Source organism: Glycine soja, chromosome 7 (assembly GCF_004193775.1).
Source record: "Glycine soja cultivar W05 chromosome 7, ASM419377v2, whole genome shotgun sequence".
Lineage (NCBI taxonomy): Eukaryota > Viridiplantae > Streptophyta > Magnoliopsida > Fabales > Fabaceae > Glycine > Glycine soja.
In genome coordinates this window covers 16,940,959-17,013,047 of record NC_041008.1, presented here as the reverse complement: position 1 = coordinate 17,013,047, position 72,089 = coordinate 16,940,959, and the positions used below count along the sequence as shown (strand labels likewise).

At 32.7% G+C, this 72,089-nt stretch overlaps 5 protein-coding genes across 5 annotated transcripts; 2 read left to right on the top strand and 3 right to left on the bottom strand.

The window, feature by feature from the left end:
- Nucleotides 1–5,141: 5,141 nt before the first annotated feature.
- Nucleotides 5,142–5,573, bottom strand: LOC114420435 (vegetative cell wall protein gp1-like). Its single transcript, XM_028386331.1, has one exon. The coding sequence runs from the start codon at nucleotides 5,571–5,573 to the stop codon at nucleotides 5,142–5,144; it is 432 nt and encodes a 143-aa protein (XP_028242132.1).
- A 20,541-nt stretch (nucleotides 5,574–26,114) lies between these two features.
- Nucleotides 26,115–29,344, top strand: LOC114419006. Its single transcript, XM_028384580.1, has 7 exons — nucleotides 26,115–26,374; nucleotides 26,692–26,944; nucleotides 27,584–27,784; nucleotides 27,873–28,527; nucleotides 28,615–28,703; nucleotides 28,777–28,836; nucleotides 28,949–29,344. Exons 1-7 carry the CDS (start codon nucleotides 26,198–26,200, stop codon nucleotides 28,963–28,965), a joined length of 1,452 nt encoding a protein of 483 aa, XP_028240381.1. The 5' UTR covers nucleotides 26,115–26,197; the 3' UTR covers nucleotides 28,966–29,344.
- Nucleotides 29,345–29,755: 411 nt separating this feature from the next.
- Nucleotides 29,756–32,512, bottom strand: LOC114419007 (fructose-1,6-bisphosphatase, chloroplastic). The gene is made up of 4 exons (XM_028384581.1): nucleotides 31,895–32,512; nucleotides 31,249–31,473; nucleotides 30,218–30,724; nucleotides 29,756–30,118 (listed from the first exon to the last, which is right to left on the bottom strand). Exons 1-4 carry the CDS (start codon nucleotides 32,315–32,317, stop codon nucleotides 30,047–30,049), a joined length of 1,227 nt encoding a protein of 408 aa, XP_028240382.1. The 5' UTR covers nucleotides 32,318–32,512; the 3' UTR covers nucleotides 29,756–30,046.
- A 1,775-nt stretch (nucleotides 32,513–34,287) lies between these two features.
- Nucleotides 34,288–39,534, bottom strand: LOC114419005 (laccase-7-like). Its single transcript, XM_028384578.1, has 6 exons — nucleotides 39,220–39,534; nucleotides 38,360–38,511; nucleotides 36,695–36,936; nucleotides 36,468–36,593; nucleotides 34,774–35,748; nucleotides 34,288–34,652 (listed from the first exon to the last, which is right to left on the bottom strand). Exons 1-6 carry the CDS (start codon nucleotides 39,304–39,306, stop codon nucleotides 34,522–34,524), a joined length of 1,713 nt encoding a protein of 570 aa, XP_028240379.1. The 5' UTR covers nucleotides 39,307–39,534; the 3' UTR covers nucleotides 34,288–34,521.
- A 3,721-nt stretch (nucleotides 39,535–43,255) lies between these two features.
- On the top strand, nucleotides 43,256–65,508 carry LOC114420434. The gene is made up of 2 exons (XM_028386330.1): nucleotides 43,256–43,274; nucleotides 65,000–65,508. Exons 1-2 carry the CDS (start codon nucleotides 43,256–43,258, stop codon nucleotides 65,506–65,508), a joined length of 528 nt encoding a protein of 175 aa, XP_028242131.1.
- The last annotated feature ends 6,581 nt before the right edge of the window (nucleotides 65,509–72,089 follow it).

Genomic DNA, 72,089 nt, shown 5'->3' with positions numbered 1-72,089 from the left:
TCTGATATCAATGGATTCCTCGAGCCACAGTCCATTCAGAGGTCTGGGCAATCGCAGTTTGAGTCTGAAAGTTACATAAAGAGTTGGATGCATAGTTCAAAACGCGATGTCTATCTTGGAGCCTACCTAAATGGGTAAGTCACACAAAATAACTGAATTTAATTAATGTTTACTAATATACTAACCCATATTCGTCTCCACTGCAGCGGACACTGGCAGATGGTGGTCATCCTGCCCAAGGAACACCTAGTTGTCTGGTTTTGTTCATTGCATAATAGGCCAGACAACTACCTTAAGGGGATTATTAATAGGTTAGTGTTCTTTTCAATACATTTGCATTGAAATACCTCAATGTACAACACCAATTTTTAATTGTTACTCATCTAGAACAGTGCTTTAAAAGGTCTTGATGATGCTCCACAACCTAAATCAAAGGCTCTTGATAGGTGGATTGTCGTCAAGGTACGTCATTTACATAAAACTTCCACTTATATATATTTCTTATGTGTCTGTACACTAGTTTAATTAATATCCAAATTTCATTATGTATTTAGTGTAATAGAAAAAAAGGAAGTACTGAGTGCGGTTACTATGTCATGCACTGGATGTCCACCATCATTTTAGGAACTTATAGGAATAACTGGGAAGCGGTACGTTTATTTCAAACAAATTCAATTTTTTTTATAATTTGTATTACATTATTAAATTATTATGATTTATTTCATCATGCAGTATTTTAACGATCCTTGACCATTGGAGCCAGAGAGATTAAAGGCATTGCGGATCCAGTGGGCACAGTATTATCTCCGAGTTAGAGATCAGACTTAGGATTTCGGGACATTAACTTTAGCTTAGTTTACTTTGGTTTAACATTTTTGACATTTCCTATGTAATTTGAACATTGAATTCATTTGTTGATTGTTCTTTATGATAAATGAATTATTCGATGTTTATTATGATTAAAACTGGTTGAAACCAGAATAAAATGTTTATTTGCTGTGAATTGGGTCTGAAATTGAATTTTACAGGTACAATTTTGGGTTTATTGTAAAAACAGAAAGTTTATATAAAAAAAACTTGAAAACAACATCGGTTATTAACAAAAACCGATGTTAATATAGTAAACAACATCGGTTATTTACAAAAACCGATGTCCACATGCACCTTAACATCGGTTGTAATACAAAATTGATGTTAACGTTTGTATATTAACATCGGTTATTTCTATATAACCAATGTCAGCGTTTGTATGTTAACATCGGTTATCTGTTAATAACCAATGTCAATGCTTATATATTAACATTTGTTATTTATAAATAACCGATGTTAACGTTTGTATATTAATATCGGTTATCTACACATAACCGATGTTATACACAAAGAACTACACCCAATAAGTGTATGCATCATCAACGTTGACATCGGTTTTCTAGAAAAACCGATGTTAATGTAATATATTAACATCGGTTTTCATAGGAAACCAATGTTAATAAATTACATTAACATCGGTTTTTCTAGAAAACCGATGTTAATATACAATATTAACATCGGTTTTACTGCAAAATCGATGTCAACGTTCATCATGCGTACACTTTTTTTGCTGTAATTCATTGTGTTTAACATCGGGTATTTAGAAAACTGATGTTATCATATTTATGTTAACATCAGTTTTACAAAACCGATGTTAACATTTATACATTCAACATCGGCACTTTCAAAATCGGTTTTAGAACCGATGTAGAATGTTCTAAATAACCGATGTTGAAAGTGTAATTTCTAATAGTGATAGTGCTAAATGCTCTGGGACAAGCTCCCGACAACACTAACAGAAAGGATAAAGACAAACAAAAAATATCCTAACATAATGATAACAATATTATTCTTTATAACAACCTACAATCTTATTATCCTAGCACTTTTGATTCTGCTAGTCATTCTGCACATAATCCTTCAAGTAGGCTAGTGGTACACTCTTCCTTTTGGACCTTGTAGCTCTTGCTTCTTGTAGACCCTAGTATCTGTTGTATCAGAAATCAAGATAAGTCAAATTGTATTGGTAATAAAGAAAGCTTGGAAGGGGGAGAGAATGGGGCTCAGTCGTTGAAGATAAACTGAGCATTTGTAATTAAAATTTTGGAACCCATGTTTCCAAAGTAGAGTCGCATCTGAAACATATCCATGATAATTAAAAGTACCGACAACTAATGTTCAACAATCCTTCCAATAGGTTGCTGCTTAAATTAAGAGATTTGAGATGTCGAAGCTCTTTTAGAGAAGAAAAAACTTTTTTAACGAAACCATTTCTACTTAGTCCAAGGAACTGCAGATTAGTTGACCGTGCAAATTCTTCTTCTTCTGTTTAATAATTATAAGTAGTTGTTAGATGATGGCATAGCATATTCTTATAAGAGTCATATTGAACATAACATTTTGATAAATTAACGTAAGATGAAACCCAACCTAAAGACTGTAAGGTATTGTCGTTCAAATTGTTGGTAGTCAAGTCAAGGTTCTGTAATGTCCTTAGTTTAGATATACCTACTCATATATACACTGATCATAGTTATTTTAAGTTTTTAACTAATCAAGGAATTAAAATAATGTATATAAAGTGCAAAGGTGGCATTAATTACTATGAAGTGATCGCGAATTCAAGTAACAGTATGCTAAATTTAAGGACTTGAAGGAGGAAATGCCACTCAAAGCAGATGGAATACCATTATCGCCGATGTGGCAGCTGCTCATGTCAAGGACCTCAAGATTTATGAACTTGGAGAATAAACCTAGAATGAACAATGTGTTAGTTCTTCCCCCTGAAGAAATCAATATTTCTCCAACAAAAACAAATGCAAGTTATGCTGAGAAAGAATACAAGATATTAATAAAACGGAAACAACCAGCTTTTACAAACTAATACAATTTTTACAATTATTCAAATCCACTTGTGATGCATGGATGATAATGTTACTCAGATTGGAATTACTACTAATGTCATGTTATTTTTAATGCAACTTCAAATAAATTATTAAGATATAAATTAATTAAAATAATCTTGACCATTCACGTGTAGTTGTATTATGTGACTAAAATTATCAATATTTTCCAAGTTGCATTATTTGTTTTTCATTTTTTTTTTAAAAAAGATGCACATATCATATTGACCTTGGTATGAAATTGCATTGAGCAAGTTGTATTGTAAGCATAGAACCTTAATAGATGAAGCCTCGGACACACATGGTAAAATATTGTAGGTAAAATCATTACGACTCAAATCCAGGACCTCCAGATTTAGTCCCACCCCTGCAAGACAACAGATCGAGTAACATAAAATATATGTATACTAATCATATGCATCAAACTCAATTAATACAGATATATATGTTCATTTTTATTCCATAAAATAAAAGATAGGGATATAGAAACAACCTTCTATTTCGACGCAACTAGATATATAATTGTTTGTCAAGTTAAGATTCTTCATGTCTTTAAACACATGAAAATGAGAGTAATTTAGACGTCCAAAATCAAAATCATCAGTATAAGAAAGATCAAGTTTTGCCACTCGCCCTGTGGGGGAGTTACACTCAACCCTTTGCAACGGTCGGTGTTGTCTACCCAAGCTAAACTGTTGCGTAAGTTGGCATTATGATAGCAAGGAGAGCTTCTCTCTTATGCTTCCAACACCCTTCACAATACAACATTTCCAATAAAACAAAAATCACTAAAAACACGCATACACTACTCTTCATTGTCATCTTGGCATTTTTTTGCTAGAATGATTACGGGTTTACTTATATAAGACTGCACATTTGCAGCTATATACTATTTGTGACTCAATGGTTAATTATCAAAGTTGATTTCCCTTTTTTTATGTGTGAGAAAAGTTCACCGCGTGTAGACTAGCTAGTTTCTGCTGAATCTTCCAAAATGTTTGCTTTTACTTTCTTTATTACCTATAATATATTCACCTCAAAGACTTTCTGTGCCTCAAGAAAGTTAACCACGCGTATTGCTTTTCCTTTCTTTACTGAATATATAATATATTCACCTCAAACACTTTCGATATATCTATGATTATGAGGAAATTTAACCACGTTGAAAATATGGCAGACCATTGATGAACACCGCATGTAGACCAGTAATATCAGGTTAATTTTTCAAAGAACTCCTAAAAATGTTTTAGGTTATTAGCTAGGATCTTAATGTTTTTTTATCAGCAAATGTACTCCTGAAAGAGAGCTATACTTGTAATCGATATCCATATATTTAACTTCAGTGGATGATTTTATTTATTTAAATTAGAAAATTTTATTGAACTAGAAATAAATTTGCAATTATAATAGAATCTCCAAGTAGCTGAGCCTGAGTTTATGTTGAACTATGTAGTTTCCTCATGCTTGTTTGCATAAGAGGCATGAACTATGAATTGCACTGAATGCAACTTTCAAGGGTGATATTTATAGAGCTTTGGTGAAAGGTCAAGAACAAGCTTATTCATGGGGTGAGCACACACAAAGGAGAGGGGCAGGAGCAAGGCGTTCACACCACCGGAAATGTATTTCCAGAAAGGGGTTATGATAGAATAAGCTTGTACAGACTGGCTTCGAGGGCCAACACCTCCAAAAAAGAAGAAGACTAGAGGGAATAATTCTGTATTTTCATTGATGATCTTGTTTTATTTACAAGACTATTTATAATACTTTCCTAATAATTGAATTTGTCCTTTTGCTATGCAGGAATTTTACAAATATCAGATTTGTTATCTTTGTCCCCTGATGGCAGTAACTTATTCTAGCAAGATTATGCTACCAGCACAACCAATTTCCCTATATGAAGTCCTTAAGATACATTGGCTTTCCATTTCTAGTATTACTTCTTATATGCTATCATCTTCCTTCGGCCCTTTCTAACATTCCTAGCCCCATCAAAAACACCTTGTCCTCAAGGTGTTGGGCTTCAAACTATGACTTCAAATTCGAACCGGGATCCCAAATAGAAATTTGTGAATGAATGAGTGAATGAAGATTAGTGTTGCGGAAGTAGAGTCATTTTGCAGTGTCGATAGTAGCGTAAAAGAGGAAAGAGTGGTCGAGCTCCTTGTAGTGGTTGGGGTACTCCTTGCGGACTTGGGAAATGGTGATCTAGCGACGGTCAGAGGACGCGTGGGGGTTGTTGTTAGCAAGGAGGGGAACGAGCACAATGGGAAGCGGAGTCGGCAAGGGCGTGGGATGCGACTGTATGAGTGCGGGGGGTGGAGGTGAAGTCGGCATGGACGGCGGCATGGGCGACGGAGTCGGCATGGGTGACGAAGTTGGCGTGGGCAGCGGAGTCGGCAAGGGTGATTGGTTGTGTTGCATTGGTACGGGGCATGGAGGCACAGTTAGCTTAGAAGGCAAAGTCGACGGTGGTGACTGCACAGAGAAAGAAGATGGGTAGTGGTGGTTGGTTCTCAGAGGCAGTTTTAGAAGAAGGGCTTCCAATGTGGATTCAAGGCGGAGTTGAGCTGCAACAAGTTTGGCAATGGCGGCCTCGAGGCGGTCCACGCCCGCTGGAGAAGGTTCGACATCCGCCATTCGAGGTGGGTGCTAAAATGGAAGGGACAAAGGTGGTTGCTGAAATGAAGGAAAAGTTCCCTTGATACCAAACAGGCATAACAAACATTTGTGGGTGCTCTTAAAATCAATCCCAAGAGATTGAGCTGGATGTAAAAAAAGATGAGGGGTGTGGGGAAACGAAGGGGATGGATGCTACAGAAATGGTTGCTGGTGGGTGGCTGTGTGGAAAGGATGGCGTGGGAAGGGGTGATTCGGTAGGTGGTGTGGGTTGCAGTGGCTAGAGTGGGCTCTCAACAAAAGCACCAAAATGATAGAATAAGCTTACACAGACTGGCTTTGAGGGCCAACACCTCCAAAGAAGAAGAAGACTAGAGGGAATAATTCGGTATTTTCATTTATGATCTTGCTTTATTTACAAGGCTATTTATAATACTTTCCTAATAACTAAATTTGTCCTTTTGCTATGCAGGAATATTACAAATAAAAGATTTGTTATCTTTGTCCCTTGATGGCAAACAACTTATTCTAGCAAGATTATGCTATCATCATAGCCAATTTCCCTATATGAAGTCCCTAAGGTACGTTGGCTTTGTAATCTTTCTCTTGGGCTTATCTACTTTCTGCACCTGTGCTGGCTATTGTGGTTCCGGCTTCCATTTCTGATATTACTTCTGATATGCTATCATCTTCCTTTGGCCCTTCCTAACAGATTATATTTGAGATAAAATTATAAAAAATTCAAGAAGACACAAACATTATGCCATGTTCAACTCTTCAAAATTTCCTCTTTTAGTCAATGTCAACAATTATAACGTACATTTGGGGTCAGAAGTTTAAGACCCAACTCACAGAATTAATAATGTGAAACTTCTGACACCAAACTTCCAGAATTGAAACAAAGGAGTATGATTAATATAATACTATTTAGGAGCTTCCACGTACTGAATTTTAAGTGCATGGTTAAAACAATTGTGAATTGTTGTTAGTGGTGAAAATTTAGTTCACGTACGATGTTGATACCTTCTTAGTTCTTTGTTGTCTCTTCGTGTTCACTATTCAACACCCTTACTGTTGGTTGGGCGTGTGCCGAGATAGACTTTTCCCCTAAACTAGCACTACTAAAGAAAACATTTATTACAACGTGTCAACTACGACGGTCCACAAAAACCGTTTTAAAAAATATCCGGAATAATATTATAATAAATTTATTAATAACAAAAACGGTTATTTAAAAAACCGTCGTAATTCCTTATATATTTACACTTTTTTTTTGCTTTTTCTCTCTCATTACAGTTGTTAATTAGTTTTTTCTTGTTATTGTGACTTTGTCTCTCTCGCATCGGGCAGCCCACTGGTCACGCTTCTTCCCTCTCTCTCTGCCTCTTCTCCGCCTTTTTGTCTTCCCTCTCTTTGCCTCTTCTCTGAGTCTTTCTCTTCCCTCTCTCTACCTCTTTCTCTTCTCTTCATTTCCGACGTTGCCTCAATTCTCAGTAAACGGAGTTCGTTGGTACCACACATACAAACGAAACATCCTTCTCTTTCTTTTGGCTTCGATTTCTCTCTCCTCTTCCTCCTCAACTCGATCCCAATTCCACTAGGGTTAGGGTTTCATCACCCTTTTCCCCTTCTCAATTCTTGCTTTCCTCTTTTATCCGCTATCATTTTCGTTTATTAATTGATCATTCTTTCTCGTTTTGTTCTTTTTTGGTGAATCCAGGATTCAATTCCGAGTTTGTTAGATCCACAACAAGGTTTCGTTTCCCAGATTTTTTTGTAAAAAAAAAATTCTTCCTCTGTCTCAACTTTTTTACGGTAAGTCATCAAACTCTCAATTTTTTGGTATATTCCAATGTCGCCTTCTCTTCACTCTCCTGAGAAGCTAAGTTTAATGTCATTATCATAGTAGTGGAAAGTTGATAGTTGAAACCCCTTCATGGTTGCTGAAGTTCATTCAATAATCACCCAAGTAAGTTTAATAATAATTAATGTTATTGAAGCTATAGGTTTCGTGTTCATTTACAGCATTTGCAGGAAGCAAAAAAGTGTTGGTAGCTGAAATTCACGCTTACAACAGCAAGACTTGTCCTTAAAATAAAGAATCAAACGTTTCCTGGATTGGGTTCTCGGCAAATCAGGATCTGCTGCTTCAGTGCTTCACTATTTTTTTTGTCTTGAGGAGCACTTGGTGCAACTTTTCTTGTTCTACACAAGATTGAAAACAAGAGGTTGTGCATTGTTTCCTTTGTGTGTGTGTGTGTTCTGTGTGAATGTAATTGCTGGAATCATGCAGCATGAACTCTTAATGAATTTAATTTTGCTTATTGAAATCTTGTAGGTCCTCTGCTTCTCATCAATGTCTTTTGAGGTATTGATCAGACTTCTACTCCAAAGTAGAAGACATTTGGTTTTATGAATTTAGTATTCTTACAAAATGCTATGATCACCATGTGATGTGGCATTTTATTTGAAGTTAATTCCATCTGAATTATGAAGCTATTTTTTCTACAAATGTAATATATTAATAGTGGTTTCACTGACTTCATTGTTGAGGTTCTCCTTCATGGTTTTGAATGACTGTTTTCTTACGTTCTTAGTTCTGAAAAAAAATGGTGATATTGTCTCTCTTTCTCTCTGTGCGTTTCAGATGGACCTAATAGCAAAACTACATTACCCATATATTGTGGAGTACAAAGATGCTTGGGTGGAGAAGGAAAAGACTGTAAAATTCAGTCTTTCTTTTTCTTATTGAATTTTCATGTTCTGTAGGATGACTACATATGCATTATAACTGGCTATTGTGAAGGAGGAGACATGTAAGTTTGGTAATATCTGTTAGTGACACCATTGTTTCTAGCATAAATTAAGTTGTTGAATATTAATGGGTGTCTCCAAGTACGTATACTAGTTGTTCCTTTCCTTTTATTTCATTTTTTGTTATTTTTCTATAGCTTTCTATATTTGTTGGCGCTTGACATTGTTAAATATTAATGGACACGAAAAGATTATTTATATTATACTATAAATGCCTAGTATTCCTTTTGACATTCACGGAGTTCATTTTTTTCTAGTTAATATTATTTATATTATTATACTATAAATTTATTATAGAGTTTAAGCACAATTAAAACTAAGAGGTTTCATTACCACATCTTCAGGCTTTGCTGCTGGCTCTTGGTGATAGGAAGGGTATTAACCGGTTTGGTAACTTCTCTGCTCCACTTGATGAAGCATTAATACATGTTTCACTGGTAATTTGCATATTGTTTGTAGTAATAATCAATTATTTTTACTGTTAACATGTATGTTGTGGGAAAGTGTGATTTGTGATTTGTTCTTGCTTATAAACACATTTGAACTTTTTGTAGTAATAATCAATTATTCATACAGGTGCTGGTCATTTTTTAGTTCAATAATAAATAATAAGCAAAATACATTAATATTTTAGATTGTTTGAGAATTTAACTTTATATATCTTGTATAAAAAAATCTTAGAACCTTATTTTGACTATTCATACCTCTCTTAAAAGCATTTGAGTTTGGTTAGGTACATAGTAACATCAAATGAAGTGGTACCAGCAAAGGAAAGAAAGAAAGAAGGTAGTCTTTGCCTTGTAAAGAGGTGATACTCTTGCATTTAATTGTATTACTTTATGAATTTTTACAATCCGGCCTTAAATTTATAACTATTTCTTCAATTCTCAATTTAATTCAACCTTTTAAAAAAAATATTTAATTTATATGTTCAGTTAATGTAAATTAATATGAATTCATTGTGCTACAATATCATACTAATGAATTGGATGATAGGATGTAGTAATTTTCTATTTCTAGTCATTTACAATATTTATTTGCCACATTTTACGTGGAGTAATGTAACATAATCCATTTCAGTCACACAAATTAATCGCCTAATGAGAATCATTGAATTAGTTATTTCTGGTTCACATGAATAATTGAGTTGCATGTTTTTTGGTACAGTAGTTTTCAATTTTTTGTACATATTTGAGTTGCATTTGAGACCAAATAATATATTAACATAATTAGTATATACTAATATATGTTATTTTTAATTATTTATATTTTTTCTGATGGGATATGAACCAAAAAAATATCAATAATTAAAAATAATATTGAATTCAAGGACGGTGTTTACATCAGCAACATCTTTGAAAGTCATCATTTAAAGACGGTGCTTACCTCAACAACGTCTTTGAAAGTGGGCATTCAAAGACAGTGTTGATGTAAGCACCGTCTTAGAATGTTGACATTCAAAGACGGTGTTGAGGTAAGCACCGTCCTTGAAAGTTGCTTACTTTTTAAGACGGTGCTTTCAGACACGTCGTTGTAATTTGTAACCTTTGACGACGTTACATTCTAAAATGGGCGAAAAACGTCGTTGTATCTCACTTTGGACCATCGTTGAAGCCCTTTTTTATAGTGGTGTAGATAGTTTTTGAAACAAATTATCAAGAAGGTCTAGTAAGAGAAAAGCTCCCATGGAAGGATTTGTTTGGTGATGACCATTTGTCCTATAGTGGAAGGAGTCACTCTAAGGGGCGCTTCCAAGTGTTACTCATTTTTGCACATTATTTTTTGTTTTCACCTACTTTGGTAAGAAAGTGGCCAAGATAGAAGGGGGGAAAAAGCTTTTAGGGTGACAGAGATTCAGAATATTTTCTTTTGTTCTCTCGGAGTCTTACCATAATTTTCTAATCTTCTTCTTTTGTTTCTAAAATTGATTTTTCCAATTTTCCTCGAATTTTTGTCAGGTATTTTATTTTTATGTTCATATTAAAAAGATTGGAGTATCCGTGGATAGCTATTGTTCAAGGTTTATAATTATTAATTAGTTTTCCTATGGAAAATGAGAGTTTTATTATGTGTGCATACCAACTATGATGTTAATTAATGTTATGAGCATAAGAAAAATAGTTTTCGTGTAAATCCATTGTAGGAGAGGATTTGGTTTTGATATAGTCATCAATATCTAAGGTAATGCTTGTCTAGGTCTTCCAGGTGTTCAATATAAATAAGAAGAATTTATAGTTTGAGCTAGCATAAGTCTTATGTACTTATAAATTTTACACACAAAAAAACACTATACTAAGATAGATTCATGCAGGCACGATACTAGTAACTCATTGTTGTTAGTTACAAGTTGGTCTGTAATAGATCACGATTCATGAACACCGTGATTCAGGTATGCAAATTACCTTATTTGTTCAGCTAACACAGCCTAGAATTATTCAAGAAAATTCTATTAAAATAGTAGAATTAAGTATTATTATTAGCTTGTTATTGGTGCCTTGGATAATATAGGATAGGACTTTCTACCCATTAAACTCATAATGATTCTAGTTGTAACATCCATTTTTTTAAAATAAATTAAAAATGATTTTATTTAAAAATAAATATAGTTTTAAAAAATTATGGGATTTTTATAATTAAATAAATAAGGAGAAATAATTTTATTAATTAAAATAATGGTTTGAAGGAAAATAAAAATAATATTTTATTTATTCATTTAATAGTAAATAAAATAGGATTCTTGTTTATAAAATAATAAAAATAAAAAAGAGTAAATATTATTATGAGAGTATCCTAGCTACAAATAGATATATTAGGTCAATTTTTACATTGAGAATACATTTCTATACTCTATTTCTCTCAAATTCGTTTTCCCTCATCCTTCTTCCAAAACCCTCATTTTTTCAGTAAAACAACAATTTCAGACTCGTTAATCATTGGATCATTGTGAAATTTGAACCCTAAGTTTGGAACTCATTTTTGAACATACTTACCGTTGAGATTTATAAAATAATGTATGTGGTGAAGGGAATATCCCTCGCATAGAGCTCTTTATTTTTCTTGCATACACCTAAATTTATCTCAATAAAACTAAGATCTTGGACTAATTAACTGTTAGATTATCGTGAAAGTTGAACACCATATATGGAATTCATTTTGGTACGTCTTCACCATTGGGATTTGTAAATTAATATCTGTGGATGGAGAAATGCTTATCACATGAAGATAGTGCAATAAAGGCTCTAATCCTTTCTCCTTCTCCAACGCTTGAAAATCCTAGCAAAGCAACTAGAAGAAAAGCTTGGAGAATCTTAGGAAAACTCTAAAGATTCCTCCATCACTGTCGGATTACACAAGTGAGTCCATTTAGAGGTAAGAGATGAGTTATTCACAATTGGAAAGTAGTGAGAACATGTGTAGGGATCCTTAAATGATCAATTGGAATGAGTTTTAGGGGTGTTTCTACAAATTTTGATTCTATCTTTACAATTATAATTATGAATTATAGATGTTTGAAGGACCATTGATGTCTTGGTGAGAAATTATTGTGAAATTGATGTGTTCTTGTATTGAGTCTGAATCCTAAAAATTATTTTTTTTCTAATTAATGTGAATTGTACTCTAAATAATCTTCTCTTTAATTGCTTATTTTATAAAAATTATTGTCTTTGTTTTGTGTCTTCCCACGATGATGATCAACATGTTATATATACATTGTAATAATAAAACAATAAATTAAAGAAAGTTGCAAAGTTAATGCCTAGTAGTAATTTCTTTTGATATAATTTTAATTTAATTATTGTAGAAACTCCTTTTAATTGAAAATAATATAGTTTAATTTAATATATATATATATATATATATATATATATATATATATATATATATATATATATATATATATATATGTCTTGTGTTATGCAAATATTACTATTGTGTAATGTGTATATGATTTATGAGACATGATAAATTGCTATAATGAGATTATATTATTGTTGTTGAGATTGAGTATAAGTGCAAAGTTGAACATGTGTTAATTTTTGAGATACACATAAACATGTGATGGTGGATTGTGACATTGTGAGATGTTAAATGGTGGACATGGGATATGGTTTTGAATAAGTGTGTGATTAACGCTTGATGTGACAATACTTGTGTTGTGAGCTGTGAATTGTACAATAACCTGACTAGTATTTACCTTGAGAAAAATGTTTATGCGCGAAGTGTTAAAGGAAAAATATAGGGTCCCAAGTTAGGAACCTAAAGTGTTAAAGTGTAGCATAATGTGTTAAACATGTTTCAAACATGACTGAGATCGTGTGTATTGTATAATTCATGAGCATTGTTTATGTGCAAAAATTGTTTTAGGAGTTGGACCTTAATCAGGAAGGTGAGGTCCTAACGGATTCTTCAGAGTCTAGGCCTTAGTGTTAAAGACACTCAGTTTGAGTGCTCCTTTAAACCTATGTTGATCTCATATGGTTGAAACATTCTCACAAAACAAAGTGACCTTGACTGGTCACCTTATGATTTTACTTAGTGAGAGTGACCTAACATACCCATTATGTGGCATGTCTTGTTATGTACTCTTAAGTGCTCCAATGTTATTTTTTACTGACATGGTAGCACATTGCATATAAGCTTGAGTCTTAGTATAATTGTTGCATAATGCATGTGAATTGTTTATTATGAAATTGATGAGTGTTGTTACGTATTGACTCGAGTGTGTGATTCATGTGTAATGTGATTAGTGATTGAAAAAAGAATTTGTAAGTGATATAGTGGTGAAGTGACGTGGTAAGTTGAGCTATGTTATAAATAACTCTATAATTTATTTTGATTATGTCTTTGTTTATCTATATTTTATTTAGAAATGTGATAATTCACTTCCTGTGTGTTGTTTGTGTTTGGATCCTATGATGATCTTGAACCTTATGTTCGTGAGAGTAGATAATTAGGTAAATGACTTCAAAGAACCTCGTGCTAGAGGACGCAGTGACACAATGCTTAGATAGGATGTGACATTGGGGCATGATTTTTTATGTCAGTACATGATGTTATTTTACTTTACTTTATTTCACTATTTCACAAGATTTCTTTTGTAAACTTTGACAAATTTGTTTTGAGTCGGATATGTTTATAATTAGTTTTATTTGATAATAGTGAAGCGAATGTGACCTTTTACCCACATGAATTTGTGTATGTAATTTTTATAAAATTGGTTTAATTAAATTATGCATTTTTATATATTTTTCTTATTTATAATATGACGAGGTAGAGGGTATCACACCATGTTTGAGGCTAAAACCTTTAAGAATATATTTGGGTAGAATCAAATTTTGTGAAAAAAAATTTGAGGTTGGCTTTTCATTCGCCGAGGTAAGCATGTTGTCCTTGACAATTTGATATCATAGTAGAAGAATGATTCATTTGTCAACTTTATGATATTAAATGACCTTGTTTTTCGATGCAACCCGATATGAGATTGCTTGACAAGTTGAGATTCCTGATATCTTCAAACACAAGAAAATGGGAGTAATTTAGACACCAGCTGAATCCAACATGAGGATCACTCGCATGAGAAAGATCAAGTTTGGCCACTCGACTTGTGGTGGCATTACACTCGACTCTATCCCATTCGCAATAGTTGGTGATGTTGTTGTTTACCCAAGGTAAATTGTTGTCAAAGTAGGCACTATTGATAGGAAGCAGAGCTTCTCTCTCATGCTTGATGCTTCCAACACTCTTCACAAAACAACACTTCCAGTAATACCAAGATCACTGAAAACATGCACACACTACTACTCTTCATTCTTGTCTGTGTTTTTTGATAGAATGAACTCAGGGTTATATATAAGATTATACCTACTATTTTGTGACTCAATCATTGCCAAAGTTACAATGCGGCATGGCATCAAACTTCAAAGAAGTTGCCTTCCTTATCTCAAAGACTTTATGCGTATGGAAAGTTGAATGTACATAGACTCACTTCTACGAAAGCTTTAAAAATGCTGCTTTTCTTTTTTTATTTTTATGAATAAGACACTAACTTTTAATATTGAATTTGGAATGTTTCTTTCCTTTGAAAGTGAATTTTTAGACAAATTAGTAGCTCAGGAAAAATTTATATTTGACATCACATCATTAATCAAAGTAAGCAAAGTCTAACATTACAATGAGTCTTAAAACATTTTTGGAGTAATGATAGATAGACTGCCTAACAATAAAACCATCCATTCAACACTCGCTTATATGATATAAAATATATTAGTTTATTATTTAATGTTTGAGAAAAAGTGAAAAGAAAAGGAAAAAAATCAAATGAAAAGGGAGATTTGGCTCTTATAACTGCTTATTATGAATATATTTTGGAGTTAAATTATATAGGAATTTGTAATTTTTCTCTCCTAATTTTTCCTTTTTGAGTAAATAATTGTTAAATTAATATTATTTAAGTTTTTGCGCAGAAAATATTAAAAGTGATGAATTTATGATGCTTAGTGAGTAACATAAAACTGATTAAGGAAAGCGAGTTGATTAAGGAAAGCATAGCTAATTAAGAAAAGCAAGCTAATTGAGAAAAACAAGGTTAATTAAGGAAAGAAGACTAATTGAGGAAAACATGATTAATTAAGGGAAAAAAGACTAATTAAGGAAAGTAAGGATAATTAAGGAAAACATAATAATTAAGGAAATTAAAGGTGGGTTTAGTGCAAGAAGTCCACTAATCTGCACCTATAAAAGAAGAAGAGAGAAAAAGGAAAAGACTGGCAGATATTCCAACAAATGTTAGAAGAAGGAGAAGCAAACATTGAGAGTCATTCTTTCCTTCTACTCCATTTCTTATATTTTCCCCATTTACTAAATATTTCTCTCTTGCAATTGTAAAACCTTCATGACAATGAGAGGCTAAACACCCTTTGTTGGGAACTTGGCAACCAACTATGTAATTTATCTTCTTATAAATTTGTGAATATTATATTTTGCATTATTTTTTCTTGCGCTTAATATTATTGTTTGTGGCTTGATCACCCATTTTCATGGTAAGTTTTAGGGGTAGTGTTGGGAAACACTATTTTCTAATAGAACTGGGAAAGAGTATCTAAATAAAGTCATCACTATGGATAGGTTGATATTTATTTAGTATGTTATACATCTCTATTCTTAATGCAATTTACCATTTTAGCTCTCCAAAGGGATTTGGAAGAGAAAATAGATAAATTAGGTTCTTTCACAAGGGAGACCAAAGTTAGAGTATACTAGTAGATGCAGGTGTAAATTGGAAATAATTATAAATAGAGAAGAATCACTAACATTACATCCAGGAGTAGCTCTGGAAGACTAAGGGGGTGTTTGGTTTGGTTGTTTCTAGTTTTCATTTTCACTGAAAATAGAAAATGGTGATGAAAATGTGTTTGGTAGGATTTTTGAAAATATTTTCAGTGAAAATATTTTTCCAAACGAAGCAGAAAATGAAAACAAGAAAGTCTCATTTTCAGCATTTTTAGTTGAAAACAGAAATCTCATTTTGGGTAAAATGAAAACGCGATGACAAAGAATTTAATTTTAAGCAAACCTAAAAATACAAGAAGACAAAAAGTCAATATATCATAAATTTTCGGTGTTTTTATTTCCTGAAAACAGAAAACAAGAAGTCAAACCAAACATGTTTTCAGAATTCTAATCTTTTGAAAATGAAAACAGTTTTCAGAAAATGAAAACAAAAAATGAAAATGCAAACTAAACACATCCTAAGTTTTCAATATTCTCATCTTCTGAATTTTCTTCTACAATAATATTGAATTTTCTCATCTTTTCTGTCTTTAATTAATTAATTTAAATTCTTGTTTAATTTTTCCTTTTGTTTGATTTAATTTTCTGTAAAGTGAAAATGCAAACCAAACACACCCTAAGTTTTCAATATTTTCATCTTCTGAATTTTCTTCTACAATAATATTGAATTTTCTCATCTTTTTCTGTCTTTAATTAATTAATTTAAATTCTTGTTTAATTTTTCCTTTTGTTTGATTTAATTTTCTGTCAATTTAAATTATTGTTTTTCTTATAACTTTTCAAAACAATTTTCTTTAAGTTCTTTTATTAATAAAATATTCATCTTCCTAAGTATAAACAAAGTCCCTATGGATTCAACACTCGGACTTCCATTTTAACTTTACTACTTGGGACGTATTGGTACACTTGCCAATCAATCCAACAATAGGCTCATTCAGGGTAGAACATTTATCCCCCTTTCCTCAGTGTGTCCAAAGCATTTTGTTCCTCTTCTCTATAAATTTTTGTCTCCACTCCCGATATCAAATTTCACCGTTCACTTTCGCATTTGATTTCCAACATGGTGAAGGATTAAAAAGCTTCATTTGCAAGTTTAACCTTTGTTAATTTGTTTCTTGTTTATTTTGACTTGGGTGTCAAGTTGGAAAAAGTAGTGTCTGTGACTTGGGTGGATGCATGTGTGAGTTATTAATAGCTTTATTAGTCATAATTAGTAATTAATAATCTATCAGGGGATCCAAAATCACGATTTATAAAAATTAGGAGACCAAATATTACAATTACAAATTAGGGAAACAAAAATCATGGATTTGAAAAATTAGGAAGATCAAAATTATAATTTAACAAAAAAAATATCAATTATAATTGTTTTTATATAAAAAAACAACACATTCTTATTTTAATTTTTCAAGGGGAAAAGAAAGACAAAAGATATAAGGAAGTTTGACAAAGTGCTAAAAAAATTATATGACTAACCATGTTGAGTTTACAATATAAATAAATAATAAATTAAGAAATTATCAGACCCAATTCTTTTATAAGATAATAGAATTTTGTTATTTATTATTTATAATGAACAATTCGACAACCTGTGTTCATTGTGAAATATAGTTATTTAAATAATATAATTGGAGGTGAAATTGGGAGGGAAATGTTTTTATTAAGATCACATAGATAGATTTGTTTGTGGGGACAATAATGAATTAAGGATAGGCATGAAAACACGATGGATAAGAAGTGTGTTTGACTCTCTCCTTCCTTTTACAAAAGGTGTTGGAGTACAAGTGTGAGGTGAAGTCTCACATCAGATTAAAGTGGAAAGTTTGAGTACCATATAAGTGAGGAGAAGACCCATAAACCAGAGCCTTAAGGTTTTGGGTTAGAGTGTGGTGTTAGGTTTCCTTACGTGGTGGCTCGTGGTCCACAGGTGTAAATTTCCCTGGTGTTTCCTCTCCTCGAATCTCCCTAACAGTTGGTATCAGAGTCGATGGTTCGACTTGGTGACCGGCTCAAACGAGTGATGGCGGCACAACATGCCCCACAGATGGAGCGGTAGTGCAAGTACCACAGTTAGCCACAATGACTATACTCGTGGATGATAAAGACTTCTCCTCGAGGGGGAGACTACCATGTGGAAGATACTCACATTTAAGGGGGAGATGTGTTGGAGTACAAGTGTGAGGTAAAGTCCCACATCGGGTAAAAGTGCAAAGGTTGAGTACCATATAAGTGAGGAGAAGACCCATAAACCTGAGCCTTAAGGTTTTGGGTTAGAGTGTGGTGTCAGGTTTTTGGGTTAGAGTGTGATGTCAAGTTTCCTTATGTGGTGGCTCGTGGTCCACATGTGTTTCCTCCCCTCGAATCTCCCTAACAAGTGGTTGTTAGTATACAACAATAAGAAGAAGAGAAAGGAATAAAGAGAAAAGAGAGAAGACACAAAGTTTAACGTGGTTCAGCATACAATGTATGTGCCTACGTCCACGGAAAAGAACTTTTTATTACTTTCACACTTTTACACACATTTGAAGCTTACAAGGTATCTCTATATATAACACTAATGAGACACAAGTTTTACAAACCAAGCAATGTGGGACAAGGAACTAAGACCAAAAAACTCTAAAATTCTCCCACTTAGGGTCTAAGTTCCAAACTCTAGCAGCTCCTTGTAAGCAATAAGTTCATCAACTCTTTACCTAGGGTAGTGCCTTCATCTTCAATTATCCTTGAAGGCCAACCGAGGCAATGCAAAGCCTCAGTTTATCAGTTGTAACAGCTTTAGTCAACATATCAGTTGGATTCTCTTATCCTAAGATCTTCAGCAAAGATAAGTCTCCATCATTTATCAACTCCTTGATAAAATGGTCTATGTCACATCTGTTGAATCCTGAGTTGCTCATAAACTCATTAAGCTTCTTGTACCACTGCCTCGGTGCTTGTTTCAAGCCATATAAACTTTTATGAAGCTTGCACACAAGATTTTCCTTGCCTGGCACTTCAAAACCTTCTGGTTAGGTCATATAGATGTCTTCCTCTAAATCCCCATGCAAGAATGTAGTTTTAACATCTAATTACTCCAAGTGAAGATTCTCTGCAGCTACAATACTTAGAATAAGTCTGATGGTAGTCATCTTTACAACTGGAGAGAAGATCTCTATGAAATCAATTCCTTGTTTCTGTTGAAACCCTTTCACCACAAGTCTCACCTTGTATCTTTTTCTATCGTCAGATTCTTCTTTTAGCCTATAGACTCACTTATTCTGTAAAGCTTTCTTTCCTTCGGGTAATTTAATTAAAGACCACGTCTTGTTCTTATGAAGGGATGTCATCTCATCTTTTATTGCTAGCTCCCACTCAATAGAGTCATTCCCCTGCGTAGCCTCACTGAAACATTCTGACTCACCAGCATCAGTTAACAACAAATAATGCAATGAAGGGGAATACCTATCTGGTGGTACTGAAATTCTATTAGATTTTCTTGGAGGAGTTGATGGTTTTGGTTCTGACTCAACCTCTATGCCTATAATCTAGTTTCTATTGGCTACATCACTTTCTAAAATTTCTTCAAGTGTTGCTTTCTCAGTAATTTCTGACAGTTTACCTGCACATGTAGATTCTGTAGAAAATTTGTCCTAATAAAATAAGTTCTCATTAAAAATGACATTTCTGCTTCTGATAACTTTCTTGTTTTGGTCATCCCAAAACCTGTAGTCATACATGTCAGATCCATAACCAATAAAATAACACTTCCTCGCCTTCGGATCCAATTTATCTCTACTATTAGAGTCTGTCAATATATATGAAACACAACCAAAAATTCTCAAATGTGAAAGTTTTACCTCCTTTGAAGACTATACTTCTTCGGGCAACTGATAATTCAAAGGAACTGATGGTCCTCTATTGATGAGATATGTTGCTGTGTTTATTGCTTCTGCCCAGAATGCTTTAGGCAAGCCAGATTGGATCCGTATACACCTCGCTCTCGTTCAAGGTTCTATTCATCCATTCTGCAACACCGTTTTGCTCAGGTGTTCCTGGTATTGTCTTGATCATTCTGATCTCATGTTCTGAACAAAAGTCTTTAAACTCCTGACTATCATATTCCCCGCCACTGTCAGATTTCAAACTTTTAACCTTTAGATCTATATGATTTTCAACTTCTGTTTTTCACCTTTTAAACACAAAAAATACATCAAATTTATTTTTAAGAAAATAAACCCATACCTTTCTGGTAGAGTCGTCGATAAAGGTGACATAATAGCGTGAGTTTCCAACAAATTTCACTGGGGTTGGCCCCCAAACATCTGTGTGCACCAATTCTAGCTTTTCAACTTTAGTTGTCTTCCCTGCCCTTGAGAAGCTAACATTTTTTTGCTTTCCAAAGATACAGTGTTCACAAACACCAACATCAACATGCTTCAAGCTTGATAGCTTACCTGTTGCCACCATAAGCTTCATTCCTTTTTTACTAATGGGTCCAAGTCTTCGATGCCACAGGGTTGAATTATTGACAGTCTCAGTAACTACTACCATATCCTCATCTGCAATCATGTAAGGAGCTCATCACTTCTTTCCACGAGCCACAACGAGATTACCTTTTCTTACCTTCCAAGCTTCATCTCCAAAAGTTGTGTAATGCCCCTCATCATCTAACTTTCCTATAGATATTAAATTTCTCTTTAAGGCAAGAATATGTCTAACATTGTGCAATGTCCATGGGGATCCACTGGAGGTCTTGATGTTGATATCACCTCTTCCGACAATGTCAAGAGATTTTCCATCTGCAAGGTAAACTTTCCCAATTCTTTCTGAAATATATTTAGATAATAAATCTTTAGAGGGAGTAGTGTGGAACGACACACTTGAGTCCATAATCCATGAATCAACAGGACTATCCAAGCTGCAAATTAATGCATCATCAAATTCATCAATTGTTGCATTTATGGATTCATCATCATTGTGCTTCTTGTTTTTGTGAGTCTTGTTCTTCTCTGGTGCCTTGCACTGATTGGTAAAGTGACCTCTCTTGTCACAATTCCAGCATATAATGTCACTTTGAAATTTTGTCTGACCTTTCCCTCTTGACTTTGATCTGGCTCGAGCATTCTGACCCTTTTGGGTAGTCTTTCCCCTGCCTTCAGTATTCAATGCTGAATTGGAAACATGACTAGAAGATTCTCCTGAATCTCTCTTACGAACATCTTCGCTTAAGATTAAGTCACGGATGTCATTTAAGTTTTAATGTGTTCTTCCTTGTAGAACTATTGACTGTAGCAACAGTTGCAGCCTAACTATCCGGTAGTGATGACAATAGAATCAATGCATTCACCTCATCCTCAAATTTAATGTGCACTGACTCCAACTGGGCAAGAATAGTATTAAATTCATTAATATGATCAGTTACAAAGATACATTCTCCCATCTTGAGGTTGAACAACCGACACACCAAGTAGACTTTGTCAGTTGCCGACGGCTTCTCATACATATCTGATAACGCCTTCATTAAGTTTGTAGTAGTCTTCTCATTTACGATGTTGAACGCGGCGTTCTTGACTAATGTCAATTTGATCACACCAAAAGCCAGTCGATCTAGCAAGTTCCATTCTTCTTTCTTCATGTCGTTTGGCTTAACCCCTGATAAGGGTTGATACAACTTCTTCTGATATAGATAATCCTATATCTGCATCTTTCAAAAGCTGAAATCTCTGTCATCGAACTTCTCGATCTTCACCTTTCCCTCTTCTAATGCCATTGCTACCACTGCTTTCATTGCCTCCTCTAAACTGAGAAGACTCCCACTAATTCCTATAAATTAAGGAAATATCGTGGAGTAACCAAAAGCTCTTGATACCAGTTGTTAGTATAGAGCAATAAGAAGAAGAGAAAGGAATAAAGAGAAAAGAGAGAAGACACAAAGAAGTTTGACGTGGTTCAGCACACAATGTATATGCCTACGTCCACAGCCATACTAAGAGAACTTTTTATTACTTGCACACTTTTGCACACATTTGAAGCTTAGGTGTCTCTATATATAGCACTAATGAGACACAAGTTTTACAAACCAAGCGATGTGGGACAAGAAACTAAGACCACAAAACTCTAACAAAAGACAAGATGAGTTTGGAATTAGATTCACAAAAGGTAGGATAAAAAATATAAATTCGTTCGATTTCTATTTAACGAGTTTGAATAAATTCATGGAATATTTGTCTCAATTTTTTTTAAAACATTATATATATATATATATATATATATATATATATATATACATATATATAACATGAAAATGATTATTTTATGCGAAAATGAGAATAATCAATCTCAATTGTTAGATTAAAATAAAAGAATAAGATTAAAATATTTTAAATTGAAATCAAAACTTTATTTAACAATAAAATCTCTAAAATATTTACTAAATAGAAATTTCCCAAACTTATATCATCTTATCATCAACATGATCATTACCACCATCTTGGTTGTTTCCGTCACAATTGCTATCATTGATCGGCAACCACTATCAGGCAACAGAGAGGAAGCAACGATCATGTTGGTAATCAAAGTGATGGTGGTGGTGATTGTGACAACAATTTTGACATAATTTTTTTTTTCAAAATAAGGGACATAAATTAAACCAAGATAAAAAAAATATATGACATATCATATGAGAGGAATGTATCTTACGAGAGTAAGAAGATTCAATTTGACTCGGATAATCAAATATGAATAATCAATATTTAATTTCATGTGATTGTTTAAATTTATATATTAAATCTTAACTCTTGATATGTAATTATATGATTTAGATTTAATTTTTTTTATATAAGATGTTTCCTCTCATTTTATATATATATATATATATATATATATATATATATAAGAGGTTCAATTACTAACTATAAGAGGTCTTTCAATTTCTATATCTAAAATCATCATCTTTTAATTCTTACGCATACCATTTTTTTTATAAAATAAAAGTAAAATGAATAATTAAACATATTAGTATACACAATGAGCAGCCGAACATGTTTGGGAATGGGCTCAAATCTAACCTTGAGTGTTTTTACAAGTTAATAAAAATTGGAATTCGAATCCAAATTTAGTCATAGGGCCGGCTAAAGCATAAAGGAGCCCAAGTTCTTGCTTTAGCCCCCAAATTAATATCTTATACAATTAATATTTTATATAATTTTTAATGTATGTTATTCTAATGTAGTGAGCCAATTTTCTTGTAGAACAGAGAGTGATGCTGCAAATCTACAATATTTGTACGGTGATACTCAAATATCTTTTATAGTTTTGTGTCACTTAAAAAATTAATTACTTATTAATTACAATATATATTAACGTTATTTTTTAATTGGATATGTCCTAATGTGAGTCACGATGGGACGTTAAAATAAAAAAATTGATAAATTATTTTCTAAAAAAGAAAAAACTTGAGAAGATGTTACTAACGTTTATTTAAGAAAAATATCGAAAAAATAAAAAAGGATAAGAAATGGTCTACGATTTGAGAAAAAGGATTGGAGAGTCATTTACGCACAAGGAATGTGTTAACACCCACACATCCATCATGAAGACAACAGCCTTTAATCGAGTGTGTTAAAAATAAAGTGATTTAATTATTTATCTTCTCTTGAAAACTTGAATTATATTTTGTTATATTATTTTTTATTTAGAAAAGGAAATCAAATTTTTCTTTAATTTAAAAAAAAGATTGTTTTTAGTTTTTATTTTGGGTCGACAAGAGATTTGCTCTCATTCCTACTTATCCCAGATACAATGAGAAAATCAGACTTATGAAGTTTTTTGTAAAAAAGTGATTGCATTTAGGTTGATTTTATTGTTGTTGTTGTTGTTATTATTATTATTTGAAAGATTTTGATTTTGTGATAAACTTTATAAAGTTAAAAGTAAAAAATCTAGCATAACATTCACAAAATTTACTCATACTCTATTAAAACACTACCAACCAAGTCAGGGACCCAACATGGAGTGGATATAACATTGAAAGATTATTCATTTAAGAACGTTATCTTTTTTATAAAAGACTTTAGTTTTATGGTAAAATTTGTGAATTCAAGTAAGTCAGAGACCTAACATGTCATTCACAAAATTTACTCACATGTTATTGAAACATCACCAAGCAAGTCAGAGACCCAACATGGAGTGCACAGAACATAAGCGTGTACTAAATAATGCTAATGCGGATTTGTAAAAAGAAATAAACAAATAATTGACATAGTGATAGGAAATCGAATAAATATAAGGAGAATATAAAGTGATAGAATAGAAGTGGGGAGTATACTTAGTACTTAAGGATGTGGGATGGAAACGTGGGAAAAATAAGATGCATAACGAGATATTTACAATGCATTATTAATTAAACTAACTAGTTAGGCAATGATAAAAAAATCACATTGAAAAATAAACGATAAAGACGATAAAGAAATACAATAAAATAAAAAATTATTTACTAATATGTATAATTATTTTTTTCCAAAGTCAAAGTGTTGACTTAGAGTTAGTCAACACAAACAGAGTGCTGATATGACGGACCTAGTCACCATCCTAAGTGATAGGGGTGCAAATATAAAAAAAGGGGTGTAACCATAAATTTTATTTTGTTTCGAACATAAAAAAAAAGGTTGGGTCCAAAATGAAAATGGTGCATATGTTTAGAAAAAGGTGTAAATAGTTGTGTTCATTTTATTTCATACTTCGCAGAAATGGGCTAGCTCAAAACATAAAAATGTGCATGTATGAAAAACATAGTGTGAATAGCATTTCCATCTTATTAGAGACTGCAAAAATGGGCTACACCCAAAACAAAAATAGATGTATGTATTAAAAAGGTAGTTAAACAATAATTATTTTTTTTTTACGTTTTTTTAGGGTTAGGTTGGAACTGGGTCAGAGCAACCCGACCCAAACCGCATTTAGGTATCAGGGTTGTGAAAAACCTAGATGACCTAGCCTCCAAACGACACGACAACTGAGGAACCACCATGGAGAGTGGTGCGCACTCCCCTCGGTGCCACTGGCAGGCTATGCGAGACTGCCATAGGGACAGTGGTGATGCGATGGCGGCAGAGGCGCTGCTAGAGGCATGGTGGCGCAAACAAAATAAGAATAAAGAAGAAACAGTGGTGAATGCGGAACGTGTGAAAAAAACTAAACAAAACGCAATAACAAATGAAAAAAAGGGATTCAATCTGCAAGAAACTCGCCGGCGGCCAAGGTGCCCACTAACGAGATAGCACAAAATGAAGCAATATCACGGAAAAAAGAAAGAAGATAGAAGGAAGAAATAATAGGAGAAAAGAAGGGGAGAGGGAATTGTGAGAGAATGAGAGGATATCTAGTGACCCCTCTCACTTCTCTTCCGGTGTGGCCAAATGACGCAACGTGATTGGTTGCTCTATCTTGGGTGCCTCTTGTCTCACACTTTTCTCTTTTCCTTTTATGCATTGTGCTTTTTCTTGACCTAATGGTCTCTACTTGAGAGCCCAATAAGTCATACTATATTTTTCTTTTGTTTTTTTCTTGCACGTTTGCTTTTTTTTTTTCTTCTTTCTTCTTTCCTTTCTTGTCCTTTTTCCTTTTGTTTTCTTTTTTCTTCTTCTTTCTTTTCTTTTTTATCTCTCTTTTTCCTTTTCTCTATTTTTTTTCTTTTCTTTATTTTTTCATTTTTTTGTTTTCTTTTTTTTTACTTGAATAAAATTAGGGTCTAACAGGACACATCAAAAGTTTTTCTCTAAATATATCAATTATTACTAAAATTAATCCAAAAGTCACTTTTACACTCTCTACCCTAAAATTAAAATTAATAAAATTTTATTTAAGATCAACAATATCTCAATAAAGATTGAATAATTGACTTTAATATCAAAAATAAATGTTTAAAGAAATTGATTACAATAGTTTTATAAATAATTTTACATCTCTAAAAGCTCGACAAATAAATTTTCAATGATAAAAATATAATTATTTTAATAAAATATAATAAATATTTTTTAAAAATAATTATTTATTTTAAAACGGCCTCACTTTCAAGATTAGCTTTAGGTTTAAAAATATGTTGAGCCGGCCTTGTTTAGTCAAAATAAGTTTTTTTTTTCCTTTAAAAAATGGTAGTCTTATAAGTACCCACAAGTTTAACTGTTTAAGTATGCAAATTCTCTCCAATACTGAAAATTTACAATAAGAAAGAGAAGTACACAAAAAGGAATGACTTATAATTTTTTTCAACCATTTTATATTTTTGCATGTATTTTTCTCCTACTGGAAATTTTCACCAGAGAGAATACATACTTCAAGTTCAAAACACCTTGAGGAGGCCTCAAATTGTAAAACATTTATTATTATTATTATTAACCTCACCGAGTCCAAGGTTTTGACTTTTGACTGTGGCAGAGAACGTTTTGCTTATTACCGCCAAAACTCCTAGTTTCAGGCCCCAGTTCAAAAAAACTCGCGCGTCCTTTGCCGCACCCTTTTTAACGCAGCGCCAATTCATCTGATCTGATTTGAGTGTAACAGCAATGGCGGGGAAGCAATCCAAAGCCAGAAAGCCAGAGGTGTTCGGGAAGGGCAAGGTCACCCCTACTCAGATCGCTTTCATCGTCGACAGATACCTCTGCGACAACAACTTCTCCTCCACTCGCTCCACCTTCAGAAACGAAGCTTCTTCTCTCATCTCCCATTCACCCATTCATGAGGTATCCCTTCACCCTTTTGTTTTTGCTGCATGCTTGTGTATCTTCTTCCACACATTTTGTTTTCATCGGTTTTTATACAGATTTCATCATCTGGGTCTTTGATTCTCATCCTAAAGTTTGGATTTTTCGTCCCTCATTTTTAATTTTTTTCCCGACCCTTTTGGCTTTCTCGGCTATTGTGAAGATTTGACCATCTGGATCGTAATTTTTTTATCTTAATTTTTTAGTACTTTTGTTTTCCTCCGTTTAGTTGAAGATTTATTCATGTGGGTATTTTAGGTTTTGGGTATTGATGAAAAAATTTGGGGTTTTTTTAGGCACCAAAGACTTTGTTGACTTTGGGGGAGATGTTGGATGAGTATATCTGCTTGAAGGAGCAGAAAGTGATGTTGAATCAGGAACGGGCTGCAGTAGAACAAGAGAAGAACCGGGTTCAGATGCTGTTGCAAGGCATGCATAATGTAATGACTGCTTACAATGCTAGTGGAAACCTCCCTGCACCCGCATCTGCTGCAAAATCTGCAGTTGTAACGGTTCCTCAACCGACATTTGGTTACAAATCTCAACCAGGTACAACCTCTCCCCCTTCCCTTTTTTCCCCTTAATATATGTGCAGGTTCTATGTTTGATAATTATTCTTCTTGGAGAATTTTATAAGTTCTCTGATGCAGAAATTCCCAAGTTGACCAATTAATCAATTCTCAAATTATGTTATAAACATTAAATTAAGGCAACAAATAGTATATGCATGCTAGGAGCCTCCAATTTGGGTTTCTTACCTGGATTATGGTCCTGAAGAGTGATGGAGAATCATTGATATCTATAGTAGAGGAGAGTGAAGAACTATGATTGACTTGGTGGTGTTTCAGTATGTTTCATATACATGTTTAAGCTAGGAATGAGCATACTCGATAATATGTTGAAAAATGATTATCAACTGCCTCAAGTTCTGAAACTAAACATAATTGATTAAAACCTTTTTGCATTAAGTTGCAATTGAAGTGGAATTTGTCCCCGGGATGTGCTTGGTTAAGTAGGTGAAAAGTCAGATGGTTGAAATTTTGGAACGAAAATTAGTTTACACTTGCATGGTACAACGAAGTATGAGGTGTAAAATAAGATGTACTTCATTTTCATGCTTGATTGGAAATTGTTCCAAACTGTTCCTCCATTAGTTTGCAATTGTGATTGTCGCTGCTTTTGTATTAGGTAATCCTACTTCTGTGCAAATCAAATCGAATGCACCGCCATTGCCTCAATCTAGCAATTCAAATGTTGAGGGTGGAAACTTCTCAACACCAACGCTGAATGTCTGTGACAGAAAGAGAAAGGATACTAAAGCTGTGGATGCTCCTTCAGCTGCTAAAAAACCCCGTGGTAGATCATCCAGTAGGAAAATTGTTGTTCAAGGTATGGTTACCTCAACTTGTGCATCTGTTATAATTATTGTTTAATCTCATGAAATCATCACATACATTTGCCTTATCTCTATTTTCAGGTCAAAATGCTCTGCAACAATCTGATAAAGCTGTCAATAATACAATGGTAGCTCAGCCTTCTACCATTCAATCTTCATCAGAGAAATGCATACCCAGGGAGTCACAGGTTCAGGGATACAATGTTGCTAAATGTTTATTCAACCGGTCTACAACTTCTGTTCCAAGTAATTCGCCAGTTCCAAAGACACCTCCTAGAACAAAATCTTCTCACAGTGATACACATATATCCCCTGCTGAGGTTTCTTCAGTTGCAACTTGCAACCGTGCAGTTACACCCAGTCATTGCACTGTAATTTCCACCAAGAGAGTTATGGTCAGCCCTGCAAAACAGATGGCTTACATAGAGATGAGTCATTGTATTTCTCCTGTCAAGACAAATTCAGAGAAGGTAAGTAAGAGGGATCATGTTAGAAGCAGGTTGAACTTTGATGCTGCTGATGTGCCTGGGAGATTGGACAATCCATTGCCCAATGAGATTTCTACATCTGAGTCTGAAAAGGAATTGGACATATTTGACATTGAGTTTCCTAACTTTGATGCCTTAGGGACGGACTTCTCCTTCACAGAAATGTTAAATGATCTAGACTTTTCTTGTGAAGGCATGGATTTTTCTTGCCATCCAACACCAAGTCCTTCAATGGATAACGCTTCAGGGTATTGTTTCTGTTTTCTGCCGCAAGTCCTACTTTGTTATTGATCCAACTCTTGTATTTGAAAATAATATTTTCCACTATTTAACAGCTCATCTCATGAATGCAATGGTAATCATGCTACGCCTGAATTATCAACTGTGGCAGAAGTTCTATGTGAGAAAGACATGAAAATACTAGGTAATGAAACCTATTTTGTATCTTAGTTTTGTAGGCTAAACCATAATATACTGAGAAGCTTTCATTTTTGCAGGCCCTGATTGTATGACTGCAATGAAATCTGTCACAAAAAACATAACAGTTATAAGCCCTGGTAAATTTATTTTTTCAATTATTCTGTAATTTTTTTTCAAAAAAAGTCTTCATTCGTATAAATTTTCTTTGTTGATCAAACAGTATTAATTTGTGCTATAATATGCCAACAGAGAAAAACCGCCAGTAGTCTGTGGATTGGGAAAATTGTACATAAATGACAATTTGAAGAATGACTCAGCCTGACTTATTAACGTGAGCTCACTGCAGGAGATGTTTATATCTATTGTTCCAAAGAATTGCTCTCTGCTGTTGCACTGAATTTAGAATGATAACCTGCTATTCATTTATACCTTACAAGCTTAGCCTATTTGGTCAAGCTTAAAAAATGATTGTAGATAGCTTCCTCCCTTGTTTTGGTTTATTGTAAGGATTAATCTTAGTTGGGTTACATTTTGATGGCAATTATGGTTAACAGCCTTGTAATGAAGTCTAAGTCATTTAAGCAATTTCTGGATCTATGTGGTGACAGTTAAACTTTCAATGGAAGAGGCAAGGGAAAGACTAGACATGCTGGGATTTAAATTTTTTCAAGAATCTTAAATGGATATGGTGATTATTTTACTTTAAAACATCCAAGTTTTGTATTTGTTAACAGTTTGCGGGAAAACAAGATACCAATTGGTAAATGATATATTTAGTCATTGGTCCTGATTAGTTTAAATATTGTCTCTTCGACCCTAATCAGTCAGCACTTGCTTTAATTTAGTTGTAGTGCTAATACATCGGTGCATAAATTTCAAGTTTCATCTGGTAATATCTGATAAGCTCAAATCTAAATTCATGTCAAATGTCTTACAGTAAAAAATTTCCCAGAGTTTGATTGCGTTAAATACTTAAGTCCTCCAGAAGTTCTCATCGAAAGTAATAGGTAGTAACAGTCATTTAGTTAACATCTAGAACCATTTCACATGATTTGGTATCAGTGAGAAAGAAGGGTTTGAAATTTACTGACATGATTGCTTCTCTTGGCAGAAATATTGCCAGAATGAACAAAATTATATCCAATTTGAAACATGTTCAAAGTTATACAAAATTCTTGTTCAAACTGATATGAAGATTGTTGGCATCACTTTTTTCTTTGCACAAAAGGACGGAGGGGGAGGGGGGTATAAAAAGAATTCTTCCTTAAAACCTGATTGTATTGCTTTGGAAGTTTTGATTGGGCATAGTTTTCATACACAAGTAAACCTCTTGCATTAGCTTATCGTTTAAGCCAAGTACTTTTCCACCTTCTCTACCTCTTCAACGCTCCCAATGTACAGTGGCACACGTTGATGAATCTGTCCATAAAGGTTAAGGAATGAATAAAACTATCCATTATAACATTCATCCTTAACTTCTAAAGCATTTAGAGACATACAAGGTCCATCTATACATACCTCTGTTGGTTGAATGTCGAGTATTCTTTGATGGCCATCTGACCCTTTTCCACCAGCTTGTTCTACAATGAAGCTCATAGGAGCACATTCATACAGGAGCCTTAGTTTCCCATTCTTGCTTTTCTTGTCCCTGGGGTACCCGTAAATGCCACCATATAGCAGTGTCCTGTGGAAATCTCCTACCAAGCTACCAATGTACCTTGCAGAATAAGGCTTGCCGCTTGGACCTGGGTCCTTGAGATCATCAATATATTTCTTTAGCTTCTCATCCCACAACTGATAATTACCTTCATTGAATGCATAGATTTTGCCTGCTCTAGGTATCTGGAGGTTTTCCTGAGTCAAAACGAATTCGCCATACATCGGGTCCAATGTAAACACAAACACTCCATTTCCAAGTGTGAGAACAAAGATTATTGAGCTAGAATACATGCAGTAACCAGCTGCAAGAAGGTTGCTTCCAGGTTGGCACACGTTCACAATACATCTTTGTTCTGTTGTGTCAAGCTGCAAATTAGCATATGCATAACATTAAGCGCTGAATTTCACTAACAATCTGTTTTTGCAATTTTTTTTTTCAACTCTTCCTTTTTAAGATAGTGTATAAGGGGGAGGGTGGAGATAATATTTTACAAGTCTGAATTAGTGTTATGAACCACTAGTAAGAATTCAATTCAATATCTTTATGTTGACATGCTTGATTTTACTAGTTGAGTCAACCTTCAATATATTTTTTTTCAGTAACTTTCTGATTACATTATCTTAGCATCTTACAGAGATTAAAATGAAAATTAGAAGAATGGCAATTTACTTTTATCTAAAGTAAGATGTATATATTCTACTTGATTCACAGCCATTTTTTTTCTTAAACCTTATTAGTCACATTTTTAAACCAAGATTTTCAGTTTTCTTTTAGTCAAACCTAATTATCCTCCTTACCTTTGAAACTAGATTTTCTAGGCTCATTTTATTTGAGCCGTTGTCAATCCTTTGATTAACTGAAATGAAATAATAAACAATGGAAGACTTACGGTGGGGTCATCATCAATGTCAGCAAGACACTCATCATTGGGGCTGTATATCCCAAAAATGGACCCAGTTGACACTGCAGCATCAATATTGGATGACCCATCAAGTGGGTCAAACACCACAATGTAGTTTCCAGAATAACTCTCTTCTACTGCCACTGGCACATCTTCCTCCTCTGATGCTATTATCCCTGTCCTCCCACTTGACCTCAAGCAGTTTGAGAAAACCTGATAAATGCAAAAACAATACCTTGCTTGTCAACCATAGTTACCTAATTAAGCCTTCACATTCAACAGCCCATAAATTTGTTTACAAACTTTGACAAACAATCCCTTGTAATCTAGTTCTTCAAGATACATCATACATGTTTTCATAATTTTAACTTGGGCAAAAACAAAAATTAATTGCTCACTGAATTGAACCAACTACATATATATATAATTCTAGAAAAAAAACCATGGAATATTGTAATTGCAACACTTTTGGTTGTGGGTCAGACACCACGCCACCAGGAGTGTCCTCCAACCCACTGAGTTAGAGATTGTTGTTTTCCTTAACGATCATATCACGACCAATCACGAATCATGAACTGATCATCTGCAAACCACGATCTATAAACATGTAAAGTACAACAATTGCAACACTGACCTCATTTGAAACAACATCAAGCTTTTTCTGGTCTTCCCCTTGAACATTGACAGCACCTTGAACCCCAGTGAGGTTGGAAATGTTAGCTCTTTGCACCAAAGAAGCAATCTGTTTGCATGCCATGGAAATGCTAGACAGCACAATAGTGAGTTCTGCATCAATCACCCCAGCTTGCTCCTGCTTCAGCAACCAGCTAGTGAGTGTTTGAAGCTCATATCCACTTCTCTTCTTTGTCCCAGTGGTTGCTGCTTCCCCCACAGCCATGCACCTAACTCCAGAACCCCCCACATGCCTTCTCCTGCCACTTGATAGCACTTGTTTAGTGTCAAAGACACATAGTTGGAAGGGGCATAGACGTGAAGGGGAACAAGGCTTTGAGAAAATCAACTGGGTGGATGCTGTTGCTGCTGCCATTGCAACCATGGTTGTTGCAAAAAGTTTACCTTTTTGGTTTGTTGATTTTGGCAGTGTGGTATGGTGCTAGTGGTGGTTACATGGATTGTGTTCTAAGGCACTGAGAGCAAAGAGATTGAGAGGCAGGGAATGGTTTGTGATACTGTTGGTCCCACACTTATCTTCTTCGTATAGTTTTCCTTTTTGTGACTGTGATTACTTGCTGATTCGAATTGCAGTGCCACGAGGGATATACTTGTATTGTTGTTGCTCGTGTGGCCTGAACGAATCCAAATGTGGATTTTGCGGCTAAGGTTGGGACTTGGGAAGGGTTTTAACCAAATTATATATTTTTAAATAATTTATTAAAATGTTGTAAAATATACTATTTATTAAAAATAAGGTAATTTTTACTAATTGGGATATTAACATGGTGGCAATTTCATTAGATGAAGTGCACCCTGTTATTTAAAAATTGAAATTGCAAGCATGTGTCTCGTAAGCCAAACATTGGGGCTTGGACCCGGGATCCGCATCACTCGCAGTCCGCAATGTTTGAGTTTTAATTTTTTGAGCCTATTTAAATTGTGGAATTTTTTAACTCAATCAATTTATTGAGCCTATTTAAATTGGGGTAAATGGACTTGATTGTGGGTTCTGTGGACAGCCTTCAGGCTTTTTATATGTCTTAATTAAAAATGTATTTTTTTTGGTTTGATAAAAGTAAAATGAAAAATAGAAATTAGACTAATAAAATAAAGTAATCATTGTCATTTTACATGAAATTAGATACATTTCAAAATCTTAAACTTTTATTTAACCGGTTTTGATCCTTAAGCTATTATTTGTTTAGTTTTTGATTTCTGCCATTAAGTCTATCCGTTAAATAATGATATGACGGGTAATTTGTGACATTTTAATTTTTTTTAGTTATTTTATCGTTTATAATAACAAATCCTTGGATCAAAGTTTAAAATTGGTTTTGGATTTATTGTTCCGCATTGGTCAAGCCCGTCTTGGGTTAGATAGTCTGGATACGTGATGGGTTGTTGCTTCCAGCACTTTCAAGTTGCTTCTTCTGCATGGATCACGTTATTTAATCAGTTCATATTTGGTGACATTTTTTTAATGTTGTTAAAAGATTTTAATAATATTTTATTAAATGTTAAGACAAAAAAATATTGTTAAAAATTACATGTGTGGTAGTGTGGGATAAAGTCATTTTCAAAATTCAATTTGAGAATTTCTTTCTAAAGTAAAATAAAATCAAAATGTGGCTAACAAAAACTGGAAAATTACTGTTTTTATTTTATTTTATCAAAGTAATACTTTTATGCTGATGATAATAAAACAATATGATTTCTAATAATATCACGATTCTTACCCAATATAAATTATGAGTCTAATTTAACTCTACAAAATTAATTTATAAGATAAAAGTTATCTTTCACATACATTTTAATATTTTGAACATATCTCTAATCAATGTGAGATTTTTAACACAATTTTGTTGCAAACTTGACATTAAACATAAAATTTGTAGAATTGAAAATCTACAAGTGACTGGATAATAACCCAAGAGTACGCCATAGAACTAATCACACTTACTAGAATAATTTTTAATATCATTTTAGAATGAGTTACTATGAATATTACACTAACGGTTTGTAAAATGATATTGGTTCCATATCATTTATATAATATATTTTGGTTAATGTAAGATATCGAACACACCTCCTTTAGGCTAAAAATTAGTCTATGTGAAAACCTTACAAATTTTTTAAGAATTGAATTAGATTTAAGTATCGTATGTCGATCACATTTTAAGATGCGCAATTGAAGCGTATATTATAGACAAGTATTATTGGTTACAAAATAGTTTAAGCTCATATATATATATCCATCTTTTTTATTTCTCCAAAATATGAAGAATACACTTTCACCAGATGAAATATTTATTATTAAAATAAAAACAAATAGTAGAATGAAAAGGAGGAGAGTTGGCCGGTGGACACGGGAGAGTGCGCTTAGTAAGCTCCTTTTATTAATTATAGCAAGAATTTACAGATAATTCTGGTTTACTTATCTTGCTTGATGTTGTGTTTAAGTGAAACTATTATTAATTTATTGCTTGAAATTTAAAAAAAATGGCTTACTAAATACACTGAAAAAGAAGAGGGGAAATTAATATTGACATGTGATTTTGTGATTGCATTCTCCAGGAAAATATATAGCTAACATTTAGGTAGATCAGCAGGTGGTGGAGGGAGAGAAGTTGAAGGAGTTGGTCCATTCTCAACCTCGAAAACCATGTCTAGTCCCCATAACTGATGATCATCCACATGGCAATGCACAAACCACATCCCTATAATTTTTTTTTTGAAGATATTAGTGTACCATGTATCTCAATCAAATTCTAAGATTAGAAAATTAAATATCTAACTAATGTTAAAAAATAATGAAGATATTTTGATCACGAATTTTACCTGGATTGTTAGCTTTGAATCTTATAACAGCCCATCCTCCAGCTGGCACAGCAATCGTGTTGCGAAATATTGGATTCACCAAATTAAACTTGTATTTATCTTTGGTGTAATTGAAATTCCCAAAATCTTGAGCCAAAACATGGAAACTAAACCCATGAAGGTGCATGGGGTGGCTTTGCGCATTCATAATTTGTGTATTTTGAAACACAACCTCCACGGTCGAATTGAACTTGAGTTTCTTCACCTTGGTCGATTTTGGCGGCGTAAACAAATACTTCGTATCCAAAGCAATTTTAGGGTTTGTGAAATCAAATATGATTGGAGGCTTGTCAGGGAAATCAGTAGTATACACACCACTCACATTATAAAACGATGCTTCCAACATAGAGTACCCTTTTCCAACGGGGTGCACAAATGATTCATTGTTCATGCTTGCGGAGAATTTCTGTCCAAATACACCTTGACACGTGCCATTCCTGGGACACCTTTCTAGGTTAATGTTAATGGTGATGAACATGTGCTGGTCCACCTCAAGTGGGACCGGGACCCAATGTGGGCCCCCCACCAAGCTCGTGATGTTGCTAAAAAATTTGTGAGCAATTGGTGTGGCGTTGAAGGGTGGAAGTAGTGGCACAATGGGCTTCGAGTCTTTTAATGATGTCGTGTAGCCTTCGTAAGCGACAATGCCGCGAGTTGTCGTGGTGTCGAATAGGGCTTCTGGCTGGCCCACAACGTAAGGAGAGGCTGCCATGTAATATGAGCCTATGGGTTGGTCGGCTTTGAAGAGCACGTCAGCAGTTTGGCCAGGGGCGATGGTGATGATGTCGGTCACATAGGGTTCGATGTAGGAAGCGTCCATGGCAACAACTGTGAAGCTGTGGTTGGCTATCTTGACGAAAAGGTTGTTATTGAATGCAGCGTTGATCATTCTTAGCAAGTAGGTCTTCCCTGGCTTTACCTTTAGCTTGAACATCTCTGAATTGTATTAAAAAATTAATCAGGCACATGTAATATAATATTAAAAAGATCGATCATGCACATCCGAAGATAGATGGACCAGTTTGAATGAGTTTAGATGTTAGACGTCAATGTTTCAAATTGATGCTCACTACCGTAATTATAACTAATATAATAGGGTTTTGAAAAAGAACTCAACCATAACTAGTGTTATTTTTATTTGTAAACTAATGAAACTTATATATATGTAATATAAAAATTGGTTGAAATCATAAAAATAGTGTTCATGAACCATTTAATAATTTATTTTTTATAAATGGAGTCTTATTAATTGTCTCGAATTTTCAACAATATTAGGATTGCAATAACAATTGTACAATTTAAAATCTAAGACTGTATTACAATTTATAGTTGAACTCACATGGGTTAGTTGCATTTGCGTGCAGCTACATATAGTTAATTGCAATTATAAAAATTGTACATAAATACGGCCGCCATTATAATAAAATGCAATAATTTGAAACATGGCCCACTATTAGTCATAAAGGGATAAGCATAACAAAACCATGATTTCAAATTTTGAAGCTATGAGTTCAACACATGTTTGCATTTGAATTTAAGTGGTCAACTTTAGATATTCTAAAATTAATGGAATCACAAATGAAAAGTAGTTAATTTGTAAGAGTATATTTATGCGTTAGTATATACTATATTAGAAGGTAAAAATAGGAACATACGATTTCTAGAGCAATTGTAGAGATCACCAGGCAAACCATTGATGGTGTAGGCAGCAGAGGGCCTTACATCCCCGAGAAGGAGTACTTGCTGATAAATATCCACAATATTACCGTCATACCAATCACCTATATTTTAATTAAAAAATACAAAAAATCATTTTCTTGTCATGGAATTTATTTTCATGTAATTACAAATTTTATAATTATATTCAAAGATTTGCACTTACCTAATATTATTGGTACTTGTTTGTGGGGTTTGGGAAAAGGAAACAGACCCGAACGAGGGTGAATGATGAAAGCACCATGAACCGTGGCACGTAAAACTCCTGAGTGAGCATGCCACCACAATGTACCTTCTTGTTGTATAACATTGAATTTATAGGTATAACTATTTTGAGGACGAATATTGCATTGGGTTATATATTCAGGACCATCTGCCCATGCACTAAAGAGCTGAAACACTCCATGCCTACATATATTTACGTTGATCAATTATATGGCTAATGAGAGAAAATTGAGTTTCGTACCACATAGAAGAAAATTGAACAACGTAACCTTCAATGCTAGCTAATACTTATGTAACCTGTCGGTTAATTATGTAGTTACCCTTGCGTACAACTAACTTTTGATGAATTATACAATTTATCTGAAGTAATAATAATAAGAAAACATGTTGCTTTGACCAATAAATAATTACGAAATTAGGTAAGTGGAAAAATTTTGTTAACAGCTAAGCTGCTAAGAAATATATGTCTTTGAACTCTCCGCCCATCTTTCTTGAAGCCTTATGGGACCGCTTTTGACTTTTCAACATCTCAAGCTAAACACATCTTCTAAACAAATAAGAATAAGAATAATTATATTTAAACACCTTTTAATTAGAAATAGTCTGTTAATATATATTATTTATCTCCATCTTTCTTTCAAATCATATCATTTACAATATTTATATTTTTTTCTTCACAAAAAAATACTAACAACACACTCTTTATTTTTATTTGTTGAAATTGATTAAATATAACAAATTTCAATGAGTCTAACTTTCTGTTTAATGAATCTCTCAATTTTATAATTTTAACAATTTTTAACCAAAAGAATATGTGTTAAAAATTGTGGTAGAAAATGCATAGCTAATACTCCTCTTTTCTCTATTCTTTCTTTATATCATTAGGTGTCAAATAACATAAAATATTCACAAATAATTTTGGTAATAATTAAAAAGTTAATCCAAAGCTTAGTCACTCAATAAAATTAATAAAAGAAACAAACGGTGAGATGAAATAAAAATCTGCAAGGCTGAAAAAAAATATTGAAAATGGACAATTATTCAATGCTTAATATTATTGAAAACGACGTTCAGGCGACCGGGAAGCAGCAAAGAAATACCATAGTCATTTCACTCAGACTCAAATTATTGAAATTAGAATGGTGCCATCGGAACATCAGTACCAGACCAAGGTACCTTTAGGCAAGAAACTCAAAAATTATTTTTCTTTTTCTACGAGCAAATCTTTTGCTTCAACTACAATGATTAAGGGTATAATCGTCTAAAATTTTCTGATAAGAAATTAACCTCTAGCTCCAAGAATCAGCTTACCACATTAAAGATATAAACATTATCATATTTATCTTTGTACGTGGAAAAATAAAGTAATAATATATAAAATAATTATATTGATCATTTTGTATATTTATAGGATTAACTTGGTGACAAAAATCTCTTAATAGTGTCTCTAATTTTTGAAAGGACTAAAAGGTTTATTCTCATTTTATTATTTCAAGTTTACGAAAATTAATCATCTCTCCCATCAAGGATTGACTGAACTATTGATTCACGGCGCAAACGGAATAGGAGAGGAAAAAATTGATTGAAATTATCCAAAAATGTTTACCAATGAATAGTGATATTGTAGGGTGACTTGTTGATTACGTGAACAACCACAGCGTCCCCTTCTCGGACATCTATCCTTGGTCCAGGGTAAAGTCCATTCACTGTGACAATCACTCGCTCTTTGCACAAGCGTGTGACAGCCTTGTTTTGAACCTGCAGCACATGAAATTTCAACAAATTATTAATTGATATTGATCAGTATTAAATTATAAGTAGTGTGCAGAAATCAGAAACATGTTTAATTTTATATTAGTTTCTTACTAGCTAGTATGTGTTACAGCATACAGTGTGCATGAGAAAGGGTCGACATTAATATCTTATTGCAAGTGGTTAAGGTAGGTGACCTGGGGAGTAGTTGAGTGATGAGTTGGGTAAGGATTAATAAGCTCATATACTGAGTTATAAAAAAAAAATAGTTATGTAGAAGTCATACGTACTGATTACAAAATAATAAATTCATGTCTGTGTAAGGATGACCTGTCAATAACAAATTAAAAAATAACTATGATTTTTTAACATTCTAAATTTTCAAACACCTAATTAACTAATTTTTTATTTTTATTAATTTATTATATCATACCATATTACCTATTATATCTATATTTTTAGTATTTTTTTACTTTTTTTTTCTCGGTTTCTAGTAGCGCAACAATTGGTAAAAAGAAATTTATATACTTCAAAATGACTGATTGTACATATAAATTATACCAAAAATTTAAGATGGAATTTTTTTAACCTCAACTTTACTTGAGGTAAGTTAGACAATTTCGTTTGAAGAAAGAAATAGAGAAAGAAAGAAAGATTAAACAACAAACACAACCCACAACTAGTAGAGTAAAGAAGTAAAGTATTAGCCATTACAATGAAAGTGTGTTCTACTGTAGCAGCAGAAGCCATGGAAATTAGAAGAGAAAAAGCCCATGCAAACCAGAACACAGAAAGCTTCATGTTGATGAAGTGGCGAATCCAAAGAAATAGTAGGATAGAAGCTTTTCTCTGAATTATCAACCTATATGACTCTATAAAGCTTCAGTGAGAAAGTGTGAAGGTGCACCTAGATGGTTATGTTATTCAATGAACTGTTGAATTTGTTTTCCGGCACACCACAACAACAAGGACTCCACACATGTAGAGACTTGTTTCTGTGTGCTTATTTTCCATGCAAGGTTATGGGTCGTATTATATATATATATATATGGAGTCAGTGGTGTTTATTGTTTCTACGATTTTAGGTTTATATATATATATATATATATGGTTTATATATATATATATATATATATATATATATATATATATATATATATATATATATATATATATATATATATATATCTTCGTTGAAAATTCAGTTGTTAAATTGGTGTTGCATCGATCACACTTTGCCAGCAAGTCAAGTTAATAAAAAAATGAAAGTTTGATCAGCTAGACAATATCATTCTTACAAAGAGCATAAGAAGTCAAAAATATGATATTAAAAGTTGGAATCGAGTTAGGAAGCCGTCAATTAGCATCTCTATCATGAAACTGATATCATTCAAAAAAGCAATAAAATTAAAGATTGACTATACACTCCTTCAAGTGTTAAAGGCTCATATTTATTTCTTAATCATCTCATTCCCCTACCATGTACTCTAGTACAAGAAATGTGCCTTGTAATGTTCAAACATCAGCCCCAACACTAATGGCTAATGCTATATTAACGCAAAGGTCAATTTTTTCCTAAATTTAAAGAAAAAAACTAATATTTTGCCGTTGGCTTGAACTATCGCTAATTTCAAATTAGAATCACCGTTGCGTTGGTCAAAGCTAATAGTATCGATAGCATTCATCTGTCCTACGCTACCTAACAAATAATGACTAATGAGATATTAATACATTTATTTTAATTTATCGTGTAATAAATAATTTAATCTTGGAAAATTAAATATTGAAATTAAGAGAAACGATCAAAATATTTTAATAAAATTGTTCCCTAAAATGTTAATTCTTTTAGAATATTTGTTATTTTGATTTATGTGAAAAAAATCTTAAACATCAATCTTATAAGATGGAGGTAGTACTTAGCACTAGCCACTATTACAAAATATATATTCAACATCATCAATTTAACATAGGTTACAAGAAAAATCAATGTTAAATTATTTGTTGTGTCATTTTTGTAAATAAATGAATTTTTTAAACATTGACTTTCAAAAAATCGATGTTACTAATAGAAAATTAACATCGATTTTTAAAAAATTGATGTTACGAGCAGAGACTGAACACCAATTTTCAAGAAACTGATGTTACTAGTACAATGTCAATATCGGTTTTTGAAAATTGATGTTGTGGAATGCGTTGTTTACATCATTTTTTTTAAAATAAAACTGACATTGTTGGGTCTCTTATAATAATAACTTTGGCACGCCTTACATCGTCTCGAGTTCAATTTGAAACCCTCGCCTAGTCTCTCAAACAAACCCCTACCCTTCTGTTTGGCCCTCTCTCATTGCCACTGCACCACCACGGGCACCACCATTGCCACCAAAATTTCCCAAACAAACCCGAAACATGCATGCATAACTACTTCGCCATCGAAATGATGATGATGACGTTGATTCTGGTCCTGAACAAACGACGTGTGTTTGGACTTTGGTATTGCATTTTGTGCCTCACAATCTACGCTAGGGTTTGCAGCCCAGCCAGATTCGACCAGGAAGCCTGTGAAAGGTTCTACAGGAACATACCCAATGGCTCGTTGCTTGAATCCAACAAAACCTTGGCCAAGATGTTCGATCGCATTCTTGAGAAGGAGTTCTTCAAGAATGACCAACTTAAAGGTTTTATTTTTCACATTTTCTATCAGGTTCTTTAAAAATATATATACTTTTGTGTAGTATAGTGCTTTGTAATCTATCTAGTATATATATATATATATATATATATATATATATATATATATATATATATATTATTGTAGTGGTGTGTCAATTGAAATTAGATGCCCATGCTAGAACTTTTGATGGACTTGTGAAATTGGACTGTGAATGGTTGCTCACATGTAACTGTAATGGCTATGAAGTTTATGACGTTATTAATGCATAGCTTCAAAATGTTTTCTTTCTCAAGATTATTCTTTTCTATTAAACATTTGCAATACTTCAAAAAACACATTTAACGACGATTTTCTAAGACATTCAAAGATGATTTTGAATTGTCTTTGAAGTCAACGTCATGAAAAATCAAGACTTTTGACAACGGTTCTTAAAAAATTATCTTAGATAAACTATCATTCTAAGACAGTTTTTCAACAAATAAATGTCTTAGAATGATACCCTACTAAGATGGTTTTATGTTGAAAAATGTCTATGGATCCTCTTTTTTTTTTTTATAAAAAAATGAGGATTCTAAGGCGGTTTTTTAAAAATCATTTTAGAATTCTTATTATTTTTATATAAAAAATAAAAAAATTGACGATTTTAAAACAATTTTCAAATAACAGCCTTAGAATGTTATTTTTAAAAAAATGAAAATTCTAATAAAATAATAAAAAAATGAAAATTCTAATAATATAATAGAAAAGGTTAATAACAAAGTTGCTATCTTATTAATTATTAACCCCAGTGGGCCAGTTTGAAGGACTTAAATGAGAAACATTTGTTCACCAGGTTGGGCCAACAATATAAACATAGTGACTTCTTATGTATTACATAGTTCCCTTCATTCACCATCAAGAACAAAATAAGCAAGAAGAGGGATACTTGTAAGGGACTTCACCAAGAACTTGAGCATCCCACCCTTGTTTCACAAGATTCCAATCATTCTGCATATTGTTTAGAAAATAGTGAATCATAAATAGAAATACACACAAAAATAAAAACATTTCAAACTTATAAAGCATTTTTTTTATTTCAACCTTCCTAAGCAATTTTCTGAGAATTGTTATGGAAGGATCCTGCAAAGTAACATAAATAGATCACTTACCAATGCACAATGGCCAAAATAAAATCAAGCTCATAAAACCATGATATGAATACTCGGTGAGAAAATCAAAGAGAGAGAGTTTCAATAGTCTATGCAATTTATCTTACATAATGAACTCTAAATGGAGTTTTCATATATTTACTCATGTATTCATGGTCCAGCATTCTGCAGGAAGTAAACATAACACTCCATGGTTTACATCAACTTCAAAAAATTAAAATTTAAAAAGGAAAAGAGAAAAGAGGAAGACCTTCTTTGCCGATAACTCATAGTTAATGAGAAGATGAGTGTTCAAAGGAAATTCTCCAGAAGCAAAGAGAGGAAGGCAAGCGTCAGTTACAATTATCATATGAGATCGCTCATCCTCATTTGGTGCTCCACCGTTAGTCGCCTGGTACCATCGTGATGTCACCTGTCGGAATTTCTCTAAGATAAATGCACGTTCATCTTCGCCAAAGTCACTATAGTGACACGCGAAAAACGGAAACGGAGGAAACAAGAGCGAATTAGGAAAATAATATAGAGTGTGGAAATTATGAGGAAGAAAATGAGTTTAAGAGAGACTAGAGTAGAGGACGAAAAAAAGGGGAGAGCGGAGAGAAAGGAGCATAAAGAGTCAAGGTCGTCGCACGTGCTACGACAGACCACGATGGGCAAGCATGAGTGTTGAGCCACCAGATCCACCAATTTAATCACCGCAAGGTTTTGCTCCTCTTTGCCGTCAACACCTCTCCGGCCCTTCCCAACAGTATTGCATCCGCCATTATTGGTCACCACCATTTTCCCTGTCATCCTTATCTTCTTTCAAACACACATATGATTTATCTCTTTATTAGAGTGCACAAGTGGGGAGAAAGATTTTTATTTGATTTTGGTTTATTGGGGAATGGACAGACACGGTTTGTTTAACCATAGCGCGCTAAGCACATAGATGAATGAGAGGAGAAAAGGTATTAGGAAGAGAAGAGAGCACACAAGAGGAGAAAAACGATCATTTTCAATTTTTAAAATTGTCCAAATTCAACTATGGTTTCGCGAAAATTGTCATTGAAATGTTAGTGATATTTACAAACATGCCACTGCACACTTAACGACGACAGTTTTGGAACAACCGTTTGTTGAATGTAAGTCATAAATAACAATTTTTTTAGTAGTGTTAAAGGGACTGGTGATGAGAATCCTGAAACTAACCAAATACAGGCTAAAGGCCCAAGTGGAGAAGGACGAAGGCCAAAGTGGAGAAGGATGAAGGCACAGAGGCAGAGACACTATCAAGACTATTAATTGTTGCTGAAGGCCCAAGTTAAATATGTTTTTTAGTTATAATTTTTATTTATTGTAATTTTGGCCAAAACTGTTTAGAAGGCCCATGTCTATTTTTATCTTTTTGTTCAGATACACTATAAGTATTGGTTTTTGCTTTCAATAAAAAAAAAACTTTTGGCATTTGATAAAATTTGGTGAGAGCTTCTCTCTGGGTTCCTTGTTGAACCAATCTCAGACTTATCAAGGTAATCCTTGTGGCGTCTACCTTGACTTATCTTCCTTCACCGGAAGTAGCGTATACCCTGACTTATCTTCCTTCACTAGAAGTGGCGTCATCCAAATCTTCGTAGCCTGTATCAAGCGATCTGCTCCTAGTCAGGTTCACATTATATGGTATCAGAGCTTCGGCTCTTGATACAGGCTTTATCCTATCCTATTATTTTTCTTTGTAATTGTCCAGGTTCGTGTTTTGTCCTTGTTTTGTTATTTGTTTTCTTATTTGCGTCTTGTTGCGTTCTTGTTTGTGTCGTTCTTGTTCTTGTTCTTGTATCTTTCAGACTTTGTGTCAAAAAAAAAATATGTTTGAGTTCTGTTTCAAGTAAACAAAAAAAAGTTGCAGAAATTAAAAAAAAAAAGAAAAAAGAAAGAAAGAAAGTGGGTGTTTGATCTTTGAACACGAAATTGAGGAAGTTAGAGGCTTTTTTTTGGCAGAAAATCGTGTATCAAATCCCCTTATCTGGATTCTCCTCTGAATTCTGAGCGTTTTGATATATAGTGGGCCTCAAACAGACAACCGTAACAAAAGTTATGTTACTTGTCATATCTGCTATCTTATCTGTTATCCTATCTGTTATCTTATTTGTTATCATATCTGTTATCCAAATTAAATCTAATTTGTTATCCAAATCCAATCTAATCTATTATCCAAATCAAATCTAATATATTATCCAAATTAAATATGATCTTTTATTCAAATCAAATTCAATCTGCTATCCAAATCAAGTCCAAGTTGTTATCCCAAATCAAATCTGTTACTCAGTCTGTGATAGTTATATTGTCTTTCCTTTTATTTTATATTACCTTGTGTATCTAATTTGGTCCATCGAGGAACTTAAGAGTGAACACGAGTGGTAAAAGGCAAGAGGGAATACATTACACAAAAGCCTATATTGAGAGCATCAAACACGAGTGAACTATCATCAAAGAGAGAAACACGAGAGTAGAGTGTGGTGAGGTCCTGAATCTTTTTTTAAATTACTGCAAAATTCTTTGTTCCTTAATCATGGCAGGAGCTGGTGACAATGGTGGTGTATATCATCAACTGGACGGATCTCAGCGCTTATTACTGGACGCGATGACTACACAAATGCAACGTTTATTGAACCGTCACAATGAAGAGCTCTACAGGCGAATAGTCAAATCTTCCTTGTTTATTCTTAAACCTCTATCCTCTAGAGAAGTGTGTGATGACCAAATCAGAATGAGAGAAAAGAGAGAACAAGAGAAAGAAAATAGTGAGGCACCACAGAGGAATATGAAAAAGAAGAGTGATACACCCGAGGGAAAGAGTGATACACATAAGAGAGAGAGTGATACACATGAGAGAAAATTTAATTATTTTGCAGAGGCGAGTGAAGTGAGGAAAGTGTTACCTGCTCATGAACCACTCTATCTACAGTATTGCAAAGACAATAAAATTTCTATTGATAATTCTAATGAGTTTACTATTTCTATTTCTCCTAGTGTTCAACCCTTATTGCAGGAATTTAAAAATGTCTTTCCTAAGGAGATTCCTCATGAACTGCCACCTTCAAGAGGCATAGAACATCAAGTTGATCTCCTTTCCGGAGCTTCATTGCCTAACAGGCCAACTTACAAAAGCAATCTCCAAGAGACTCAACGTAAGGATGCACATGCCAAAGTTGAGTATGTGAAAAGATTGTATGACCAAGTGAAGGTGCAAATTGCAAAGAAGAATGAAAGCTATGCCAAGCAAGCCAACAAGAAAAGGAAGGAAGCGGTACTTGAACCCGGTGATGATCCTGGACATTTGAGGGCAAATGTTTTCCAAGAAGGAGGGAATGACGAGAATCCTAAAACTGGTCAAATACAGGCTAAAGGCCCAAGTGGAGAAGGATGAAGGCCCAAGTGGAGAAGGATGAAGGCCTAGAGGCAGAGACACTATCAAGACTAATTTGAAGGCCCAAGTTAAATATGTTTTTTAGTTATAATTTTTATTTATTGTAATTTTGGTTCAAACTGTTTAGAAGACTCATGTCTATTTTTATCTTTTTGTTCAGATACACTATAAGTATTGGTTTTTGCTTTCAATAAAAAATTTTTTTGGCATTTGATAAAATTTGGTGAGAGCTTCTCTCTGGGTTCCTTGTTGAACCAATCTCAGACTTATCAAGGTAATCCTTGTGGCGTCTATCCTGACTTATCTTCTTTCACCGAAAGTGACGTCTACCCTGACTTATCTTCTTTCACTGGAAGTGGCGTCATCCAAATCTTTGTAGTCTGTATCAAGCGATCTACTCCTAATCAGGTTCACATCCACTGGTCACTTAGAAAGTTTTTGTTTATTTTCTTAGAGAAGAGTAAGGGCTGGTCGTGTTCAGCCTGGTGAATGCTACCATCTTTATCTCATATGTGTTTATGATGCTTTTACTGATTATCAATTGTTAGAGCTTTTTAGAACACCTTTGCGGTCCTTATGTCTACAAATCAAAACTCTACAACTTGGAAGCATTTTTTATTTTTTATCTAGAGCTCTACAGCCATCAGAGCCTTTATCGGTAACATTCATTGAACATGCTTCTGGAACTTGCTTTCAAATATGATGGTTATTTAAATATATTTCCCATGAATTGTATGTGTTGAACTTGTGATATTCTGCATCCTGCACCAGTGTTGTTTTATTCAGTTTGTTATGTTGTCAATTAATTTTATTATGCAGGTTCAAAATGCTATTGAATATTTGAATATTATTGGGTTTAAAATGCTTCTAGAATGAATATTATTAGAAATGCAAATGTTATATAACTCTTTGATAGTGAATGCTTCAAGTTTTATGAATTGGGCAATCATATAATTATAAGGAGTTTAAGCTTTTACATTGATAGTGAATAAAATTGATGTGTTTAAAGTTCTTGACACCATCGTGCTATTTATATAAAAAATGCATGATTAATGATGATAGTGTATAACTTAGTGGATGAACTAGTTTTAGTGTGATTAAAGATTTTGAAGGATCTGTGTACAACTTCCTGTTTTTCATATTGTAAGAATGTCATGTGAGAAAATCTAGCCCTTCCATTTGTTTTAATTTTGGGTTGTTGTATCGGACAACTGTGGCATTGCCCTTATATGAAGGAAGAGAAAATTTAATTATATTCTGTTTTTCTTTGGACCTTCATGAAATATGAAGTGCTTCCTGAAATTTTATCCAGATTCTCTTTCTCAAGTATCCATTCCTTCAAAATGGAGAGTATCTTACGCTTTATTAGGGCCGTATATTGAGATTATTGTTATATTACTTTTACTGTTTCTTTATTTAATAATAATTTGAATATAATATACTATATTATTTGGATTAGTTTTGTTTTTAATTTTTATATTTGAATAATATTAACAAAATAGATAAAATATAAAAAAATAAAATTGATTTTTGTAAAACCAATGTTGTATAGTCGCAAAAATAATATCAATTTAAAAAAAAATAGATGTTATAAATACTATACAATATCGGTTTTTTCCAAAATGATGTTGTAAGTATTATATAACATCGATTTTGACAAAATCAATATTACTTTTTTTTTTCTATTTTTTGTTATACCACATCAATTTTGAGAAAAATCAATATTATATAGTGAATTTTAACATCAATTTTCATAATTGATATTAAAAATGATATTTTAATGACGGTAATTTTAATATCAATTTAAAATTTATGTTGAATGTTCGTACAAATCGATGTTAAAAATTTATTTTTTTTAGTAATAAGTGGAAATCAATGTTAAGTTAAAAGGTGATTCAAAATGATTAGTCATTAATTATGCCATTAATGGGTTAAAATCAATTTATCGTCTGAGTTAAATCTAAATATGAGTAACATCGTGTTGCTATCATCTATATTGCTTCCATTGTGATACCCCTACCGCCCTATTACACCATTGTTTACCCATGATCGCCCAATTACCTTCATCATTAGGCTCCCACTACAATGTCACAACCACCATATGCGTCGTGCCTCCATTGCCATCATGCTACAACCATCAACACGACTCAATTACTACACTGCACCACCACCACTACTTAGTTGCCATAGTTTCACTGCCTCCACCAACATGCTGCCAACATCACTAGCTAGCACATTGCCGAAACCACGAAGGTAATTCTTGCAAGTGTTTGAAAAATTAGCTGAGATTATAAGATAGATATAAGTTACAAGTTGAAAAACTAAAAACTTATCAGATAATTAATTTAATTGAAAGTGTTTCATAAAATTAATTAAAAAATTAACTAATGAATGTCAAATAACATAAAAGAACATATTTATATTTCTAATATTATAATATTTAAAATTATTTTTAATAAATTTTTATCTTTAAAAGTAAGGCAATAATTTGTATTATAAAAAATAATAAAGATTTATTGATTTTACTCATATTGTTTACAAGCAGTTTTTGAATAAACTAATATATATTTTTTCAAATAATTTTTTAAAATATAATTAAATAAAATACACTTATATTGTTTAAAATTATTTTTTAAATATTTAATTTTTATTAATAATATTATTTTTTAAAAAAATATTTTTTTTGGTTATAGTTTTATTTATTTTTATCAAATTTTGCTTAGTGACCAAATGTTTTAAATAAAAATAAAAAATAAAAATGTATTTAACATTAAAAAAATAATAGAAAATGAGAATTTCAAGTCTCTTAATAACTAAGAAAATAAATTTTCTGTCTAGGGTTTGTAAGAAAATTAAAATAGGTAAACTGATTTTTAAATTAAATAAAAAGATAAAATAAATTAAAATAGTTCCGTGAGAATAAAATTGAGAAAGAAATTAGTAACTTATAAGTTAATTTATTTTTTATAAACTACTAAAATAAGATCATGTACCAAATAAATTTTCATCAAATTACTTTATAAACTTTTCAAAAAGTTTTATCAAACATACTTTGAAGAATGTGTTCGCGCGTTAAAGAATGTATTCTAAACTTTGTTAATTTATTTTATAATGATAATCCACGTTTGAGTTAAGTTTTGGGAGTAGCCCACGTCGTGCGTGGAGCTATATATACTGGTAGAGTAAAGGAAAACGAGAATGCATGGTAGACTTGTTTTTAGATTAGAGACTTTTTCTTCTTTGGTAGGTGAACCTACGACTTTATCAAACAGTTTGGAATATTATACCAGTTGAATGGTGTCCGTAAGAATAGTCATAAGTCGTAGGCAGGTTACACGGTAGGACAGGGATGAGTTTGCGATTATTTGTGACATCACGGGACGATAAAAAAAATCAGTGAGAGCAAAAAATTTCTAATATTTTTTCAAACAAAAAAAAAATATTAACTTTGTTGGATAACAATTCAAACTTCAAAACAAATGCAACAGATGAAAATTGTAAGAGATTTGTTTTTTTGAATTTGTTATGTTTCAAATCTTTAAGATTTTATCTAGATTTTAAATATTTTATTAATTTTTTTCAACTTATTTTGGGGATTTGTTTTTTTTTAAAAAAAAAACAGGATATGATAATATTTGAATTTTGTATTGTTATTTAGTTTATATATAGAGCCAAAAAAATAAAAATTTTACAGCGTGCTTCATGTAAGATCCCATGGTAATTTTATTATGTGTAGAGAAATTTTTCCAACAAGCTTTTTTAAAAAGGGATAAGAAAAAATAAAAACATTAAAAGAATAAAATAGATAAAATTATAGCCATAACTTATCTTCTCTTTTATGTTTTACAATTTTTTACACCCTTCTTTTTTAAAAACACTATCTTATGGGTAATATTAATTTTTTTATAACACAAAAATATATTTATTTAATATATTTAAATAAAAAAAATATTTTTGGGGGAAATTACCCCATTAGTTAACATGTAGATTCATTCCTAGTCTCAACATATACTAGTCCCCGTTGTCCTTATGAGATGAAATTTTATATACCATGCTCCTTTTCATTGGAGGTCGGGTATCCTTAGATAATTATTTAGTATTCACTTAATGGATAGGGATCAAATATAAATAATTAATTATTCACAAAGTTTAACAAGTATAAGTACGATATTTAAAAGACCTCTTGAATTAATTCTTGTTGGATTTAATTAATTAGAATAGGAATAAAAAAAAGTATGAAATATTTTTTGTATTGACATAGTCGTCACTTAATTAAAGTCGAGAGTTAGTCAAAGAAAAAAGAACATGAATTAATTGTAGTGTTTAGACTTTTTTTCACCTATTTAGAAAAAAACTTTAGATATTTCTATATGAGGAAGCATGAGAAGCTAGAGTCATGAGAGAATATTCTTTCTATTTGGTTGTAAAGGTTTGTGTTTCTATTAGAGATCGAAATTGACTTTTCTGTTGTTCCTTCTCCAATTATTCCTGTGCTGTCCACTTTATTTGTATTAATATTTAATTTTATGATTCAATTTAAAATTGTGTGATTTTCAAGGAACAGCACGGCGGGACAGTTGAAAAAAAGATAACAGAAAAGTCAAGTCCGTTAGAGATCATATACACTTTAATTTTGGAAAATATTTTCCTATGATCCTATTGCTATACTCAAATACTAAAAAATTATGGTTAAATTAATTTGTAGACCCTTAAATTATTTAATAACTTTTAATTAAAAAGTATCATAATTTAGGGACATAATTAAAAATTGTTAACCTATGCAAGCTAGTATGTTGAGTTTAGAACCTGAAGACACTGGTATGCAAAGATGAGAATACTTGTCTGCACATGCTCACAATTTTTTAATTAGGTTCATTTACTATTTTTTATTTTTAAATAGATATTTAAATTATTATTTTATCAATTGCATCCTGAACTTGTATTTATTTTTTAATTAAGAGGACTTAATTAATAAATAAATACAAGTTCATGGATAAAAAAATTTAAGGACCAAAATAAAATTACTAAATAGTTTGAGGACTTACAAATTAATTTAATCAAAATTTATTAAAAATTAAAAAATAAAAACAGAGATTTATTAGATAAAACATGAGATCTATATTTTTTTTAGAAAGAGTATTGAAAAAGTATGAAAAAGTATGTTAAAAAGTGTCACCAACATTTGTAAAAAAAACAAAGGCAAGTTCATCCATTTAAGGGCTTTCATAATAATGACTAATAGGCACTCAGTTTAAATTAAATCAAATAAATCATTTTTATTATATTATTGGTATAAAGTATTTATTACTTTTATAAATAATTAATCTTTATCGAAGGATCTCACTGACCATCTTTAAAGAAATATTTCTTAATTATATTTTTTTCAACTATAAGATTTAAAATAGATCTTACCTAAAAAAAATTAAGTTGAATATACGTCACTTATATTATAGACATTTTGGTTTTTTTTAATAATCAAATCAATATATGTATTAATATAAACGGTACAGCAGTACCAAGATTTACACAAACAAAACAAAATCTGGTTACTTATATTTATTAGCATGACAGATAATAAATATAAGTAACCAGGTCAATAACAACTATACATCCCCAAGAAAAAAGATATGCCCCTTCTAAAACAGAATCAGTGTCGAGTACTGAGTCACTGGCGCGCTGAGACACCTTAATTTACTGCCCACATCACTCTTTCCAGCCATGTAAGTACAAGCTACACTGCTTACTTTGTCATGAAATTTATTAAATTTGTTCCCCTTTATTGATGCAACTAGTTATACCTAGCTGTTCTGTAAAAAAAAATAGTTATACCTAGCTGTAAGCATCATTAACTATTTCCAAATTAAATCCACAAGAGATTTGAAACAGTTTTGATTGGTTTTAAACTATGAAGCGAAGGATAATCTTTCAGATCGACAAAAAGGAAAACTTAGTTTAGATTAATCTTTATTTAAAGAACGATTTCTAATAGAAGTGAATGCATGGGCATGAGAATTGATGCTATAACTAATTTTAGGTGACTGTGTGTGTAAAGAATATATCTGTTTTTCACACATCATCTAGAACCTGACGAAAATGTACAGATCAAAATTTCCTGGTCGTCTTGCACTGCGCCCTGTAGGGTAATTGATACACAATTTTGTAATAAAAGGGTCACTTGAATCCCAAGTTTTCTTTTTCTTTTTCCAAAAAGACAAAATAAGCTTCACGTATACACCCAAAGTAATTTCCATATATAAATTTGACAAAGTGATATATAAAATTCATATTGCTATAAAAAAATTAAATCGTTCAATTTTTTAATGAGCGAAAGTCAATGATATACTGCAGGCCTGCTAGCTGTAGTTATCATATGGTAGTTGTTGTTTTTTCTTAGTGGCTATTGACAAAGGAGTTTTAAATTCTCTTCTATTATCATTTACTTACGAAGCATATCATTGTAGAACATTATATGGTATATAAACCTTTCCTGGTCATATTCATTCACCATTTAACAATAAAGGCATCATTGAATCACATGTTTTTTTTTTCAAAGGCCAAAAAAAGCTTCACGAAATTAAAAAAAAATAATCTTAGAAGGGTAAAAGTTATAGGTTTATAAATAAATAAACAAAAAATTCCACTCATAAATACAAAATATTAGAGAGTGGACGGCTTCCCAAGTAAGCTAATACCTAATTCCCCCATATTAAAAAGTGCAAGTTGTAGTTATCATATAATTACGAGGCATATCATTGTGAAGATACTAGATATATATGGATTTTTTTTATCACGTCATTGACCAATGACAATTGTATATAATTTATTTTAGCGGATGAAGTCGCGCATTTGAGTGGATCGTTGCCCCAGTTCAGTATCAAGCATATTTTTGCAAAGGCTATATAACAAGTTAAGTAGTTTTGACTAGGATCCCGTCTTTTATTTTTGTTCCTCTTAGGGGTGACGATACGTGTATGCAATTCTACTGTAGTTTATCACCAAACACTTGAATTAACTTTGGTGTGGGATTGTTCCGGTTTAATTAATAATTTTAAATTTAAATTTTGAATATGTAGTTGTGTTTTATATATACTTAAAGATTTATTTTATTAATTTATAATAATTTTATCTAATTTATATATGATTGTTTCTTATGAAAATATATGTGTTTATAGACTAAACATATTGGCTTGTACATTTTAATTGATCTTGGGTTTGGGGCCGCCCCTTCCTTTAAAAAATAATAATAACAACATTGTGTGTCACCTATTACTACATATTAATATGTAAAATATTATAATGCTTAAAGGATCTATTTGATTTGAAAAAAAAAACAAATCAATTTAGATTAATACAAAACATAATTTTGTTATTTATAAATAATTTGATGACTTTTTTGTCAAAAATACAAAATAGTCAAAAGTCAAAATACATATCATTTTTTTATTCATCTAATAATTATATTTTTTTCATGTCTCTAATTAAAAGTATTGTCATCATTATGATTATTGTCACCATTATTGTTATTATTGTTCTAGTTATTGTCACGGTCATCATTATGATTGTTGTCGTCTGTTGTTATACCTACCACTATCACTTCTATTGATATTAGGGTTTTCACAAATCACTTTTGAGTAAAAAAAATCATCTGATCTAAAATTCAAAAGAGCTCGTGGTTTGCTTCGGTTTGGACAACTTTTAAAAAAACAATTTGATCTAATACAATAGAATACGATTTTGATTGGATTTAATAGGTTAATTTTTAACACATCTTTATTGACCTTTTAAATTCCTATTGATGGATGCCTTTCAACTCAAAATATTAAATTTGATGACATGGTTACAATTACAGTCATAGAAATACCTATTAAAAAAAATCAGATTTGTTAAAGCTCTAAACCCATGTCATAAACCCACTTATTTTTTCAAAAGCTTAGTTGTTTAGGTGAAGACTCGTGGATAATTTCATATGTAACAATGACCAAACAAGGGGCTTAGTTCAAACAAATACATGCAATTTATTTGAAGCAACAAGTTTCATAACCATGTGAAGTTGTTAACCCAGTGGGTTAATTAATAATTAATAAAAATAAAAAATTCAAAAGCAAGTCTTTACGATGAAGAGTTAAAGTGCACATTCATATGGGTTATTAATTAATCCGGCCTAAGAAGTCATTCTTTCCTCCATTTCAAATTCCTCATTCCTTGTATCTTCCTTCTTATCCTCGTCCAACCCAAAATTTTCCTTCCCTTTTTGACCCAATCGAACCCATCCTTTCTCCTTTTCAGTCCTTCCCTTCTCCCCTTCTGCACATCCCCTCTAATCTGGCATTTTTTTTCTTAGCATTTTGTATTCAATAGAATTGGCGTTGCATTTTTAAAAAAAATAAGTAACATAATAATTATTCTGTCATGTGTTATGACACAACAAGATTGTGATTCTGTTATATATATATATATTTTTTATTTTTTATTTTGGAACACACAATAGAATCATCTTATCTAGAAAAATAATACAACGGCATTACGATTCTATTATGTTATTTTTATACTTATTATCTTTTTATAGCAAAATGTAATGTTTTTTATTTTCTAAAATAAATGTAATTGTTTATTATGAAGGATTAGAAATCTTTTTTTGTATTTTTTCCAGATGACTCGTACGAAGCAAACATCGTATATTATTGGACGTGATCCTCTCCCCATGAAGGTGCTCATCATAATTTCATTGTGTTATGCAAAAATATAACAACACAACCAACTCAACAATCAAATCATGATTGTGTTGTTATGTTTAGGGTGATAGATGATTAAAATTGTGATTCCTTGTATAGAACTATACAATAAAATCATTATTATTTTGTGTGGCAAGGGAGAAGAAAAAATAAATACACAACAGAATCATAATTTTTTTATATATTTTATTCAACGGAATTGTAAAGGACATTTTGAAAAAAAAAAAAAAAAGTATCAATCCCTTGAGAGGAGCCAATAGCAATAGAAGCCGAGCCAATAACAACTCCCAAAACAAAATTGTTGATGTGTCCTCAAATCAAGCCATCAATCCATGATGCCTATAAACGACCCATAAAGTATTTTCATTCAACCAATTATGTAAGATAAAATATTTTAAATAAATCTGATACAAATAACTTTATTAATTTATAGTAGTTCTTGCCTTTTTGGATTATTGTATTATTGATATAAATTATTTATCGATCATTAATTTTTATCAAAAAACTTGAATAATAATTTTTATTAGGATTTTCCTCATCCACAAAATTTGTACCCAAGACTTTGCTTAAAAAAATTCAACTTTTTTAAAGAATTTAACTTCAGTTCTACTAGAACCAATCACATGTGAATAATTTATAATACACAACTTTCTATGATAATATGGATGATCTAAAAAATAAATTGAAAATTAAATTAAATTTAGAACTCTATTTAATTTTAATCACCACATACACTTTAACGTTATTTATTAATTTTACCCACATACACACGCAGGTATGTATTTGTACTGGAGCCTTTATTTATCTCACAATACTCAGACTTAATTTAGATTAATTTTAACTTAGACGAAGTTTTTCAATTGCAGATTTTTATTATTGAAGTTTTTCTAAGGTGAGAATACTTAACTATTAAATATGTAAGTGCTTTTAGAAAAATTATTAGATTGAAAAGCTTCTAAAAAGTTTTTTTATTTATAAAGAAAAACTATTATTGCAACCAAATAATGAAACTTGCAAAGTTTAATTTGGTGATTAACAATATATATACGATTTACAAAGTGATTGAACAAACCGTCCCACTCAAACAGAGGGAAAACATCATAACACTCATAGACTTATGTCCACTCCCAATACAATAAAAACATCTATCACAAAATTCATCTCTGCCATGGATGGAAATAAAACTTAGAAGCTAAAGAGAAAAGAAAATGGAGGAAAATTTGATTAGTATAGAATGAGAATTAGCTTACACAAGTGTTGAGTATTACAGTTGGTTATAAGAGTAACCAACTAAATTAACTAAGCTAATTTAGTTATAATGTGATCAACCTGAATTAAACATGATCAAAATGATATTTATGCTAATATCTCCCTCAAGTTAGGAATGAATATTGGACATTCCTAGCTTGGAATAAAAAAATTGAAAAGCACCAGGCAACAAAGCCTTAGTATATATGTCTGCAAGCTGATTAGCAGAGGTAACATACAATAATTTCACAATTCCTTTATGCATCTTCTCCCGAATTAGATGACAATCAATCTCAGTGTGTTTTGTTCTCTCATGCAGATTGATTATCACAATACAAAACAATAGGTTGATGGAAACCTATTTTGAACTCTTGAAGTAGGAAAGTAAGTCATCGTAGCTCACTAATGGCACTAGCTAATGCTTTATACTCAACTTTTAAGGAGCTTATAGATGCGGTAGCTTGTTTCTTAGATTTTCAAGAAATAAAAGAATTACCAAGATATATTGCATAACTCGTAATAAATATTCTTGTATCAATATAGTCAGCTCAATTTGAATCACTAAAACCTTTCAGATAAATGTTATTATCTGCAGAAAGAAAAATCCCTGCACTTGGAGACCCTTTGATATATCAAAGAATCCTAAAAGCAACTTGTTGATGAGCTGAGGTAGGGTTAGCAACAAACTGACTTAAATGTTGCACAACACAAGTGATATCTGGTCTTGTGTTAGTTAGATAAATCAATTTTCCAATCAATCTCCTGTAAGATGAAGCATCCTCAACTGAAAGAAAAGAACCCAAAAGCTGATGGAGCCTAATTGTATAATCAGAGGGAGTAGACACTGGTTTATAACCAAGCAAGCTAGTGTCATTGAGGATGTCTAGAGCATATTTCCTATGATAGAGATTGATGCCAATATGAGTTCTAGCTACTTCAAAGCCTAGAAAAAACTTCAAATCACCTAGATCCTTTATTTTGAAAGCACTGTCTAACAATTGTGTGATATTCTAGATTTCAATCAAATCATTACCAGAAAAAACAATGTCATAAACATAAACCAGTAGAGCAGTAATGGACTTAGATTCATGCTTGAGAAATAAAGAACAATCAGATGTACACTGATTGTACCCATGTGAGATTAAAAAGAAAGACAATCAGGCATACCATTGCCTACTTGCTTGCTTCAGACCATATAAAGATCTTTTAAGTTTACAAACCTATCTTGGCTTATCTAACTGTATACCAGAAGGAAGAACCATATACACTTCTTCATTCAAATCACAGTGTAGAAAGGCATTATTTACATCTAGTTGTTTCAAATACCATTGATTTACAACGGCTAGAGCTAATAAAAGCTTGACAATAGTCAACTTGGCAACTGAAGAATAAGTATCCAAATAGTCCTGGCCCTCTATTTGAGTGTAGCCTCTAGCTACTAGCCTTGCTTTATATCTTTCTATGGAACCATCAGACTTATGCTTAATTTTGTAGACCCATTTACATCTAATGGCAGTCTTATGTTATGAAAGATCAGTAAGAATCCAAGTACTATTAACCTCTAATGCTTTAATCTTTGCATTCATAGCTTCAATCCAGTTAGGATCTTTAGAGGCCACATTGTATGATTGAGGTTCAACTTGTTGTGTAATAGACAAGATGACCTGTTGATAGGAAGTATATAGTTTGTTATAAGGAAGGACATAACTGAGAGAATGAAGAGTAATATTTGTAGAGAGATTGGCAACAATTGATGATGGATATGTGATGTGAAAGTTTTTATACCCTTTTGGCCTTTGTATCTGTCTCAATGACCTTCTAAGTGTCTGAGTGTCTATTTGTAAAGTATCAAGATCAGAAATAGTGGTAGCAAGTTTAGTAATATGATTATTAGTTGGTGATTCCGAGGGAAAGTCACTAAACCGATCAATATTAAGGGAATAAGGTGACACAAGTAAGACTGCAACGGGATCAAGTTTATTTTGGACAGTGAAAGGAAAACAATCTTCATAAAAAATGACATTTCTAGAGATAGAAATGGCTCTAGTCTTAAGGTCAAGAGTGACATATCCTTTTGTGTTTGGCTTAAATCCCAGAAAAAAGAAGAAGTAACAACTCTTGGATCCAACTTTTTTTCATTGGCAGCTATAGTACTAGTGAAGCATAGACAACCAAACACTCTTAAAGAAGTAATATCATAGAGGGTTTCATAGAGTACCTCATAGGGTGTTTTGTTACCAAGAAAAGGAGTAGGTATGCAATTAATAAGAACAACAAAGTGAATTAAAGCATAAGACCAAAAAATAGAAGGTAAATTAGATTGAAACAACAAGGATCTAGTAACATTAAACAAGTGTTGATGCTTTCTTTCTACAATTCCATTTCGTTGAGGGTTTCATAGAGTACCTCATTTGGTGTATAATTCCAGTTTCATCATAGAATTGTCTTGGAATGAATTCTAATCCATTATCTTATCTAATCATTTTCACTTTGTATCGAACTGCCTCTTAACCATGGCAAAAAAAATTCTTTAAGTGTGTTTGTGTTTCAGCCTTTGGGTGCATAAGAAAAATCCAAACAAATCTCAAATGATCATCTACTATAGTGAGAAAATATTTGTAACCATTTAAAGATCTTACACTACAAGGACCCCAAATATCAACATGTATTAAGGCAAAAGCACATGTAGAATGAGATACACTAGAAGGAAAATACCATTTTTTTTGTTTTGAATGATGACAAGTATGACATACAAACTGTTTATTAGTTGTGAGAAGAGGGTAAAATTGTTTTAAAAATAACATCCTTTCTGAAGATGGATGGCCAAGCCTAAAGTGGCACAAGTCTATAGGCATTTTATTACATGAAAAAGTTGAAACACTAGCAGAAACAACAAGAACATAAGCTATGATAGAACTTAGAGCATACTCCTTGAAAGGGTTAAGAGGAAGCATCTTCAACCTATAAAGACCTTCCACCATATCAATTGTACCAATCCTCTTCAGGTTCTGCATATCTTGGATAAAACATTTATCATTCATGAAAATTAGCTTGCAAGTCAATGAAGAAAGAAGCTTAGATATGGAGATCAAATTGACCTGAAAGCTAGGTATATATACAACATCCTCTAAGTATAGAAACTGAGAAAATTGCACTGTGCCTACATGAGTTGCAATGACTGTGTGGCCAATGGGAAGCTTAAAATTATGGGATTTATCTTCTTACAAGAAGAAAATAAGTAAGGAAAAGTTATGACATGATCAGTGGCTTCTGAATTGAGTATCCATTCATCTGGACCTGTCTTGCTTACACTACAAGTAATGGATAAGACATTACCTCTGTGTGCATTGCTGGAACCAATGATTGTACTAATTTGATTCACATGTGAATTGTTGTGACTCGAGCTCTATTGCTACAGCAGGGCCATTAGAGCCTTATATTGTTGAGAAGTCAACTTTATTATAGTACTTTGCTCATCTTGATTTTTGTTAACTCATTGGCAAGTTCACCAATTTGTCACAAGTAGTAAAGTACTCAGAAGTTCAAGTGTCGAATCCACAAGAACTTTGTTTGCACTTAGATTAATGCAAACCCAATTTACAAGCAAGAGATAAGGAATTTGAAACAAAAGATAAAGAAAGATAGGAGATAAGATAAATATTTAAAAGAAAAGATAAGAGTTTTAAAGATAAAAAAGAAGATAGAAAAGATAAAAGATTTAAATTAAAAGATGATAAAGATAAAAAGTAGAAGATAAAATAGATAAGTAAGAGATAAAGATAACGATAAAAAAAGATGAATACAGAATGTAATAATATTGGGACTTAGCATGTCTTATTTGCCTAAGGTGTATGATTTTATATTTTTCTCTATCAATTTGGTGAATTTTTCCTACTCACGATTACAAGCATATGAATTTTACCTATCTATCTCCCAAATGTCTTTGCAAAGACTCAATAGATAAAATGCATGAAGTTCTAATTCTAAATGTTTGGTTTGATGCATGGGCATAATGCAAACACTGTCTAGCAATGATTTTATTAAGATACCCCTTCCTTTGAGTTCTATTAGAAATTACCTTTTTTCTAGCGACTAATCCCTAAAATTGATGCATATAAGACCTTCCTTGTATTTATATCAAAGATTACCCTCTTTCTAGCACCTAACCGCTAAAGATGATGCAAGGATGAATGATGCATAAAATTAAAATAAGAAAGGATAATAGGAAATAAAACACCTGTTTGCATTGATAGATATGAAGCATACAATGCATCTTTTGGCTTTTTAGGCCTGCTACGTCCTAACTAAGGGGGTTTAGCCACTCATTGCTACAAGAGACTTTTACACTTTAGGGGATTGATGTGGATAGAAGAAGAGGGATGGATAAAGGAGGAGAAGGGGATAATGGACATAAACAGAGGGTTTCCCCTATTAGAGATACTCAGACTTAAGATGTATTCATTAGAGAGCTCTGAGTCTCCGGGGTGGTGTTGTCTTGGTGTGTAGGTTGAGTCTTTCCCTTCTGCTTCCTACTCCTTTTATACGACTAATGTAGCTTACTTTTCACGCTAACTTCGCACTTAGCGTGGGCTTTCACTCTAAGCGCGCCTTTTGGCTTCTTCGCGCTAAGCGTGAGTTGGCCCACTTAGTGAGGGTACACGATAAGCCTGGATTGGGCGCTAAGCGAGCTGTCAAATTCTTTCAATTTTTCTTCAAGGTTTTTTCTTCCAATTTTTGCATCAATTTTCCTCCAAAGCACTTGAAATCGTATTCTTTTAAATTCTGCTCATCAAAAACTGCAAAGATGTTATTTTCTTTATTATTTCATTAAAAACAACATTAAAGTAAAGAAATTACAATCATTCTTAGCCAAAATTGACTATAAAATTAACTCAAATTTCGCAGTTATTAATTTTGTTCTGAAACAGAAGCATCTTCCTCTTCTTTCAACACATTCATATTATTTATATTTGAGCTTTGAGACTTATAGTATTTATGTCTAGGAGGATAACCATGCTTCTTGTAACATTCATCAACTGTGTGGTTAATGAAACCATAATATGTACAAAGCTTGCTTCCTTTCCCACTGGAATTTCCTCTGCCAAAGCCACTCTGGTTACTTTTTCCTCCTTTGGAATCATATTTTGAGGGAAACCATTCTTCTTGAAACATTTATCAACTGTATGATTGTCTTTGCCACAGTAAGTACATGAAAGTCCTGAATTCGATGAAGATGTACTTGCTGCATTGATCAAGCTACTATTTCCTATCATATCATTGCTATTAATTTGTCTTTCTTGTTGAACTGCATAAGAAAAGACTTTAGCTATACCAGGTAAAGGATCCATCATCAATACACTAGATCTAACATTGCTAAACTGATCATTCAATCCTCTAAGGAATTGCATAACTCGATCTTACTTCTTTCTTTCCATAACACTAACAAGAGCATCACATGTGCACTTTGGACTGCATGTACAAAAATGATCAGGCCGATAACTCTCTAATTCATCCCAAATAATATGCAATCTTCTAAAATAATCTGATATTGTTTTATCACCTTGTCTTATAGAAACCATGTCCTGCTTCAATTATGAGATTCTTAACAAATCACCTTGTGAATATCTAGACTTTAGATCTTTCCATATGTCTCGTGCATCATCCATCCAAAGAATGCTTTGTCTGATCGAAGGTGAAACTGAATGGACTATCCAAGAAACCACCATATTATTACATCTTTTCCAAACTGCGTGAAAAGGATGATTTGATGCATATCCTTGAATTGAACCATCAACAAATTCAACTTTGTTTTTCGCACTCAATGTTGTTAGCATCGATCGACTCCATGAACTATAGTTCGAAGAATTGAGAACTGGAGAAACCAGCGCTGTTGTAGGATTTTCTCCTGGATGAAGATAATATGGACTATGAATGTTTAATGACTGATCTTGCTAATCGTTACTCAAAATGAAAGATAACAAGAGGAAGAAAGCGAACATATATAGAATAACAAAAGGATAAGGAGTTGCACAACAGAACTCTTCAAGAGAAGAGCTCTGATACCATAACAGAATCCATCTCTACCATGGATGGAAAGAAAACTTGTAGAGGAAGCTAAAGAAAAAAGAAAATGGAAGAAAATTTGATTACAAAGAATGAGAATTAGCTTACAAAAATGTTGAGTATTACATTTTATATAGTTGGTTACAAGAGTAACTAACTTGTAACTAATTAAACTAACTAAGCTAATTCTAGTTACAATGTGATCAACTTGAATTAACCATGATCAAAATGATATCTAATAAACTTTTGTCCACTCATAGTACAATTTTATTAAAACTATTCTTCACTTTCATGAACTTGACTTTCCCACCCAATAATACAAATCTGAAACATAAATAATTAATATTACACAGCTTGTGGTGTATACTGTTATGAACCCAACTCTGAATGATAGGCCATAACCATGAGTTAGCCATCCTTGTAAAACAAACGAAAAATATTTATCTATTTTGCTATGCAGCTGCTGCCTCCTACAATTCATGGATATCTCTGCACCTGGAAATTTAAATTAATAATTCAATCATCGAGCCATGCATCCAAGAGGATTACTGTGCCATTCTGGAAACAATACACTTGAATTCTATGTCCTAATTAACTTTGAATCAAATGTTGGGAATAAATTTGTATGCCCACGATCCAAGTCATCATATAATCAATTCTAATTTTAATAAAGTATTATTTTATTTTCATTGTCATATTTCACTATTTGATTGAATGGTTCATTTAATAATGTCCTTGATTAAAATTAAAGACTTGTTATTATAATAGAGATTATGATAATGAGAAACAAGTTTGTTCTAATTTTAATCTAAATTGTTCTTGATCATAGGATTATTGTAAATAGGATATCAATAATTCAGATAGATTAATATATATGTGATAGTGTTTATTAGATAAATATTAATAGATCTCATTTATTAATTTGCATACATAGATGAGTCACATGTTGATGTAATCATTGAATTGACTCAATTGAAATTTTCTAATGGTTAAAATTTACCATAAACTGTCAATAGAAAATTCTCAAGAAGAGATATAATAGCTTTCTTTGACCTGAGATTGTCATAGTAATTAACAAGTTATTTGTTGTATTTTGATTCCGGACACCTAATGCTTTAGAGCACTTGTTGAATGGATATTGGATATGATTAAATACTTGTATAATTAATGATTAATCAAGAAGGAATTCATCAACTCTTGGTAATGAGTTTGAGCTCTATGAATAAAATTATATCCTGGCCAGGAAAATTAAATGAAAGAAGAAATGAATTTCTTAAGTCATTATGAGTTAACTTAAAAGGGTTTGACAGTAATATCATACTCTAGAGTTAACACAGAGCTGTAAAGATGGAAGAAATTATTACACTACTCTTCTAATGGTTCTTGAAAGTAAAATGTTACTTCATGTTATCCGGATGTTAAGGAGTGTTGCTAGACCCCTACCTTGATTAGTATATTAATTTGATTAATATATTATCGGCTTAGTATTGAACCTACGGGATCACACACAAACGAGTGTTCTAATCTCTGCTAAAGAAATTATTTTAATATTTGATGATTAATTAAATTAAGAATTTAATATGATCAAATGATTAATTGATTTCAAAAAAGGTGAAATATTATTATATTTTTGCTAGCACTGAAAATATAAATAATATGAAAGATTTGGTGAAAGAAAAGAAACAAACATGTATGATTTTGTATTTGAAATTTGGGTTGAAAAGGCTGCTAGATACAAGTTTGACTTGGTCAATTATTATTTCAATTTTAATTGCTAAATGGTTTGCAATAAAAGGTAACAAAAAATAATATAGCTTAAAAAAAGGATACTATCAATAATGATTTTTTATTTGATCAGAAATTTGATATCCTTAGTGTGCTATAAATAAAGCCTTGGGCTGCACGTTGAAATAATCCTAATATCACTTCTCTATTCTTATTTTTCCACTTGTCAAAGTTGTTGACGAATAGAGGTCAGTCTCGGTGTGGATGTACGTAGAGTCTTCACACTATTGAAAAAATTTTATGCTTCAAGAGCTCATCAACATGTATATTTTTAAATATGTCATCTATTTATAATATAATTTAAATACAAAATAGATCCTTTTATTCAGTAATATGTGTTTTTGAACACCATTTTTTTTCTAATAATTGGTATTAGAACAATAGGTCTTTTGTATTTAAATTATATTTAACAAAATTTGAAAAATTTGAATTTTTATTTACTTACACGTAATGTTTCCTATTATGATTGCATGATTACATTGCCAAACCAAATTAATTTTTTTGTGCAATTTGTAATCTTGTTACGTGGATGTTGTTTTGAATCGGTGGAATGTTTGCAATTGGTTGTTAATATGGTGTTTGATTTGTTGGAGGTGTTTCATATCATATACGTTGGTATTTTTATATAAAGGAGAATAAAGATTTTTTATTTTATTTGGATTCCTTTTAAAAGATTAAACCTTTTCTTCAATTTTGAGCAATTTGTTATTAATTATTTTATTTTCAAATTAATGGATATTAATTTAATGGAAAGATGATGCATTAGGATATGTGATATCAAAGAGGTATGCGCTTCAAGCATTGTATCTCGTTCAATTATTTGAGAGATTTTTTTTTATATGCTATGTGCATAATTATATAATTGTTATATATCTAAATAATAAATATGTTTGTCATCTGATTTATCTTTCATATTAAATTGTTTAATCATAAGGAACGACCTGATTACTAAGGGACTTATAGAAAAAAAAAGATAAATTAAGACATATGATGTAATTTCTTTTAATGATTAATAATAAGGAATGACTTGACGAACATGAGACTTATAATTAATAATTATTTCTTTTCTCACATAAGATGGATGTTTTTGAAATTAATTATATACTCACCCCCTAGACAACCTAGGGAAGTATTAAAATTAATTTATTAATATCAATAGGATTGGCTTGACAACCAGGAATATATGTGATATGGTATTTTTTATTTTGATTTGAAAATGTATATGATACATTGTCTTATAATGTGTATGAGAAACAACTTGATAACCAAGTGGCTCACTCATAATTTTTAAGAGGCTTTATATGATCCACTTAAAAGAAATAAGTATTTCTTACATTTCAATATTATTATTAGAAATATCATTAATATTTTTATATTTTTTAAAAGGTTTGAAAAATTATGCTCTGACATAATTATATTTTGTTGTGTGCTTAATCAACAGTATATCTTCTCTATCGCTTATCGCTTCGTGGTATTCTTGAATCTGAAAAACTAGTCGGAGCCAATTATGATGATTGGTACCACAACTTGAGAATTGTTCTCATGCATGAGAAGCTTATTGACACTATTGATAAGCCTCCCATGGAAGCACTTGATCTGAGTGATGCTGAAGCAACCAAGGTTTTTCAAAAGTACCTAGATGAGTGCCTTACTACTAAGTGCATTATCTTGGCATCAATGAGTTCAGAACTCCAGAGGCAACACCAAGACATGGACCCATATGAGATCATCGAACATCTTAAGAAGATGTACGGTGGTCAAAGCAAGACGGCTAGATTTCAGTTATCTAAGGCCCTGATTAGATCCTCACTTGTTGCAAATGAAAAAGTTAGACCTCATGTTCTTAAGATGATTGATCTCATAGAACAACTTGAGAAGTTGGGGTGCACTCTTGGGAAAGAGCTTTCTCAAGATTTGATTTTGCAATCACTTTCTGATTCATTTTCATAATTTATTGTGAATTTTAACATGAATAAGATGAGTTGTGACTTGTATGAGATGCTTAATCTGCTAATTGATTATGTGAATCAAATTGCTTCTGAGAAGAAGAAAGGAACTGTCATGGTAGTTGGCAAGAGCTCCAAGAAGAAAGGCAAAGTACCAAAAAGGAAGCATCTTGGACCTAAGGGTGGTATAACCAAACCCAAGAACAAAAGGAACAAGATTGACCAACTGATGCTGAATGTTTCTTCTGTATGGGGAAAGGTCACTGGAAGAGAAATTGCAATAAGTATCTTGATTCTTTGAAAAACAAGAAACAAGGTAAGACTTTAATGAAAAATGTTTTCATGATTTCTTTAACTGTCACTGATTCTTCAATGTGGGTATTAGATATAGGAAGTAGTTTTAATATTTGCAATACGTTGCAGGGACTACAAATAACTAGATGGTTGAAGAAAGGAGAAATAAATCTACAAGTAGGGAATGGAGCAAATGTTGTCGCCTTAGCTTTAAGATCAGTTTCTTTAATAATGTCTATTGGCAAAGTACTAGTATTGGAATATTGTTATTATGTTCTGAAATTTATTTCAAACATTATTTCAATTTCCATGTTGTACAAGTGAGGTTTTCACATTATCTTTAATAATAACATTTGCTCAATTTATCATGATGATGATTTATATGTGAATGGTTATCTCCAATGCGGCATTTATGTCTTACTCGATGTGAATCATAAATTGATTATGCATGTTTCTTCTAGTTTCAAAAGAAAAAGAGATAATCAAGTAAATAAAACTTATCTTTGGCATTGTAGGCTAGGTCACATTGGCGAGAAAAGAATTAACAAGTTGCACAAGGAAGGTTACCTTGATAATTATGATTATGAATCATATGAAATTTGTGAATCTTGTCTCAAAGGAAAAATGACTAAATCTCCATTTATTGGAAGTGGAGAAAGAGCTTCTGAGTTATTGGGACTAATTCATACAAATGTTTGAGGGCCCATGAAGATTCAAGCAAAAGGAGGATATTCTTATTTTATCACCTTCACTGACGATATGTCTAGATATGGATTTTTGTATCTTATGAAACATAAACCTGAATCATTTGAAATGTTTAAAAGATTTCATAGTGAAGTTGAAAAGCAAACTGGTAAGAGTATCAAAATGCTTAGATTTGATAGAGGAGGAGAATATCTTAATGATAACTTTATTGAATATCTAAAGGAGAATGGGATTCTCTCTCGGTGGACACCTCCGGGAACACCACAACACAATAGTGTATCTGAAAGAAGAAATGGAACCTTACTAGATATGATTAGTCCATGATGGGGTTCATCGATCTTCCATTAAACTTATGGGGATATGCTTTAGAAGCAGCAACTGTTTGTCGTTATTTACGACTAACTTTTGTATTGAATAGTTTCATAAAATTAGCATCTTTCCCCCAATTTATGGTTCTTTTTGTAGGAATTGTACATATTTTCATGTTTAGTTTGAATTTACTTAGTAGATACTCCCAATTTTGTGAATTAATGTGAATCAACTTCAGTTTCAAGCTAAAAGAAGAGAAGGTCTAGAAGCTGGTGTCTCGCTAAGGGAGACATATGCGCTTAGCGAGTGACATCCACTAAGTAAGGCACACAGCTTGCTAAGCGCATTTGGAAACCCTAGAAGAGGATCAGTCACAGATGCCCGAGCTCAACGCGTCGCCAGCTCACCCAGTGAGTCGTTTGTCCCTTCTCGCACTCAGCGCGCCCAGCTCGCTAAGCCAGATTTCACTAACTCGTGCTTAGCGAGCCTTCAGAATCTAAAACATCAAGGAGCCTTTAAAACACTGAAGTTGGCGTAAAAAAGAAGAGGAGTCAAAAAACAGAGCAAGAGAAGAAGCTAGAAAGACAGAGCCTTAGCCTCCAAGATAGTTTAGGTTAGAGGAGTGATTTTAGGGTTCTAGAGGTTGGAGGAGACATCCTCAACAATTTGTAACCTTAGTCTTTCTTCAAAATCTATCCTTTGTGTTGAAAGTTGCTAACTTGTAATGGAAGGCTAAATCTCTTATTGAGGAGTTCTGCTGAACCTTTGATGTAATATTCTCTTACTATCTATTTAAAGTTGTTTTTATGTGTTCATTGCTTCTATCTATGCTTATTTCTGTATGCTTGTGGATTGATCATTCATTTGTATGCATAGTTAGGATTTTTAGTACTGGGAAATGCTTTAAAGCCTTACAACTTGATAGAGCAGGCTAGAGAACTGTATGTCTGGGGATGGAGTGCAGTGATTTAGTTTCTATTATGCTGTAATATTAATGCGACTTGTTTAGACTAAGTTTATTCAGGGATCAAGGACGAAGTTTAGATAGAGTTAGGTCCATTCACTTGAAGGATCTTGGTTTGGGTAATTTATTTTCAGCATAAGAACACTAAGACAACGTTAAATAGAGAAAAATATTTAGCAACATCAAAGTAAGTTCAGTAGAATAACCCAACACTTGTTACTTGACTGTTTTACTTCTCAACTTTTAGATATTTTAATTTGTAGTTAATTAGACTTTTAGACAAAAACCTTATTCAACATTTACTGGCTTTATACAAATGTTTGCTCATTGAACATATATTTTTTTTTAATGAAACAAGTTCCCTGTGATTCGATACTCAGTTTTTACCATTTTATATTACTTGTGCGACTCAGTACACTTGCAGATTAGCATCGCAGAATATTATTGAATCAATTTTTCTGCAAAACAAGTTTTTGGCGCCATTGCTGGGGAACTTCGTTCCATTTAGAAAGTAGAGTTCAGTTTGTAGACATTTATTCTTTATTTTTTGATTGATTTTGTGAATAGTTAGATAGAATTTATTTTCTCTTGATTTGGTTAACTGTTGCTCTGTCTAGTGTTTCTTGTATGCGATGTAACTCTTCTGCAGGTGATTTAGCTCCATTAGATTTGGAGATAAAAGCTACTTGTAGGAGGAACAACGCAAAGAGAAGGAGAAATTCTTTGTAGGAAAGGACAACACAACCAAGTTTGGAGGAAGCTCAATCATTTGAGTCATCTTCGATCTTTCCAGAGTTAAGAGAATCTAAAGTAGGTGCATCCGAAGTCCCAATTATGGCTGAAGGTTAACCATGGAGGGTTACTCTTGAAGATTATTCTAGCTCGATCGTGCCGCAATTTTTCACAAGCTCACAACATCACATATCCTCATTCCTTGATTCAGCTGATTTAAGAAAATTTGTTTCATGGTTTGCCAAATGAAGACCCTTACGCACACTTAGCTACTTACATTGAGATATGCAACACAGTGAAGATTTCCAGTGTGCCAGAAGACGCAGTGAGGCTCAGTTTACTCTTATTTTCTTTGGCTAGAGAAGCCAAGATGTGGCTGCACTCTTTTAAGGGAAACAGTTTGAAGACTTAGGAGGAAGTTGTAGAGAAGTTTTTGAAGAAGTATTTTCCTGAGTCTAAGACAGTTGAAGGCAAGGCAACTATTTCCTCATTCCATCAATTTCTAGATGAATCTTTGAGTGAAGCGCTTGAGAGACTTTGTAGCTTGCTGCGAAAAACACCAACTCATGGATTCTCCGAGCCAATTCAGCTAAATATTTTTATAGATGGTTTGAGACCATAGTCCAAGCAGTTATTGGATGCTTCTGCTGGAGGGAAAATCAAATTGAAGACCCCTGAAGAAGTTATGGAGCTTATAGAAAATATGGCTGCTAGTGATCATGCTATGTTGCGTGATAGGACTCATATTCCTACAAAGAGAAGCCTGTTAGAGCTTTCCTCACAAGATGCACTATTGACACAAAACAAGTTGCTAGCTAAGCAACTTGAGACATTGACTGAGACACTTAGTAAGTTGTCAACTCAATTACAAGTGACTCAACCTTCACATTCAACAGTTTTGCAGGTTGGAGGTTGTAGCATATGTGGAGGAGCTCATGAATTTGGTTGTTGTATACCTCTTGCAGAAGTTGCACAATAAGTGAATTATATGGGGAATCAGCACAAACCAGGGTTTAATGCAGGTGGATTTGCAGGTTTTTAGCAAGGTTCTAACTTTAATCAGAATCAAGGGCAATGAAGATCTCATCCTGGAAACAAGTTCAACAAAGACCAAGATGGACCATCCAACAAGCCTCAAAATCAAAGGCCTAGCCTTTATGAGAGAACAACCAAGCTGGAGGATACTTTGGCTCAGTTCATGCAGGTTACTATGTCTAATCACAAGAGCACAAAATCTGCCATAAAGAACCTAGAGATTCAAGTGGGACAGCTAGCCAAGCAAATAGCTAAGAATTCTTCGGGAAATTTTGAAGCTAATACCAAGAAAAATCCCAAGGAATAATGCAAAACTGTCATGACTAGAGCAAGAAGGAAACCATGGTGGAAGATGAAGGGAGGAATGTGGATGAGCAAGAGTTAGTAGCTGAGGAAGAAAAAGAGAAAGAAGAAGATCAATTGAGAGAGAACAAAATAAATGGTGAAGAGAAAGAAGAAAAAAATGAAAAAAAGAGAGAAAAATAGGAGGAAAAGAAGACCAAGAGTGAGTTGGCTAGAGAAAAGAAGAATGAGGTTGTCCCATGCTCAGGGAAGGAAGTACCATATCCTTTGGTGCCATCCAAGAAAGCCAAGGAACAACACTTTGCTCATTTTCTTGATATCTTGAAAAAATTAGAGATAACTATCCCTTTTGGAGAAGCCTTACAACAAATGCCACTCTACTATAAGTTTCTGAAGGATATGCTGATCAAGAAGAGCAAATATATCAATAGTGATACTATTGTAGTGGAAGGAAACTACAGTGTTGTTAACCAAAGAATCCTTCCACCTAAATACAAAAATCCAGGGAGTGTCACAATCCCTTGCTCTATTGGTGCAGTGCCAGTTGGAAAAGCTCTAATTGATTTGGGAGCTAGCATAAATTTGATGCCTCTCTCCATGTGCAGAAGAATTGGAAAATTGGAAATTATGCCAACAAGAATGACATTGCAGCTGGCAGATCATTCTATTACAAGGCCTTATGGCGTGATTGAAGATGTTTTGGTCAAGGTGCGGCAATTTACATTCCCTATGGACTTTGTTGTCATGGATATTGAAGAGGATGCTAACATCCCATTGATTTTGGGTCATCCATTCATGTTAACCGCCAATTGTGTAGTGGATATGGGGAAAGGTAAAATGGAAATTGGTGTAGATGATCAGAAGATCAAATTTGATTTGTTTGATGCAGAAAAGAACTTACTTGATAGGAACATCTTTTCTAAGATGGATGAACTTAAGAATGAGATGGTTCTCATGGCCAGAGCCAAGCTTGCTCTAGATCCATGAGGTAATATGCATCATGCTAGTGACGTTAAAGAAGTGCCTACTGGGAGGCAACCCAGGTCTTTTTCTTTATTTTTCTTAATCATTGCATATAGTTAGGTTTCAACTCATTTGTGATTGCTAGAGTAAGTCATCAACATGTTTTGTATGATAAATGGGGTTGCTTAAGTTTCTCTAAAGTTGTGGATGAGGAATAACTTAGAAATTTTTTTCAGTCATCCATTCGCTCAACGAGCCCTGTGCGCTAAGCGAATCATTCTTCATGCACAGAATGAGCCACAACTCGCGCTAAGTGCACCAACCCCTACCCATTGGCTGAATGGGGCCTCGCTAAGTGAGACCATTGCGCTAAGCCCAAAAACCTCTCTAGAATTGCATTTATTGGAATTGGGCTAAGCAAGTCATCTCGCTAAGCACGTAACACAGTCTCGCTAAGCACATTTGTGTGCTAAGTGCAATTATCTCTCTGCCTGGACCTTCATGTTAATTGGGCCCAGTGGGTCATACCCGCTAAGCCCAATTCCCTCTCGGGTATGGAATTGCGCTAAGCGAGCCCATCTCGCTAAGCGTGATCCCACTACTGCATCTTGAGGCATTTAATTCGCTAAGCCGGCCCCGTTCTGCTAAGCGAAAGTTGCAAACCAATCAGAGTTGCAGAGCTCGCTAAGTGCGTATCTTCGCGCTAAGCCCAAATCCTTCTCAGGTTTTCTAATTTTCGAATTGGGCTAAGCAAGCCTGTCCCGCTAAGTGCGTGAATTTAAAATTTGAAAATTCAAGTCACTGAGTGCTCACTTAGCGAGTCACTCGCGCTAAGCAAGGCAGTCAAAACTGCCAAAAATAAAGCATTACTGCCTTAGGCAATTTCTTTTGTGCACAAAATTATAACTTCTCATCTCATCATTGGCATTCACACTTTTGCACTGTGCTCACCTTGCTTCCTTGCTTCTTTTGCCTTCCTCTTGTTTACTTATCTCAGCAATCCACGTAAGTACATTTCACTTTATCTTTTTAATTTAAGTTTGAACCTTATGATAGAAGCCAATTTATGTTCTCTGAAAGTGTTGATTTTGTTGTTATTTGGTTAGTTGTTTGAATGTATGTTGTTAGGGGTTTAATTTCCCATGTAATGTAGGTTTCTTTGATGTATTTTGCTTAGATTTCTGAGGCCTAATAGTGGCCTGAAGTTAGGGGCTTTGAAGCCCTAATTTTCTGGAAATTTTGATGTACTCGCTAAGCGAGTTCATCAATTTTGGATGAAT

What these genes read in the sequence shown, in the direction of transcription:
- LOC114420435 (XM_028386331.1), bottom strand. Translation starts at nt 5,573, where the DNA reads ATGGCGGATGTCGAACCTTCTCCAGCGGGCGTGGACCGCCTCGAGGCC.
- LOC114419006 (XM_028384580.1), top strand. Translation starts at nt 26,198, where the DNA reads ATGGCGGGGAAGCAATCCAAAGCCAGAAAGCCAGAGGTGTTCGGGAAG. An exon ending in CCCATTCACCCATTCATGAG is followed by an intron (nt 26,375 to 26,691) that starts GTATCCCTTCAC and finishes GGGTTTTTTTAG; the next exon opens with GCACCAAAGACTTTGTTGAC. An exon ending in TCAATGGATAACGCTTCAGG is followed by an intron (nt 28,528 to 28,614) that starts GTATTGTTTCTG and finishes ACTATTTAACAG; the next exon opens with CTCATCTCATGAATGCAATG.
- LOC114419007 (XM_028384581.1), bottom strand. Translation starts at nt 32,317, where the DNA reads ATGGTTGCAATGGCAGCAGCAACAGCATCCACCCAGTTGATTTTCTCA. An exon ending in ACATTGATGATGACCCCACC is followed by an intron (nt 30,725 to 31,248) that starts GTAAGTCTTCCA and finishes GCTAATTTGCAG; the next exon opens with CTTGACACAACAGAACAAAG. An exon ending in TCGACATTCAACCAACAGAG is followed by an intron (nt 30,119 to 30,217) that starts GTATGTATAGAT and finishes CTTTATGGACAG; the next exon opens with ATTCATCAACGTGTGCCACT.
- LOC114419005 (XM_028384578.1), bottom strand. Translation starts at nt 39,306, where the DNA reads ATGAAGCTTTCTGTGTTCTGGTTTGCATGGGCTTTTTCTCTTCTAATT. An exon ending in TACAATATCACTATTCATTG is followed by an intron (nt 36,937 to 38,359) that starts GTAAACATTTTT and finishes AAATATATGTAG; the next exon opens with GCATGGAGTGTTTCAGCTCT. An exon ending in ACAAGTACCAATAATATTAG is followed by an intron (nt 36,594 to 36,694) that starts GTAAGTGCAAAT and finishes ATTAAAATATAG; the next exon opens with GTGATTGGTATGACGGTAAT.